The sequence below is a fragment of the Malaclemys terrapin genome, chromosome 6 (genome assembly GCF_027887155.1).
Source record: "Malaclemys terrapin pileata isolate rMalTer1 chromosome 6, rMalTer1.hap1, whole genome shotgun sequence".
NCBI classification, from domain to species: domain Eukaryota; kingdom Metazoa; phylum Chordata; order Testudines; family Emydidae; genus Malaclemys; species Malaclemys terrapin.
In genome coordinates this window covers 111,240,355-111,312,443 of record NC_071510.1, presented here as the reverse complement: position 1 = coordinate 111,312,443, position 72,089 = coordinate 111,240,355, and positions in this window count along the sequence as shown.

Below are 72,089 nucleotides of genomic sequence, written 5' to 3'. Positions count from 1 at the left end.
CTCAACACAAAACAGCTGGGGTGGGGGAAAGGAGGCCTTCCTCATAACTCTTAGCCCAGGGGTTAGCATACTTGTCTGGGATGTGTGAGAGACTCCCCCTGTCTGAGGGGAGAAAGGTAGCAGATCCCTTTTCAAATCCTCTCATGTGAGTGAGTATGCTATTCAGTTTGGGGGCACCTCTTAAACAGGGGGCATGGATCAGATTGCCCCTTCCCTCTCCCTGGACTGCCCTGCTCCCACCTTCTAGGTGAGTGCCCTAACCACCAGGCTACAGAGTCATTCTCACTCTCTCTAGCCCAATGACTCTCTAATTTATCTAAAGTGGAACAACTTCAACAGGCGAGACTGAGGGAGCCCCACATCAGCATATCCCATAGACTGGGATGGACCTAGTCGTTTATCTCAAACAGAAGAGGCTCATGCTTTTAGGCCTGGCCCCAGTTTCAGGCCTTACAGATGACCCACGTTAGATGTTGTTTCATTTAAATGTAGGGACTGATTTTGACTCTTACTGACTTGGTGTGTGACTTTGGACAAGTCAGTCTCTTTACCCCTCTGGTTCCTACCCCCAAAACCATAAAATGGGGATAATAATGCTTACCCACCTTTATAAAGAGCCTTGAATTCTTCAGATGAAAGAAGCTACTATGTAAGTGAAAAGTATTGTTATTCTTTCAGTCACAACATATTTGAGGCATAACTAAGTGCAAAAAAAGGCTCCAGATTCATAGATCTGTTAAATGTTAACAAGTTTTTACTACAGAAATGCAGGATGGAATAGGATGACAAGCCTATTTTCCATACAAGAAGAGTATATGAAGCCAGCAGCCTTTCCAGTGTAACAAGGTGTTTTGAAATGCTATTAAAAATATTGTTCCTTACAGTTCTAAAGAAATGTCAAGCATCTGAGTTTATGGACTTGTCTTACAGATATTAGATTAAGCAAATATTTCTTCTCTTGCTCTCTTACAAGTTCTCATATAAACTGTAAAGTGCAGTAAAAGCACGACATCTGTTTGCTAGTTTGAAATGGTCTACCCTGATAGCTCACTAGAGGACCTAATTACAAGTCCTCTGGCACTGTTATGGGTTGCTAGGCAGAAGGGAAATGTCACAGGTTAAACAAAGCGGACAGTCTTTTTCTGGCTTTACATATTCTCTCAATGGTGTGAAATCCATGTTAACAATCAGCTCACAGTGAAAAGGTCCCACTTAAATATTAGCACAAAGATTCACAGGATTGTTTGTGTACTGTACTTGAGCAAAAAAAAAAAAAAAAAAAAATCCATTTTCCCAAACTTCACCCTAGATGCTTGAAATGAGCTTCTTGCAAAGATGTAGTTAAAACCGTATAAGTCACATAACAAGATATTATCAATATAGTGGATAGGATAAAGAAATGCTGAAAGAAAGTTTTGAGGAACACGGATTTAAGCAAACCATGAAGAAGATTTCTTTACAAAACAAGTTTTGTTTTTCTTTTCTTTTTTTCTGGTGAGCAGGCAGCTAAGAATAGAAGCTCAGTTTGAGAACAGCGATGTCTTAAACAACTTTCATATTGTTCATTACTTCCCCTCTACTTGTATAATTTCTGAAAACTTTAGAATGTTCTCTTTTTAGCTTTCTGCACTGGGGTTCTTTAATTAGGGGGAAATCCTAGATGCTGTAAGGTAACTGTACTGTTGTTCAAGGCCTCTTAAATTTTGTTTTCCTGTGATTCCCCATATATTACGCTGACCACACCATAGGCACCAAGCATCTGATGTCTGATGCAGGTCACTCAAGACACTACCTGAGAGAGATTAATTTGATGTGGTGATTAAAATGACAGCCTTCACCAGAGCTTTATTGACCGGAGAGCTCCCTAATTATGGGAAAAAATTCTCCCAACTATTTTGTCCCTCAGAGTTCACTTCAGGATTGCTGCAGGCTCTCTCAGATAGAATTACTTCAGACACATGCTGCTTTTTCAAATATCACACACTCTTGAAATATGTGTTTGTTCCTCAGGTATGTAAACTCGTGAAGGCTCCAATTCTAATGGGTGTGTAGTTAATACGTACATATATGGCTTAATTTTATATCTGCTATCATTACAAACCATACCGGTAGAACTAATGGACCAAGCTTTTTAAGAAAAACAGAATCCTAATGATAACATCAAGGATTTAATTGCATAATGCCTTTGTAAAAGAGTACGTCTTCCTAGTATCTTCAACCCAGGTCTGACCTCTTTCTCCTAAAGCTTTTTATTCCCTTGCATAGCTCTGTGATTTTGGCTGTGCACCCCTCTCCCCGCCTGACTCTGCACACTTTCATATCTGTGGGGAGTAGTGATTCCACCGACCTTCCTCCTGCCCTATAGCTGGAGAGGTGATCTGGGGAAAATAAGAGTGCTTAAGCTGCACCCCATGCTTCTGTCTCTCTCCCACCCCTAGTCACCTAAGGGGTGAGCATCTTTTCCAAAATTCTCTATATCCCTACGGAAAATGACAACAGAATGTTAAAAATGTAAATGACAATACTTCACCCTTGGAAGAGTTAGTCCATGTCTCTTAATTTGCAAGAACAAACACTCTAAGTGAAATTTCTTTGCCAGTGCTGATTTGCCTTAAATATAAGGTTTATAGGCAGTAAACCAAACATATAAAATATAATACAATACAAATATGGCCAAATGCACTGGTAAAGTAACCTCTCAGCTCCTACTTGATATTCCCATGTTTATACCACCCAGGATTGCATTAGCTCATTTGGCCACAGCATCACCCTGGACCCTCACATGCAGCTGATTATCCACCATGACCCCCAAATCCTGTTCAGAGTCACTGCTTCCTAGGATAGAGTCCCCCATCCTGTAAGTATAGTCTGCATTCTTTGTTCCTCCCAACAATGGCAGCTGTTCCTGACTTGTTTATGAAGGCAGGGGATATTCCCCTGTAAATAATAGAGGGCTCGTGGCAAGTTTCAAGGGCTCCTGATCCAGGAGAAAGTGTTTTTTAAACTCCCTATAACTGGGAGCTGCTGTGTGGCAGACACAGATGTGTCTCAGGCTCTAGCAGCTTGACCAGGGGCCTCTCTCTGTTCTCTTCCTGAAGTTTATACTCTCAAGGGCTTCAACTTATCCGTATTGTGAGGTCTCAGTTTGCTTCCTCCATGTGCCATTTAAGTCCAATGTATACTTGGAGCTGGGTCACCTCTAGTGTACAGTGTCCTCTGGCCATTATGGATGACATTATGGATGAAGGTGTTAGCTTGTAATTGCAGGATACTGACTCTACGCTGCTACATGATCCTCCTATGCTGCATCCATTAAAACTGGCATAAATCAGCCCTCTGGTCTGTGGTAGAGAAAGTTCCCTCCCAGCTTTTGAGCAGTTTTAAAACCAGTTGGAATCTTAGTATAGATCAGCAGCCTGAAGCAGCTGGAAAATATCCCTATAGATCAGGCCTCTCAGGAGCTTCCACAAGCTAATCCACCCTGGTGGCCAAAGTCTGCTCCTCATAGTGAAAATGCTACCAAATGGACCTAGACTAGGGTTACCGTTCGTCCGGATTTACCCGGACATGTCCTCCTTTTTGTTCTAAAAATAGCGTCGGGGGGAATTTGTAAAACACTCAAAATGTCCGGGATTCCCCCCCTCCCCCGGCAAAGCAGAGCGAGCAGCTGGGAGGGCTGCAGGAAAGTCCCGGGCTGGACTCTGGAGCAGCTGTAGAGGAGCCGGATCCGCCCTGCATTCTGAGCCGGCAGCTCTCCCCTGCAGCCCGGTCCAGCAGCACTGTGCAGGGCCAGGGACCGGGTTTTGTTGTGCTGGGGAGCACAGCCACGTGTCCGGCTCGCACAGAGCCCAACCCCCTGTTCTGAGCAGCAGGGTAAGGGGGCCAGGGAGGTTCTGGAGGGGGCAGTCAAGAAACGGGGGGGGGGCTTTTTGGGGGGAGTGGAGAAAGTTTTGGGCAGTCAGGGTACAGGTAGGGGGTAGGGTCCTGGGGGGCAGTTGGGGGGGGTCTTAGGAGGGGGCAGTTAGGGGACAAGGAACAGGGAGTCTTAGGTAGGGGGTGGGGTTCTGGAGGGCAGTTAGGAGCAGGGGTCCCAGGAGGGGGCAGTCAGGGGACAAGGAGCGGGGGGGTGGGGAGCTGGGAGTTCTGGGGGGGGGGCTGTCAGGGGGCAGGAGTGGGGAGAGGGATCGGAGCAGTCAGGGGACAGGGAGCAGAGGGGTTTAGATGGGTTGGGAGTTCTGGGGGGGAGCTGTCAGGGGGTGGGGAGTGGTTGGATGGGGCATGGGAGTCCCAGGGGTCTGTCTGGGGGTGGGGGTGTGGATAAGGGTTGGGGCAGTCAGGGGACAAGAGGCAGGGAGGCTTAGATAGGGAGTGGAGTCCTGGGGGGCAGTTAGGGGCAGGGGTCCCAGGAGGGGACAGTCAGGGGACAAGGAACGGGGGGAGGGTTGGGGGTTCTGGGGGGACGGGAAGTGGGAGGGGCAGGGGCGGGGCTAGGGCGGGGCTCCTCCCGTCCTCTTTTTTGCTTGCTGAAATATGGTAACCCTACCTAGACTCCTAGGCTAGGCCTGAGGATTTGGTGGATGCACCCCCAGACCAACCAGACCTTGCTCCCCTCCTGCATCAGCCACTGACACACACAGGTTCATCTCTCTGGATGAAAGCTGTTGCCCTTGGACTCTAAAGAAAGCTCAGACACTGCTGCAGCCACTTCCTTTCTTTCTCTTCTCCAGGCTCTGGTAAGTGGCTCTTGCAGTACTTCAGACTGAAAGTAAAGGGAGCAAGAACATCCTTCTGCCCACTGATGGATCAGGTTAACCCCTGTTAATATGAAAAGAACCATGAGAGTTTGTATACAAGGCTGCTGACCACTGGGTACTGACCCCTGGGTCATTGCTGGCCAACCTGGTCACCAAGGTCAACCTTCCACTAGTGGAGAAAAATAAGCTAGACGAACTGAGGACTGGAAGACAGACCAGGTTTGAGTAGCCACTGCAGACTTCCTGGCACCATTCCATGGGTCACAGCAAGGTTGATCTGCACAGAGATGGGGATCCTCACTTCAATTTGTCTCTTGTAGTCATCACATAAAATGTCTAACTTCCTGCTTGTATCCAACATAAGAAAAACAGCCTATTTTGGAGTGTGCTTCCAGGAACTGTAAATAACCCATGCTGAAATGTTTCCTTGCAGACTGTAGTAGATGCAAAGTTAACAAGCAATGCAGTTTACCTGCTGCACCTATTCTTCATGAAAACTACGCTATTCAACTCTCTGAGCAAATCTTAAGACATGATTTATGGTGGTAGCATTTTAGTGTCTGCCACAGTGATCTGAAGGGATGCAGTGAAAATGCCAACACAGCTTTAACCATAGTGATGTGAACAGGCCTCTGTAATATAAGCAAATGAAACAAACATTAGGTTGATGGGAATATTTCAAAGGGCAGACACAGACGATCAGCCCTGTAGGAAAACACTTAATATGAAGCTCCACAAGATAGCTGACTGCGAATCCTCAACTTCAAAAACAAAGATTGGCCTTTGAAACCAGGGGACACAGGGCTGGAATGAAAACCCCAGCCACTGCAATGTTTTGGCCTCACTTTTGATCAAGGAGCTTTGAGCTGATGTGGAAGTTATTTGATCAGGCTAACCTTTTTGGAGAATAATTGCTGGCTTAGAATTTATGAGCTGTTAATAATTTATCATAATAGAAGGTGCCCTAGCAGCAAGGCAGTGCAGGAGTTGGGAGAGATTTTTATTTGAAATGAAAGAATAGGTTACAATGAGGAAGGTTTCTTTTGGTGCAATTTAAGGAAGGGTGAATTGGATTGAGGGAAAAATAATAATCCCCCCTACTAATCATCTAAACCTTCAATTATTTCTAGGAACTAACTCTCACTGAATTCATGTAGGATTCTGAAATGTTGTGGTCCATTTTTTTTTTTCATTTCAAGGTTCTAGCTGGGGCTGCAAATGAGAAGTTGCTTTCAAGTGTTTCTAGTTAGGCAAAGAAATGCTGAAAATTTTGTGAGAGATCCTGTTCTCATAAAATGCCCAGCCCAGCTTTGTAAATTTAGTAGGCTTGGCTAGTTCAGATAAGCTTCGGAGAAGCATCTGAATACTCACTCAAGCTGAACCCACACTCCAGACTGTGGTGTATGTAGCTTCCTGCACTTTGGAGGTTTTGATGCTTTGAAATGCTTTCCTGACCCTGGTATAATGGGAAAAACTATTGTGTCTCTGTAGTTATTCCTAGTGGGCAAAGAGAAGCACAGACGCTTGTCCAAGGGATGCTGAATGGGATGAATTCAGTATATATAGCGTTGACTCACTGGTTGCATGCAAATCAGTAAACATGAAAGCCTACAATGCCCAGAGACTTGCTGGCAAATAATAATTTACAAGGGATGCTTTGCTGATTATGAGGACTTAACGTAAACATCAAGCCTAGTGAAAGATACCACTTTGTGATACCACTCCTACACACACAAGCTATGTCTGCAATGAGAAGAAAAGCTGCACTCCTTCCTCAAGCTAGGTGCTTGCATAGCTTCCATCACAGTCCTATCTGAGCTGCTCCCAAGCATTTAAAAGCAGAAATAACTGTTTCACAAGAAAGTGCTCATTAAGTGGCTGCTGTGGAATGCTTTGTCTGAGCCTTGCCTGGCCACATGTCAGAACAGAAGGTCCAAAGCAGCATTATGTATGTTTGTATGTCCCTGAATCAGTAACATTCTCGCCATTTCTCCCTCTAACTCACCTCATTTGCTGATGTGTCTGGCAAAGACACAGCCTATCATCTACTTTCTGGTGTCAGGGATGGTAAGGGATCTAAGTGTTGCTCCTGCACAGGGTCCCAAATATTCAACCAAGTTCAAAATCTTCTAAGCGGATTCCACTCACTCCAGGTTAAGCACCTTTGCCCATCTGGGGCTATTAGCATATGCTAATCAGTCATTAAGATATGTGACTGATAGCTGCATGCTCAGATGTGCTGCAAATGTTGGAGATTTTCAAAGGATTCTTGAGACCAGAACCTACAGAATGGCTGCAGCAGCAGCCTCTGTGTCTGGGTTTGGCCAGAGGCCGGGGGCAGAGACTCCTCTCAAAATGAATTCCTCAAATGATGACTGATCTCCTAGACCTCATAGCTTGCTGCGTAGCGAAAATCTCTGTGGCCACAAGTCCAGGCAATGGAGCTCACTTGTGAGGGACTGGCTGTGGACCCAGGCTGTAAATCCGGTTAATGGTCTAGGTGGCAGGGACAAGAGCCTTGAAGAAAAAGTGGAGGTGCCTCTGCCAGTGATAGAAGATGGCTGAAAGTCGTCTTGCGATGTGGGAGGCTGAAGAACAGATTCAGAGTGCCTTTGAGCTGACTCCCCAGGATGACATTATCCTGACCACCATCCCAATGTCTGCCATCACTGGGATAAGGCACCTATCATTCTTCAGATGGAGGGTCAAGGGGCAGGGAAGCATCAATAATATGATTGTTAATTTTCACAACTAAGCCTCAGGCCACACACTCATTATTATACATGATGCTTTCTTTAGTATGCAACAGCAGCTGCACTATCACCCTTTCCATGTTAACAAAGACCTTATCCCACCCCTACTCCAGCCTCTCCAAGTTTGAGGAGTAAGCTCTCCGGCAGAGATGCTCCCACTTCTTCCGCATCTCCAAACCTCATAGAATTAGTGTGGGTGTCCTTTAGCAAAGCCAACCCAATGTACAGTTCAGCAAATACAGTGAAAAGAGATTTAGGTGAATGCATGTTTGTGACTTTAATGCTTCCTCGTGTCCAGATGAGTTGGCAGTCTTTAACATAGGTGGACCCAAGGCCTCGGTGTGGGAAGAAAACACTGTAAGGATGGTGGGTGTCTCCTTTAGATAACCATCACCCTTCTACACTAAATAGGACACGTTCTCCAGGATGTTCCCAATGGATCTCCTGGAGAATACAACCCAGACTTGCTTTCTCTAATGGACACCACTCTCCCACAACATTCACCTAATGCCAACCAGGCTCCTCAACAGACAAAGTCCCAACTTCTGTCTCAATCTTGGTCCGTTGCTGCTGCTTCTCTGCATCTCAAAGTGCCCCTGTCCACAGAGGTAGTGGCTGGCATAGGCAGCCAACTTCTAAGGTGGCAGCCACAAGTAAATACTAGTACAACACTCTGCCCCATCACCCACAGTGAGCACTGTGGATGTAAAGCAACAATGTTTCTTCAAGTCAAGACTGGATGCCTTTCTGGGAGGTCTGCTTTCATCAAACACAAGTTATTGGGCTCAGTACAAGGGTAACTGGGTGAAACTTAATGGCCTGTGATATGTGGGAGGTCAGGCTAGATGATTTAATGGTCCCTTCTGGCCTTACATTCATATTAATAGATTATATCTGACTTTCTTTACAAATCACTTCCAGCATGACTCACTGCCCTGATGAATGCTGCCTCTGTGCACCATAACCATCTGTGTGCACTCCTCCTCTTCATATGATTTTGGTTTATTGTTTACTGACAGAGATGGTGGCAACAGCTTGTCCCTTATGTCCTTACATTAAGAACCCTGGAGTCTGTCACTGCTCTCTGACCTGTCCATTTGCTTCCTGTTCCTACTGCAATAAGACCGCCACCATTAACTCCTCATGTTCTGGAGGGATGATTGCATTGGTATTGGCTCCCTCAGGCAAAGGTAGCACAAATCTGATGGTGATATGTAGCATGCAACATTCCAGGGGATATCCTATTAACCTTTTCAGAGACCTATGATAGTGTCTGAAGTCTCATCATCATCATGTTCCCATTATGCCCCTGGCGTTTAGGGCAGCGGTGAAGCTCCTCTCTGTTTCTGGAAAGTTTTCAATGGTTCCCCAGCTCTGCCCCAGGTTTTTCAGCTCGGCTTCCACTGCTCTTTGCCATGTTGTTTTCGGGCAGCCTCGTTTTTGCTTGCCTTCAGTTGTCCATTTTATTGCTACTCTGGTGATGGAATCAGTTTCCATCGGAAGCACATGGCCAATCCATCCCCAACACCTCCTGGCAATGATGGTGCTCAGATCCTCTTGGCTGCACTGTGTCAATAGATCTTGGTTTGAGATTGTTCTGGGCCAAAAGTTACAGAGAATTTTTCTGAGGCAGGTTGTATGGAATGATGACAGTTTGGACACGTCATACTTTCTCATTCCCCAGCATTCTGCACTGTAAAGTAGCGTTGAGAATATGCAGTTCTGATAAATATTGAGTTTGGTTTTGGTATTGTATTTTGATGATTTCCAGACTGTATTTAAGCTTCTGAAGGTGTTCCTGGCTTTATTGATTTTGTTCCAGATGTCTTGGCTTGTTCCACCATCCTGGCTGATGGTGCTGCCCAAGTATGTGAATGTTTCTACATTGGTGAGAACATAATCCTCTATCTGTACTCGTGCTGGTGAGGCAATATTAAAGGTCATGATATCTGTCTTATTGCGATTGATTTTTCAGTCCAATTTGCTGGCTTAATGCGTTGAGTCAAGTTGTTTTTTCTTATATATGGTGTTGGGTATGTGACAGGAGAGCGAGATCATCTGCGAAGTCCAGGTCTTCAAGGGATGAGAAGGGTATCCATTTAATGGCTCTTGGCATATCTTCTGTTGTACGCTGCATTACCCAGTCAATGGCAAAGTTGAAAAGGATTGCAGACGTGTCACACCCCTGACTTTCTTCTGTTTTGACTTCAAAACTGAGTTCATTGTAATCAACACTGCATGTAAAGTTGGAATAGAAGCTTTTGATGTTGATTATATAGAGAGGGATTCCATATGCTGGCAAAATGCTCCATAGGTTGGTCCTGTGAATGCTATCAAAAGCCTTCTCAAAGACTATGAAGTTTATGTAGAGCTGCTTTTGCCATTCTCAGCATTGTTCTATTATGTTTCGTAGAGTGAAGATCTGGTTTGTGCATCCACGCCCTTTCCGAAAAACAGCGTACTCTTTTCTGAGAACGCTATCAACTGCCTCTGATATACAGAGGACTATGATCTTGCACAATACTTTGCTTGGCACAGATAAAAGTGTGATGCCGTGCCAGTTATTACAATCACTGAGAGTTCCTTTCTTTGATATCTTCACTATAACCCCATTGGTCCACTCATCTGGCACTTGTTCCCTTTCCCAGACTTGCTGCTAACTCAGGATTTACCTTGAACAATTCTGCATTCAAGTTATCCTTGCCAGGAGCTTTCCCATTTTTAAAGGATTTGATGGCTTGAATGATCTCTTCCTTAGTTGGGGTGTCTGTATTGATATCAAGATCTTCTCCCTCCTGGATGTTTGCTTCCTCTTTAGGTGGCTCTCTGTTCAGCAATTCTTTGAAATGCTCTGTCCAGCGTATTTCTTGTTCTTTTTCTGTAGTTAATAGGTGGCCTTGTTTGTCCCTTATGAAAGTGTTTACTGGTGTCTGCCATTTACCACTGATAAACCGTGTCATTTTATAGATGGTTCTTTGTTCACCACGAGTAGCTGCATCCTTTGCTTGTGTTGACAAATTATCAATATAATTTCATTTGTCCACTCTTACAAGGCGTTTGACCTCCCGGTGTGCCTTGCTATACTGCTTGCGGTATTTGTCCTTTAGCTTCTGGGATTTTGTGTCTAAAACTTTTTTCTTCAGGGCTTGTCTGGTTTCTATGGTATTCCATGTGCTGGGTGTAATCCACTCCTTCCTTCTCTTCTGCCTGAGCCTAGATAGGCTTCACTACTCTGTTTATAAATTGCTATTACTTTATCCCACTTCTTGTTAATCTCCTTATCTTCATTCCCCTCCTCTTCATCAAGGTCTGCAAGTGCCTGAAGCCTGTTCTTTAACTGCAGAACGAAACCTTTCTGTATTTCAGGGGACTTTAGCTTGTCACTGTCATAATGTCTGTGTCCCTTGTTTGGTGGACCCACACTTCTCAGTTTTAGCTTGATGGAGGCTCTCACAAGGTGGTGGTTGCTGCTAACATCTGCACCTCTTCTCACTTTCACATCTGTCAGTGAGCGTCACCATTTGCCATTGATCATCATATGGTCAATCTGGTTCTTATCTCTGCCATTTGGAGCACACCATGTCAGCTTGTGGATTTTACGATGTTGAAATAGGGTTCCGCTGATGACTAGGTAATTCATATTACAGAAATCAACAAGCCTCTCTCTGTTTTCTGAAGTCTGAAGGCATCTAAATGCACTCTCTTGCCATTTTGGGGCATTTCATGCTCTATTATGTCTGTGGTGGGATGCTGCTTTATGGTGGACAGTTGGGATCATTAGCCATGTAATGCAGGTGTGCCCTCTGTCTCTTGGAAAAGAAAATGGATAATGTACTTCAAGCTGAGTTACAGGTGTGTGTAAGATGTACACTTGCTGTGTATGAAACTGAACAATAATCCCCTCCTCCCTTGAGTGCTAGCAGCCCATAATACTTCAAGTCACATGAGCCATGGCAGGGCCCAGGATACCTCTTCATCACAACCATGAGACTTATTTGGGCTCACATTCTGCCAACGTATTCAGAGAGGAGGTAGGCTTTTTGTTCCTCAATGCAGCATTGTCTACTCTAGAAAGATGTATGTGTTTTCCATGATGTCCAGTACTGAGGGCATCATGAGATAGCATAAAATGCCTACATAATACCTAGCTGTGCCTGCAGAGGTTCTGGTTGGCTTTAGACGTGAACCTGTGTCTTGGGGTGACTTGAGCTTCCAAGAGGTCCAATGTGGCTTATAGATCCTATTGGGAGGTGAACACTGTCAAAGTGAAACTCTGGTCAGAAGTTGCTGAAATGTTAGTGAAGAATATTCCTCACTTGTTCTTGTTATGAGGCTTGTTCCATTGTTTGCAAAATCCTTTGAGATGTTCCTTTAAAATAGAACTATTCAAGATTATTATTAATAATCAGTTATTTCTCTCCTGATCCTTGGGGCCATAGAGAGAGGCCATTTAAAAAAGGAAATAGAATTCCAGTCATGCTCCCCTCTCAGTAAAGTCAATAACAAAACTTCCATAAACTCCAGTGGGAGCAGAACTGGTCACTTATTCTCCAAGTGGCATCGGAAGCTGCCTTAAGGCAACACCACAGGTATCTTGTGAAACAAACAATTAAGTTTTTTACCAGGAGAGCCGGGGCGGGATGGGGGGAGCTATCTGAAGAAATGTGGGCATGCAACAAGTGAAAGTTTAGGAAGCAGTTTCAATAATAACTTAGCTCTTACATAGTGCTTTTCATCAGAGGAAAAAGCAGAACAAGAATGATCCTGATGTCTTCTGATTTTTAAAGCGGAGTAGTGAAAGGAGGAGGAAAATGTTGTTTGAATGGATTCAAAATATAACAGCATACGATCAGCAGGGAAGCTTTCTTTCTTTTCTCATTTGTTAAGTCAGAAACAAATATTTTTCAGCCTAAGGAATTATTTATGGAAGCTACTTTAGAAAAGGTCATGCAACATTAATGCACTGGCAGGAACAAATATTGCCTTTTTGATTGTCCGTCATCATAGAAAGTAATATAACCTCAGCCAGTGCGGCAGCTAGATGGCACCACTAGCTGTAATATTTTTATTTTAATATCTGTTTTAATCAACATTTGCTGCGAGGGTTTTCAGCTGTTCTTTTTCAGCTATTACTTTTGCTGAAGGCTACAGCTTTATAGCAAAATGAAGACAATTAGTTTTACTAAGGAATTTTAACTAACAAACTAATAAGGTGCCACAACTTAGAGATGTATACTGAATTGTTACTGAAAAGTTTAAATGTTTTGTCTTTAGTTTAAAATGTTTAAAGTGTTTTAAGTCACTGCTGTGATAATTTCAGCATTCCGTACCCCACTCTGGCTCAGCACAGTTTGTGAAAAGAGAACTTTGATACAATATAATAATAAGCACCTAAAAAAAGCAACCTTTTTCTTCTATAGTTTTATGAGGGCAATAGTTTGATTTTTGTCCATCTGTCTCAAGGAAATGAATCATGTCTGTCCTTTATTTTCCTTTCATCTTAAAATAATTTGCTATGGTCTCCAAAACTGACCAGGTGTCTAAATAAACATTTCCTATAGCCCAGCTTTGTCAATATTGAAACTGATCCATTGTTGGGTGGGTAAGTAAGTGCAGTGTAATCCTTTGCATCTTCATCAAATGGAAGGGTGTGGGTTTATTGTTGAATGTTGTAATATACTTTTCTGCCCAGGACAAGGAGTAGACAAAGTCCCTGCCTGACAGAGCTTTAAATCTAAGGCCAAGATTTTCAAAGTGGAAGTGACCGGTGTTTGAAAAAATCTTGGCTTATGACCTGGTCCTGCAAACAAATACTACCAGATATAGTGCTTACTATCACAGCTACATTGTGACCTTGTGTGCTCACACAGAGAAGTAAGAAGCTTATGGAGCCATCCCTGTAGCAACTATAATAATTGCTAAACTGGAAATTAATGAGAAGAAACATTTAGGTGTCTTTAACCTAAGTGCTTTTGTTCTTTTTGGAAAATTTAATCAGTTTGCTTCCTGTAAAGAGCCACTAGAGGAGGCCATTTGTAATACACAACAACACGTTCTACTGGTCCTACAAAATCCAAGAACTAAGTTACATGTTCTCAAAAGCCATCTGCTTGCATCTCATCTATTAATTATTTACCTACACACCTAGAGAAGGAGGACTCCTTCAATACTTCCCTTTTTCTGGGTGGCCTCTTCCCTGCATATGTTGCCTTCCTCCTGTGCTGCTTTGCACATTCTTCCTGGTTCCCATCTCTTGTGCACCAGTCGCAGAGACCAGCTTCTTGTCTCCTTCAAAGTAGCAGTGGCCTTTTTGTTGCAAAGAAGAACCTGGATTCCCGCAGAAGTAGCTGGAGAGGAGGAACCAGTGTCATGTGACCTGTGGCCACAGTTTGTAAACCACAGCTTTAGATGGGGAATAGTGTTCCAGGGGGACTTGATCCATTTACAACTGGAATGGCTAGAGCCCTATAAAATGTCCTGGCAGGAGGCTAGACTATATAAGCTCATAGGTCTTTTCAACCTCTGCCTTTTACTACTTTGATTTTTAACTTGCCCCAGACCTTCATTTAGTGCCGGCACTGGAGCTATCTTATCTAACACACAATATCTTAATGAGGTTCTGATAATTGTTTGGGTTGACACTTTATCATCAGGCTGGTGGCTCAACACTTCTGTGCGCTCTGGTGCCACAGTAAGATGCATAATAACCTCTAACATTGCTGTAAACAATTTACTATCCCTTGGCCAGCACAACAAGGGAAAGCACCATTATAAATACTATAGTTTAATGCAAGTGTACTATAGACTGAGCTTTGGGCCTTGTCTGGAGGACAGCTTGTAAACTGTTAACACAATTCACCCCTGTTCTTATTGGTTGGGGAAAGCCCATGAGGCCTTGTCTTGTCTTGTCTTCAGTGGGATGGGGGGAAAGAATGTGTTTTTAATCTATGTTAACCAACTTGTGTTAAAATCTTAGTGAAGACAAGGCAATCGAAGTTTTAACTGTTGTTAGATGATCAAGGTAAACCTTGTGTGGGGGGAAATTACTGCACTTGGATTTTAACATGGGATACGTAACATGAGTTAGCTTTAAATGAGTTAAAAATACAGCTCTTTTCCTAGTGAAGGTACAGTCTAAGTGTCCTAACCTGGTTTCAACATACAGTACATGTATACAAGGCATTGGTAAAGGAATGTACTGCTTTTTTTCTGATAGGGCTGACTAGTTAAGTGTCCTTAAAACAAAAAAATGTGGAGGGTATTCCTTAGAACCGCGTGTTAGTTTACTGTTAAACTTTAACCTGTATGTATGGCGTCGTCAGCTGAATTTTCCCCACAAGAGGTTTCCATCAACAACTCACTTCTACAGAATGAAGTGCACCGCTGTGATCATACCTACAGCATACTTCAGCTTTAATCAATGACACCCTTGTCTGCATTCTTAAGAGGCTATTCCTTGTGATTATGGTCTCTGTTAAACACACCATCTTCTTAAATATAGATTACATCCCTGGAGAGTCACTGAACTACTACATGGAATTTATCGCGTAATCCTGGAGTACATACTACTTGTCATTGTTAGTGGTGTAGTGGGGTGGCTGCCCCACTCCCTGAGAATTTAGGCTGCAGCAGGCCAGTGGGCCTGCGCAGACGGGCAGCCAATTAGAGAGAGACTTATTGGGAGCCAATCAGATTGGAGGCAGCCAATCAGGGCCAGGCTCAGCCCTATAAAAAGGCTGCTCTGGAAAGGAGCAGTCAGTCTGTTCTAGGCCTTCGAGAGGGGAAGGTCTATCTCGAGAGATGGGAGACTAGCATCTGGGACAGCGCAGTGCTGGGCAGGCCTGGGGGAGCAGAAGGTAACTCCAGCCCGGTGGCTGCCAGGCTGCAGGCCCTGAGGGGAAGGGCCTAGCCGGTGCGAGGAGCCGAAGGGGAAGCGGCCCAGGGACGTGGACAGACTGAGGGAGAGAAGGAGGGCAGGACGGCTGCCACTAAAGGGTCCCTGGGTTGGGACCCAGAGTAGTGGGCGAGCCTGGGTCCCCTCCTTCCCCCCTTGCAGTACACCCAGCCATTGGCTGTAGGGAGTGGCCATCATTGACTATGCCAGATCCCTGACTAGAGGGATTAGACTTTGGGGTATGTGGTTGGACATGGTGGCTGGGGCACAGAAAGACTGCTGATCGATCCCCGCTCCCTCCGGAAGGGGGCGAGGATAGATTAAGGGCACTGCCGGAGGGCAGTAGCTCGAAAAGGACGTCGCGAGCTGGAGAGCGGCGCGGGCTCAGACGCCAACCAAGGGTGAGACAACGGACGGGACACAACCGAGAGAGGGCACTCCACTGGACTGAGCTAATTCCCGGAGGTAACCAGCAGGAGGCGCCGGGTGGTGAGTCCCAACTCTGTTACAAGTGGTAAATAGTAGGCCATTCCAAATGGAGTCGGGAACCCAGTTACGTTGCTCCCTGCTAGATGACTCCATCACTGTATCTGTGACAACTGCTAACGGTGCAGAGCAAATGTCATGTATACATACATAGTAGTCTGTACTTGAAATCCAGATGACCCAGTTTCAGGACCAGACAGAATCCATAGAGAGTGAGCTTCAGTTTAAGGGCCTGATTCTCCTCTGTAGCACTGGCGTAAATCAATGTAACACTAAAGTCAATGCACCAGCTCCCCTGCTGCTGTAAGCTGCTGTAACGCTATTGTAGCCAGTGGAAAGGTGCTAATTTACACCAGTTGAGGATCTGGCTGAACACTTAAAGTGATGTAAAACCATTGTAAGTTAGGGGAGAACCAGGACCAAAACTTCCCAATAATGAAAAAGGTTATAACTTCTGGCAGTATTTCCGATCTTTCCTGTGACTGTGGGGTAACGGTTATGCCGGTGGTTGTATTCACAAGGCTTGTATCAAACACTGAAATCCCAAACAAATGGTAATATAAAAGCACATAGTGACACTACTACTCCAAACGTACTTCCTGTATTGACTTCCCAGAGGAGCCTAGTCACTCAGTGAGGAACAGAAATGACAAACGTGAAAAATGGCATAGATGAGTGTTATCAAACAATCTGAAAGAATATGAAATAATCTTACCCCTCAAAATAGGAGTACTCTTTGGATACTTTGTCCCATGGTCCTGTTTTTCTTTATACCTGCAGAAACATATAAAATCAGCTCTACATTATTAACCTTGTAATTTGAACAGCCCAATCAGCAACTACATCTGATGGGAAAGTTCTCTGATACTGGAGAGACTCCAGTGGTTTCTGTCTTACAAGACTGGCAGTAAAATCACCATAAAAACCACAGAAGCACATTTTTTTTCTATATCACTAGAAAATAAGGGCAGACCTGTTGATGAAATGCTTCTAGACCATAAGGGAGGAAAGAACATCAGACGAGCTGGCACTGGCAAAAACTCCTGAACAGAAATAGACAACGAAGACATTTCTGGTGGCAAGGTGGATTAGAACCTAGAAAAAAGTGAAGCATCCACAAAAGTCAAACTTAGAGTGATAAACAGATGTGTTGGACTCATGACAAATAAGAAGGGCATGGATGGTGGTGAAACAGTAGCAGGACAAAATGCTATTCTGGAATAGTCAAAGTGTAGGGTAGGTTATGGACTTTTCTTCTGATTCCTATAAGATGATATCTGCCACTTCAGAGTCATGACACCAGCTTCAATGATCAGTTCTAAGGTAGAGGATAGAGACAGTTACTTCTATTAACTCACCACCCTGGAATAAAAAGAGGCTGAGTCTCTCTCTCTCTCCCTGAAGCAGAGGGAAGGAAGGGCAGGTGCAGAAAGGACCTCCTGGGAGAAATTCTAGGAAAAAGCTTAGGCCATGGTTTTGTATTTTGTTGTGATTAAACTGAATAAAGAGAAACTCCAGCAAAAGGGCAAATCTGGACAGTACCCCAGAGTAAATCTGCTGTGCTGAGAGTGGAGGCATTCACACATGATCATTGAGGAAGTGGGGAAATAAAACATGGACTGATTAAATAATGAAGTAAGAAGACTGCTATTTGAGTCAGAATTTATACAGTATTACAAAAAAATTGAAGGAAGAAAGTCAGCTTGTGGTAGCAAATGTGAAGTTATCTACACTTTTCAGGGAGAACATGAGTGAGGCTCCCACTACCACTTAAAAAGATATTTAACATGCAATTATCTGAAAATAAATGCCACCCTTTGTGTATATAAAGAACAGGAATCAGACAAGTAAAAAAACAATGCGAGCGAGAATTCCAACAGAAGAGGAATCTGGATGTCCTCTCCTATAATACCAGCCAAAGACTTTCCCATTTCCTTAAAGATCTTCTCAGGCTATAATAAACTGAGTGAAACATCCCTGTCCCCCAAGACTAGAGGAACAAAACAAAATTCATCGGCTCGAGAAGACAGAAGAGAGCCTGTTATTCAGCTTTACATCACCCTAAAGGAAAATCAGAGTGCTCTATAAACGGTACAGCTATGCATGCCAGAGCTAGGAACTGAACCATGCCTTGCACAATCCCTTGCCAAGACTCTCCTGCTTTTCCCTGGAGTTTCCAGCAGGAGTTACTGTGAGTTCATGACCACTATTGAGCTAGCTTACAATGTTTCACAAAAAATTAAATCATTAACTTGCCTTGAAGAGATTTGATTAACTCTGCACTGGGAGGTACTTGCTTGTTTTTGCAGAAGTCTGATATTTTGATTATTACAGATCCTACCACTAGAGGAGCAGCATGGCTTCAATATTTTATATGAGAGAGTTCCATGAACTAGAGAACAGAATCTAAAATAACACCTCTCATTAACCCATTGCCTTTCTACTTTCCCTCACTCACAAAAATTCTCACCCACCAGTTCATCCCATCTGATTTCCCACCTGACTTAGAAACCTCCCTCAACAAGTCCCTTCAGTTTCTTCCAACACAACTTCCTTCCTCTTGACTTACCCTTCTCCTTCCTGCCCAACCTGACCCTATCTACCTAGGAATCTCCCCTGCTTTAGCTTAAAACTTCCACAACACCAAGTAAGAACCCCTCATGCTCCCAACTGAACCTCTGGCTAGAAATACTCCTTCCCTTCCCTTACCCTCTGGCTCAGGAAACCCCTCCCTTAGCTCTCCCTGGCATCTCAGGAGCACCCAAGCCATCTTCACTGGGCTCAGAATGCCCCCACACCCACAATTTTATCCTGCCCAATCCTCTTGGTTTACTGACCCCTGTAATGCGATAAGGCTATTGACCTTTGTAACTCAGAACTAGATCATGTGAATTGGGACAGAAAATAAAGTCCAGTTGCTTAACAAAACCATTTGTGCCTCAGACTCTTCTTACATGTTTAAATCATAGTAATGTTTCATCACTTACAGCTACTGGGGAAAGAAACATTTGTTTGTAAAATACCCTGGGGACATGCATTAGGTGGTGCAGCATTAACATATGAGTATTTCTGCACTTCCCTCCTGTTTGGTAAAATGCAAACCGAGCTCTTATAGTGCTAACCTCTTATATTTAGCTAATTAATGGCTGGGTACTTTGGTCTACTAAACTGCCCACACATACCCAGAAGAAAATTTGCTCTGCCCAGGGAGGGCTTTGCTGGCGGAAAGCTGGCTGAGGTGGCTCTGTCACTTGCTGTGCCAGCCAGGGGACGGGAAAGCAGGGGCCTGGCATAGGCAGGATGGAGCCCAGGAGGATAGCCAAGTACAGTCAAACCTCTCAATAACATGCCCCGCCATAATGCGAAATCGCATATAACGCGATCATAAGTTGGCTCCCCTTTAAGGCCTAATACCAGTGGTTCCCATCGCCATGGCGCCCACCGGGACATTGATGTGCCCCCACCTAGAGAACTCCGAGGCTGCGGGCGCTGGTGCTCACTGTCCCCGGCAGGTGCGGGGCCGCGGCTTCTCTCCCCTGCTGGGCACTAGGCGGCGCACATCAATGCACCATGTTGGGGACCACTGACTTAACCTGACCCGCTTGAAATCCCGCTATACCGCGATGGAATTTTTGGACCCCAAACATCGCGTTATAGCGGGGTTTCACTGTAGAATTCCATTGTGCTCAGTCCCCCACTGCTGTATGGTCCCTGAGGGGCCTCACACCAGTGGTGTTTAGTTAGGACTGCACTGCTGCACAGGGATGGCCCTAGCTTGCACCATTACTGGGTGGCCTTTAATCAGGGAGCTGCAACAGTCTTCCTTCTAGCCGTCCTTCTCCACTCTGAGCACCAAGTATGTTCCTCCAACAATTGTTAAAAAAGAAAATAAACTCATGTCAGTTTAAATGGGTAGGTTTTAGCGTATAGGTTTGTGTTTTGCATTTAAACTACTTTCATATGGAGATTTTGTGTTTTTTCTATTGTCCAGAATGGAAAATAAAACTATCCTTGAATGAACAAGGTCTTAACATCAAGGCATAATTAGTTCTAACACATTTAGGTCAGGGTTTATGTTGAGTAGTTCTTAGTCTTATTAGTTAATGACTATATTATGCAAGGAATTTCTGTTTACTAACCAACATGAGCCAAAGATTCTCTTTAGCAGGATCATAAAATTGGTATGACGTATCTGAGAATAGAAAAGAATAAACATGCACGCACTCTTTGTCCATTAACAATTCCGGCCTCTCATTCAAATTATGTCGCTGGCAAACTGAGCCAGAGCTTTGGAACAAAAGCAAAGGCTGCCTTTGTCATATCCATACTAACAGAGAATAAATTCCTCATTTTGAAAATGTGGTAACAAAACTTTATAAAGTGGTTCTTGAGCCTTGACTGAGGTTTTAGTTTGTCTTTCAATGAGTGAACAACCTCAGCAAGAAAGTGTAGACTTTAAACACCAGATTCTGCTCTGTTGTATTTTTCTTTGTCTCCAAGAGCTTGTCTATTTAGATACGTAATCTATTTATATCCTTTTTGTTTGTTCAGATCCCACAGTCCATTACCTGCCTCCACTGTCATTACTCACAATTTTTTTAAATCATCAGAGGCCCGCTATTTGAGCAGAGATATCCACTCCTACTACAGACCCTTTACACTGCATAAAGGGGCTAGAGCCAGGGCCGGCTCCAGGCACCAGCTAAAGAAACAGGTGCTTGGGGCGGCCAATACCAAGGGGTGGCACTTCGGCCGCTATTGGGGCGGCACGTCCGGGTCTCCAGCGGCAATTCGGCGGCGGGTCCCTCAGTCCCTCTCGGAGCGAAGGACCTGCCACTGAATTGCCGCCGAAGAGTGGAGCAGCGCGATCGCGCTGCCGCAACTTTTTTTTTTTTTTTTTCCCGCTTGGGGCAGCAGAAAACCTGGAGCCGTCCCTGGCTAGAGCACTATACAGGGATGTGTCAGGCAGTCCATTCACCACTGTGGCACCTTCTGCTGGCCGTCCTGAGGATTAGCTCTGCCAGTTGGTGTGCCTTATTCAGGTGGTGCCTCACCTATTGTCCTCTCACCCTGTGGACCTGCCTCACTCCAAGAACTGCAGTGTCCTCTTCATGACTCAGCCCTCTGGCTGGGTCGTCATCCATGTTTCCCCCTTCCAGGGTTACCCCAAAGTCTTTCTATGCAAACAGTCCCAGGCAGTCTTCTCCTGTGCTGCCCTAATGATGCCACTTCCCCAGTAGCCAGTATGGCAACCTGGGCCCGCTCTCTACTCTGGGTTCTACTCTACTCTCTACTCTGGGTTCCAGTCCAGGGACCCTCAGCTCAGCAGTTTTGAACTCTACTCTGAGTCCTCACTGCTCTGTTATCAGACGAGACTAGTGGATTTAATTTAAGGACCTCACCTCCCAAAGGATCAATTCCTCTGTAGGGTCTATCACCTAATAGCCACAGATCAAATGAAATGTAGTTGTTTTAATGGTGAAAACAGGCAGGAGGGTTTATTAAAGGATAAGTAAGACAAGATAGGGAAAAGGGCAATAAAGCATTAAACAGAGTAATACAGCTCAGTGGTTTTACAAGTACAGTGGGCTTGAAGCTCAGACCCAACCCCTAACCAATATGGGCACAACACAAATACAATGTCAACGTTACTCAGTCTCTAGGAGTGACAGGAGCTCAGAGTAGATGGCTCACGATGCTCTTGTCTGTGTTGATTCTCAGGTAACTCAGGTCGGGACCTTGAGGACAGCTACCGGAATCAGGAACTCGAGATGGAACAGGAGATCCTCCTCAACGATGGACAACCAGGTAAACACAGGTGTTTTGATGATGTTCATCTTCCTCCGTTGCACGACCAAGCACAGACACGGGTTGAACTGAACATGGGCTGCCTCCTGAGTGGACAGCACCTGACAGAGTGTGCAACCCCTTTATATAACCTTTAACCAAGACTCAGATGATGCTTTCCCGCCTTTACTGTTGCTAGGTAGATTAGGCTTAAACTTTAACCAATCAGAAAAATAGGCACCTAAAAAGGGCACCAACCTTGACAAGAAGGTGGACTAAGATAGAGGGTGAAAGATAAAACAACAACCAAAAAACCCCCCAAATGGCTAAAAGCCCCAACAGCTCCTTCCTTGGACTTCTCCCTACTCTTCCTAGTTCTCCCACCTTCTCTGGGAGTACCAGTTCCAAATCAACTTCCTCTTCCCTCTTTCCAGGGAGTGACTGCAGACTACTTCCCTGCAGTCCTGTCTGTTCTCAGTTCCTGGGTTTTATAGACTGCCATCTATTCATGCCCAGCTGAACCTTCTTTTAGCCAACTGCCTTCTCCCTGGCTACTCGTCCAGGCATAGACAACTTGTGGCTCCCCATACTGGGGCAAGGCACAATCTAGAGGGGAGGACATATGACCGCCCTATGTGTCTTCCCTGCCCAGTGATTCCGCGGCGCCCTACCCAGGGCCACCGGGCTTTCCCTGCTCCACGTTACCTGTGGGGTGGGGGGAGGGCTCTGTCCTTCTGTCCCTGCACCTCCCCCCAACACATTTGGCCACTCTCCCTGGCAGCCAGGTGGGGAGCGGGACACAGACACTTCAGTCTGAGAGAGCCTGGCTTGGAGGCCGTGGCAGCTTGTCTACAATATGTCCGGGGTGGGGCCCTGCAGTCCTTGAAACAGCCTCGGAGCAGGACTGTGCAAAGGTGGCTTAAAGGTGCCTTAGTCCCCACCTATCTCTGTACTGCAAATTTTGTTCTGTGCCTATGTGTAGCATCCTGCTCTGACCAATAGTACATTTAAACAGAATAGGAAGCATTTGCTAAATGTTTCTCCTGAGAAGAGGCATTTGCCTAGACATAGGGCCTTGTAGAAAGTGCACAACCACTGAAAGTGCTACGTAGTGGTCAGACAGTCAGTTGTCAGCTTATCTCTTCATTGAAACACAGTCCTGTCCTTCAACACTGCACTGCAAGGATTTCCTGTCCTCCCCTTTAGCATAGGAATTTGCACATGGGCCCTTGAAGAGTCAAGTTTTTTTTCAGCTCTCACCCAGGGTGAAGGCTTTTGTTGTTGCAATGTCCTCTCAGAGTGGGTAGGGGACCCCGGGTCCACCCCTTCCACTGGGCTCCAGTCCAGGGCCCAATGGTGGGCAACTCCACTTAGCACCTTGGGGACCACTTCCTACCCCCATCTCCTTTCGCTTCACGGAAGTAATCCTTCAGTCTAGTCTCTGAGCTGCACATTCAGTCACCAGCCTCTCATTTGTAGGTTTGCACAGATCTGTGTTGTCAGATCTCAGGCAGTGAGCTCCTGGGCAGTATATTCCTCTTAGATCAGCCCTCTGTTCCCTTCCACTGCCTGCCTCTGAGCTGCTCTGTGCCCCTTTTTAAAGCCCCACCTCCAGCTTTTGCAGGCCCTACAGGTGTGTCTGGGTGGGTCTGCCTGGGCCCAGAGCTGCTCCTTAACTCCCTGCTCTCCAGTGTGGTGTTTGTATACCTCATCACAGGCCTCTTCAAAAGGAACATTGGAAACAAAACTGAAGCAAGTACAAATACTGCCCAGTCTTGGAGTCAGGTTTTTGGGACAGCTGAAAGAGAGACAGAGTGAAGTGACCATTCAAAAGGAGAAAAAATCAGTATTTCACCATTCTGGAAGATGTGAGTGTGCATAGGCCATGTGTCCAGACAATGGGTTCAAATTAAATTCGTTATTCCTTTAAGGGAATAATATACACCAATTTATTACCTTAAATAGAGTAACCTCAACACTTTAACTTAAACATACTTAGTAACACTGTAATTGTCATACAGATACTAGGGGCAGGGAGAGGATGTTCAAAAATCAAAAGACAGACCAAATCTTTGGCCCCAAAATCATGAGAAATTTTTTAATCATATGATTTTGTGTGGAAGGTCTGACTCATGATTTTTGAACGTTTGGTGTGGCAATACTGTGATTTCTATCCTCTGACTACAAAGTATCAAGTCATGAAATAATGGGCATTCTGAGAAAGCAGTACTGCATGGGTTAAATTACTACATTAAAGGAGAGAGTGAGAAATAGAAAAAAAGGTTGCCCCTGGTTTAGTGATTTATGTACATATCTGAAAAAAGAATTGTGCTTTGAAATTGGCTGTAGACTTTTGATGCCTCATGGGAAATTAGGGTGACCAGACGTCCCGATATTGAGCAGTTTGTCCCGTGTCCTGACCAAAGTACGGTCGGGATGCCATTTGTCCCGATATTTTGTTTCGGGCATAGCGGCCCGTTTTTATTTTTATTTAGTTAGTTTTTGCTTAGGCGGTGGTGAGAGGCAGGGGGAGCGCCTTTTCTTCGGCGGCATTTCGTCGGCGGGTCCTGCCGTCGCTGACGGTCTTTGGTGGCATTTCAGCGGCGGGTACTTCTTTCTTTGGCGGCAAGATTTATTATCCGCTGCTGAAATGCTGCTGAAGACTGTCAGTGACTGAAGGACCCGCCGCCAGAGTGCCGCCGAAGACCCGGATGCGGTGAGTGTAACAATTGAAAAGGCGCTCCCCCTGCGGCGGTCCCGATATTTTGAAGTTATCATCTGGTCACCCTATGAGAGATACTAGCCTTAGCAGCAAGGAGCAACTCTATTTTTCACTCTATTGCTGAGCATTTTCTGCATAGTTTGTACAGTGAGTGGTAGGAGTTATTGTGCACCAACCATATATACCCCCTGCTTCTGAACTGAAAACTGTTACTATTTGATAAGTGGTTTGTTACCAGACCATGGACTGAATGAACCTCCCCCGAAGTAGTGATTTTAATCTCTCTGATGCTTGGGGAAAAGTTGAATGGGCTCGATTAATGCTGTACACATGACTATGTAAGAAACACAGGCCTTGATCTTTGATTTCCTACGGCAGGGACTGTGTAGACTGTCTTTCTTCAACTACTAGTCTAGCAGATTTAGTGTCATGACTCATGGGTCTGGAACACAGGGTTCATGGGAGCAGCCATGCTCCAACCCTCCACCTGGCAGTCTGCTGACAATGACTTACCTGGGACCCATGAAGCATAGCCCCAGTGTGAGGCTCTGGTGGAGCCCCAGAGCAGCTGATTGGCCCACTGGCCTTATTTACACCAGCAGCAGGAACAGGAAGCTGTCTGAACAACTGGGTTCTACCCTGGTCTGGACTGTGTGCCTTGTGCTTCCTGCATCTGCTGCTTGATTTCCTGGCATCCTGATCTGGCTTGGCTCCTGGCATCTGACTTGTGGTTCCTGGCCTCCAGTTTGTTTCCTGTCTCTGACCCCCTGGTATCCTGACCCAACTGACTCTTGACTCCTGTCTCATGACTGCAGACTCTAGCTCTGACTGTTGCATCTTGCTGCCCACAATCCAGCCATGACATTTAGAAGCAATCTTAAAGGCAAATTGTAAAAGAAAATCTGTGCATCCTTTTTTTTTTTTTAACATGGGCAAACGGGATAGAAAGTTTTATTTTCTTCTGGTTGTTTTCAACGTTAGAAATTTGTGGTCTTGTCTACCCTGTTTTTGCATGAGGACTTCCAGGAAGACTGGAGAAGTAGTCTTATGACATCAGAAGGGAGACTGAAACTTGAGCCACTGAGAGGAGACAAGGGATTTTTAGTCTGTTTCAAACTTCGTTGGGGTCTGAGTTAAATAGGAGCTAACAAACAAACGGTTAGGAGAAAAACTCTTTGTTAAAGATTCAAACTTCCCTATCCTTTCACTTGAAGACTGAGAAAACTCCCTAATAAAGTAAAAGCTTCACAAGTTGCAACAGCTTGTACATATTTTCCTCAACAACATGGAAGCCTGCCACTTCTATTAAGAGACTATTTATCTGTCTCCATGTTGGACATTATATTACCGGAGTCCCAGACTCATCAAGACACCTGGCTCCTCCAAGAGTCTGTGGTGGAACTGGAAATTATTATTCACTAGTAAGTTACTGGCATGACATGATATACCAAGTGTTCCCAAAGTGTAAAGAAGAGACAGAATCCTCAACATCTGCAGACCTAGGTACAACTTGCTCAAGATAGAACTTGAGTGTGTCTGGGATTCCATGTTTAATTATTACATGGACATTAACACACACACACACACACTGCTGCAGAAGTTCATCACCACTCTACATATGAAAAAGCAGCTCCTCTTTCACATGAACAGGGTAAGAATGTCTGCCAGGTTTCTATAGAAACTCTTACATCGGTATAGAGTGCTCTGCTTCTGTTCATTGTGCTTAGAAATCTCTTCCAAGATTACCGGAGACTTTAATTTGCTTAACCCAGACTTCCTTACGCTTGTTAAAAGAAACACATAAAACTTTTTGACAGCTTTGGTGCGGTTAGAGAAGCCACCATAAATGCACTGTGCTTCTGTGCTTTTATGAGATTCTCCCACTGAAGATTTCATATCCTTTAATCTTGGCAGAGGCTTAATTATCTGTCCTTTCTATTTTTCTCTGAGTAACAGTGTCAGAAAAGCATAACTGACTTTTTTGTCAACCTTTGCAGTCATTACATTCTGGTTCTTAAAACTTGGTCACGGGCTGCAGAACTGCCACACTGTATTTCACAGATTTCTTTGTTGTTAGTGGTGGTGTTGTGCTTATGTTTGTAAAAATAAAGATTTTAATGGACAAGGAAATGCTCAGGGTCAAATTGTGGCCTTGGGTATGTATTTGCAATTCCCATTGACTTCAGCGGGAGGAGGTGTGCATGCAACACTGTGTAATTTGGGCCACTTTAGGGGAAATTACGGAGCTAAAACAGTTGGAACTGAATTCATTTCTCGGCCACTTGAATATTTTGGAGAAAAAAGAGGAGGAAGAGAATGCTAGCATCATATTTCACAGCCTTTGTATTTTTGAAGGAATTTAAAGAATATCACCATGTAGAGAAAATCTCTCTCCAGTAAATGCCCATATAAACTTCAACTGTCGAAGTCCCATCAATAGTATCCTGGGTATATCTTGTTTAGATTACTGACAAAAGAAGAGAATCCTTTCTAAGGCTAGGGCTTCACTACAGCGTAAGCCAACATAAGTTATGTTGCTCAGGGGTGTGAATTAGGGTACGTCCAGACTACCAGCCGTATCGGTGGGTATGCTATTCATGTAGCTGAAGTTGCGTATCTTAGATTGATTCCCCCCGCCCAATGTAGACCAGCCCTTAGCCATCCCCCTAAGCGACATAACTTACGCTGACATAATCGCCAGTGTTGACAGCACTATGTCAATGGGAGAGCTTCTCCTGCCGACATAGCTATCGCCGCTTGCGAGGCTGGAGTAATTAAGCCAATGGACGAGCTCTCTCCCGTTGGCTTAAAGCAGCTACACAGAGAGCTTACAACAGTGCAGCTGCATCGGTGCAGCTGCATTGGTACATTGGCGCCGCTGTAAGTTTTCTAGTTTCGCCAGAGCCTAAGTTTTAGAATGACATGCTGATCTTTGGGAGTGTAACCAATGCTGTGTAGATACACATAGCCTGCGGACATGATCAATAACATGTACAGTTATCTACCTCTCTTACTGAGCCTCACATTTCATAGTAAAAATGTGAAACTGGCACTTTCTGACTCAACAGGTCTGCGCCATGTACATATTTAGGGTTGTATCTGCCTACTTTAGTGGTAAAAACCATTTTTTACTGGCATTTACTTCTGTTGGTCCTGCAGAGCTATCATAACTGAGAAAGAAATGGGCTCTTCTCTCTGTACATCATCAACAGGATTGTTTATTAAATTGCTGCTAGTTACAGCTAACGGTGCAAGTGTCACAAAGGACAGAATTTGGACTGTAGACTTTTATTATTGGTGGCATTGGGCAAGAACTCTTGAACTCAGGCTAATGTTGACATTTAAAAATCTTTTTATTGTAAACTAAGCATATTCAGTCTGGAATGATGGAGAAACATATCTTTGCAATGCCATTTTTACAGGGTAACTTTTCAGAGTAGAATTGCATTTTAAAGAGCTCACAGCTATGTGGAACAAATGACTGTGAGAAATGAAAACTTATCTGGAAAATTTTGCATGGTTCACTGCAGAGATTTACCAATTTATGTTCCCCTTGGGCATGGGTTTGTGTGATTAGTCTTTGCTCGTCGGGAGCATTGCCTAGTGGTCAGGACTTAGGCCTTTTGACATACAGAGGAGGGGTTTTGGTAGGGGAGCCTGAGCCCTCCCACTCCAGATGGAGCTTTAGGAGCCAGGGCCATTGGATTGTACTCCTCTCCACTCCCCTGGAGAAAAAGTCAGCATTTTGGTGGGCTTTTCCTGCTGTGGCTTATGCTGGGGAATGAGGAGTTGTGACCAAACTTCCCCATCAGCCAGTCTTTCTCCTGCCAGTACAGTTGCTCCCCCTGGAGCTCACATCAGGGATACTGCACCACTCGTTGAGGATCTATCACTTCCCCATTAACTACTGGCAGTTGGTCGTACACCCGATTAAGGTTTCATCGTCCCTGTGATCTTTATGAAGTGTGTATCTCTAATGTGGTGATATGCCAGGCCTTACCCAGCTAGTCTAATAGCTCATCTACTTGGGCCATGGGATAGGCATCAAATTTGGAGATTGCATTGATCTTTCTGAAGTCTATGCAAAACTGGACAGTGCTTTGGGACCAATATGACCGGGCTACTTCCTCTGGGGTCACTGGAGTTGGGTTAAACCTCCTGAATACCTTGGAGAAATTTTCCCAAGCCCAACCCAGAATGCAGAGTAAGCCAGTGTTGAGGCCAGCCCCACTACAAGGGACTTTGTGTTCTCCCTTATAGTAAGCTGCACATGTGCACTGGGATAGGGTTTAATATTTCTATAAATACATGCAGGAAGATAGTCTCCCTGGGGGCTTCAAGGTTTGGGACTAAGTTGTCCTGGACTAGTGTCTATTCACATGCAGAATCCAGTAGACCTGTTACCTTAGTCCTGTTTATCTGCACAGGGACCATTACTTTTGCTGGAGTGTGCTTTCGGGCATGGATTTCTGCTGTTCACTTTGTCCATGGCCTCACTCCATATAGGGGCATTTGTGATACCAGTGACCTGGGCAACTGCATGAAAAGCACACCTGTGGTAGGCCAAAGGGTCACTAGCCAGGGTCTGGTATTTCAGCTCCACTCTGTGTCTCTGGCTTCAACCACCACGAGCACAGGTCTTTAGTTTCTGGGCAACCGCATGAGGCTGGGCTCCCCAGGGCATTCTCTCTCTGACCTTGGAACCTCTATTGGAAGGCCTTCTCCATGATGTTGAGATAGTTCAGTATGGCGGCTTTCACCTAGGCATAGTCTTGGGCTGATGCTGCATCCAGTCCCTGATATGTGGCCTGGTCTGGTCCTGTCAGGTAAGATGCCAGCAGGATGGCCCTCTGGTTAGGTGACCGTTGGTCTGCCATTGCCACCATTCAGATGTTACCAAGAAAGCCTCTGGGTGGTTCTCTGGGTTCATCTTTGGGAGTTTCACAGGTACAGGTGGGGCCCCCAGGCTCGGACTTATATCCCCTGGGAGGGATGTCCTGTGGGAACTCAAGGTCCACAACCTGTTGGACCACATGTTGCTGCTGTTCCTGCTGTTGTGCCCCTAAGTCCCAGACCAGTTGCTGCTGCTGCTGGGCTGCCTGTTGCTGCTGCTGGTTCTCCGTCATCCCCTTAAGTAGATGCTCTAGGTTCATCTCACCTGACTTAAGAGCCAATGTCTTCTAGTCCAAGGTTGTTTGACATCTGGGTCCATCAGTCTTCCCTCTCTGCAGGGGTGGAAAAGATGCCCACATTCTCCACCAAGTGGTGATAGTCTTTGCTTGTGGGGAGCACTGCCTAGTGGTCAGGTTTGAGGCCCTTTGACATGTGGGGGGTGGGGTTTGTTAGGGGAGCCTGGGCCCTCTCACTCCTCTGGACTCTGGCCCAGGGCCTTTAGAGGGCAACACAAGGGTCTGACACCCAAGAACACTTTAAAGCTGCCCTACCTGGGCCACATGCTATCACCCCACTATTGTCCAAAGTTTGCAGTCTATCACAGGAGGCTGTGAAGGGGGTCACTCACCAACTTAGCATCTCTTCAGGGCTAAGCGTGGCATGTAGCTCTCCTCTTCTTGGGGTGGTGGCTGCTTCCTCTTATGCCTTGGCCCTCCAGCTGGGTCAGTTTCAAATCTCTCCCCTTCAGGGGTAGTCCATAAACAAAATATGGGGAATCAACACACATAAACCGGGTTAGCAGGTGAGAGGGAGAAATGCCTCCCTCTTCGGGTGTAATAGAAGCAGGTTCTCCCTTTCAGGGAATGACCTTCAGGAACTTGTTGAGGAAGAGATCCTGCCTTCCCTCAGCATTTTTCTCAGGAGCTTCAAAGTAGAGGTCCTTTCTCTTCCCTAGTCTTCCCCCAAGTGAGCTGTTCTGCTCCCTTTTAGCTCCTCCTCCAGTCTGTGCATCTCTTGCAGGTGTGGTGGGACGGGGCTGGGCTTGGCTGGCTGAGCCCAGAGCAGCTCTGTAACCCATTCTTGTCCAGTGTGGGGTTTGTATACCCCATCAGTTTGCACCCACATGCAGGTATAGAATCATAGAATATCAGGGTTGGAAGGGACCTCAGGAGGTCATCGAGTCCAATCCCCTGCTGAAAGCAGGACCAATCCCCAGACAGATTTTTTCCCCAGTTCCCTAAATGGCCCCCTCAAGGATTGAACTCACAACCTTGGATTTAGGAGGCCAATGCTCAAACCACTGAGCTATCCCTCCCCCCAACCAGGCTGGAAATTGAGTTGTGAGGATCATGGAAACCTGGGGATTCAACATATTGCTGGACTCATCAGCTGAACATTCTTCAATAAACGGGAAGATTTGAGGTAGGGAGTTTGTCAGCAGCCAGAAAGATTTTTGAGCAGAGGTCTAACAACCACTTGTTCCAAAGAAGCCATCATCCTGCACTACCTAGGGATAACAATGAACACAGTAAGGATCACGATAATGATTTTGCATAATAAAGGGCCTTCCTTCCTGAAGGGATCCTAAATTGCTTTACTGGTATTGGAATATCATAAAGACTGCTATTTCCAGAAATCCAAGTTATTGGAGGTTTACATTTAAAAAAAAAAAAATCTTTGGGGCTATTTCTATGACTTTCACAGGGTTTATCTCCCTCTGGTGGTTGTCTTAACACCTGAAAAGTCTCATTATTTCTTGACAAAAGAATATGTGCAGGCTAGTGGATAAGTCACTCTAGCTACCTTCTTTCACATGAGATACTGAGAATAAGCCATTCTGAGTTGGTGTTATTTTTTAAATTAAGAATTAACATCTGATTTCCTCTTGGGGGATGACTAATTTTTCTGGCCAAAACTTTCACATTCTGTAGCCGACTAGTTTGACTGAGGTAGTGCTTCTGGGAAATGGGTGAAAAAGCTGGCAAATTGCTGGCATACTGACTAAGACATAAGACCTCTCTATGTAGAATCATGGCCCTTCATGATAAATATGGCAAATTATGTACATCACCTAAAGATATGAATAAATTCTTTAAATTTATAAAGATTTGTACAAATTGGACACAAACCTCTGCACAAATGCTTTGGATTAATTCTTCAAAAATATTACATAACTTTTGACTATTTATTGATATTATATCAGTGAAATATGATGACTCCAAACACAAATTGTATTAGCCTTAGATGCAGAAAAGGCTTTTGATAGAGTGGGCTAGAGGTTTTATACCCAACAGTAATCCAGATTTGAACCCATATTTAGTTCTTGGATCCAACTATTATATTCTTACCCAACCTCTTGCATCACAACCAACAATGTGACCTTGAATACCTTCAGTCTTTTCCAAGGACTAGGTAAAGGTGCCCCCTGTCTCCATTATTTTTTTATTTGACTCTTGAGCCCCTGGCAATAGCTATACAGGCTCACCCAGATACCTAAGGCATCCAATTTGGTTCCATGGAGTATAAATTGATATTATATGCGGACAACATCCTTTTGTATATATCCAAACTGGAAACAACTATTCCAGCCTTCCTATAACTAATTCAAAAATACAATGCAATATTGGGTTACAACATAAATAGGGAACAATCCGAACTATTGTAAATATCCCGGTTGTCATTTAATGGGGCTTTTTCTCAATGGAATTTCCATAGGCAAACTGATACAATTAAGTATCTACATATAAAAGTACCAAGAAACATTGATGAATTGATGAAGATAAGCTTAGATCCTTGTGACGTTGTGCAGTCTATATGGTTTTATAAAAACATGATAATAAGTGAATATAATGTAACTGAGATAGTTTTAGAAAAATATGGTAAAAAGTGAATATAATGTAACTGGGATATGCTTCATGCAAAAGGTCTCTTGTAAGGTATCATTACAAAGCTTATAATCTACTGAGTGTGAACCTCCAATTTGTATGAATGTACCACTCTTGTATCTAAAACTAGAAATATAAAATATAACTCTGAGGGCCTATTGTAATTATGTAAAGTGTGAGCCATTAATGATGGTTTGGAATCTTGATGACTCCCATTGTCTGCAGATGGCTGTGTTTACCTGTGAGTCTTCCTGTATATGTGTGTGCTGGCAAGTGAGTAATGAAGTCTTGCAGTGACATGTGATCATGTCACCTGAACTGGAATCCATCTTTAACCTGGTGCTTTTCCAGTGAGGGGGGTGGGACAAAGGGTTCCCGCCTTATGCAAAAGATATATAAAGGAGTGGAAGAGAACAAAGGGGAGAGAGGCGCCATCATGAAGAATCCCCTAGCTATCACCTGAGCTGCAACAAGAGCTGTACCAGGGGAAAGAATTGTGCCCAGGCCTGGAAGGTGTCCAGTCTGAGAAAAACTTACTGAAACATCTCTGAGGGTGAGATTATCTGTATTTAGTTTGATTAGACATAGATTTGCGCATTTTATTTTATTTTGCTTGGTGACTTACTTTGTTCTGTCTGTTACTACTTGGAACCACTTAAATCCTACTGTCTGTATTTAATAAAATCACTTTTTATTTAGTAATTTACTCAGAGTGTGTATTAATACCTGGGGGAGCAAACAGCTGTGCATATCTCTCTATCAGTGTTATAGAGGGCGAACAATTTATGAGTTTACCTTGCATAAGCTTTATGCAGGGTAAAACGGATTTATTTGGGTTTAGACCCCATTGGGAGTTGGACATCTGAGTGCTAAAGACAAGCACACTTCTGGGAGCTGTTTTCAGGTAAACTTGCAGCTTTGGGGCAAGTGATTCAGACCCTGGGTCTGTGTTGGAGCAGACTGGAGTGTTTGGCTCAGCAAGACAGGGTGCTGGAGTCCTGAGCTGGCAGGGAAAACAGAAGCAGGGGTAGTCTTTGCACATCGGGTGGCAGCTCCCAAGGGGGTTTCTGTGATCCAACCCGTCACAATCCTGTATTCTCTCAAATAACTAGTGACACAAATAGATGGTATCCTCTCTCCCTGAACCTGTGTGGAAGGGTTAATACAATAAAAATGAATATTCAGCCTAGGCTTCTGTATATTCTAAGAACATTTAATAACATTACTAGAGCCTTTCTGTGGGGTCCTGGTTAATGCCCATAACTATTACTTAAAAAACTCTAGCTCTCTATTGCCAAGGGAGTATTTGGGCTCCCAGGCCTACAAAATTGCTATTATACTTTTATCATGTCACAGATGTCAAATTTGTTTCAGCATGAGAACAACACCCTTATCCCACAAGGGTGGAAACTGAACAGGTATTAATGCATTCAATTCCCCCATGGGTCTCCTCAATTCCTTTTTTTATTCAATGGAGCACAATAAGGTGCCTACAGTGGTGCCTGTGCAAAAGGCCTGGGCTATCCTAGCTAAGAGGTACCAATTTCATCCTCACTGTCATGCAAAAGCCCCTATCCCGGGCAACCCAGACTTGGAAATTGGGGGAAAAAACCCTATAATTTTGGAAGAACTGGCTGAGCAAGGGCATCATATAGATTTCCCAATTAGTCAAGGATGAGGGCTTTGTCTGTTTTCTAACACTAAAGGTATGTCTACACTATGGGATTAATCTGAATTTACAGAATTCGAATTTTGGAAACAGATTGTATAAAGTAGAATGTATGCGGCCACACTAAGCACATTAATTCGGCTGTGTGCATCCATGTACTGGGGCTAGCGTCGATTTCCGGAGCATTGCAGTGTGGGTAGCTATCCCATAGCTATCCCATAGTTCCCGCAGTCTCCTCCGCCCATTGGAATTCTGGGTTGAGATCCCAATGCCTGATGGGGCCAAAAACATTGTTGCGGGTGGTTCTGGGTACATCCTCCCCCTCTCTCCAGGAAAGCAACAGCAGACAATGGTTTCTCGCCTTTTTCCTGGGTGAACAGTGCAGACGCCATACCACGGCAAGCATGGATCCCGCTCAGCTCAAGACAGCAGTCATGAACATTGTAAACACCTCACGTGTTATCGTGCAGTTTATGCTGAACCAGAACCTGCAAAACCAGGTGGTGAGGAGTAGGCTATGGCAGCGCGGCGGCGAGAGTGATGAGGACATGGACATGGAATTCTATCAAACCATGGGCCCTGGTGCTTTGGAGATCATGCTGTTAATGGGGCAGGTTATAGCCGTGGAACGCCGATTCTGGGCCCGGAAAACAAGCACAGACTGGTGGGACCGCATAGTGTTGCAGGTGTGGGACGATTCCCAGTGGCTGCGAAACTTTCACATGCATAAGGGCACTTTCATGGAACTTTGTGATTTGCTTTCACCTGCCCTGAAGCGCCAGAATACCAAGATGAAAGCAGCCCTCACAGTTGAGAAGCGAGTGGCGATAGCTCTGTGGAAGCTTGCAATGCCAGACAGCTACCCGTCAGTCGGGAATCAATTTGGAGTGGCCAAATCTACTGTGGGGGCTGCTGTGATGCAAGTAGCCAAAGCAATCGCTGAGCTGCTGCTATGAAAGGTAGTGACTCTGGGAAATGTGCAGGTCATAGTGGATGGCTTTGCTGCAATGGGATTCCCTAACTGTGGTGGGGCAATAGATGGAATCCATATCCCTATCTTGGCACCGGAGCACCAGGGTACCCAGTACATAAACCGCAAGGGGTACTTTTCAATGGTGCTGCAAGCACTTGTGGATCACAAGGGACATTTCACCAACATCAACGTGGGCTGGCCGGGAAGGGTTCATGATGCTCGCGTCTTCAGAAACACTACTCTGTTTAAACGGCTGCAGCAAGGGACTTACTTCCTGGACCAGAAAATAACCGTTGGGGATGTTGAAATGCCTATAGTTATCCTTGGGGACCCAGCCTACCCCTTAATGCCATGGCTCATGAAGCCATACACAGACAGCCTGGACAGGAGTCAGGAGCTGTTCAACTACAGGCTGAGCAAGTGCAGAATGGTGGTAGAATGTGCATTTGGACGTTTAAAAGGTTGCTGGCACTCGTTACTGACTCGGTCAGACCTCAGCCAAACCAGTATCCCCATTGTTATTGCTGCTTGCTGTGTGCTCCACAATCTCTGTCAGAGTAAGGGGGAGACCTTTATGGCGGGGTGGGAGGCTGAGGCAAATCGCCTGACTGCTGATTATGCGCAGCCAGACACCAGGGCGATTAGAAGATCACACCAGGAAGCGCTGTGCATCAGAGAAGCTTTGAAAACCAGTTTCATGACTGGCCAGGCTACGGTGTGAAAGTTCCCTCCCCACTTAACCACCCTCCCCACTTAAATCACAGCTTGCTTTTAAAGGAAATAAAGTCACTATCGTTTAAAAATCATGTATTCTTTATTAATTGATTATAAACATAGGGAGAGAACCGACAAAGTAGCCTGGGTGGGGTTTGGGAGGAGGATAGAAGGGAAGTAAAAGGCCACTGAAAAAATTCAATATAATGACACCCTTCTGGTTGGGCTGTCCACTGGTGTGGACTGGGAGGGTGCACGGAGCCTTCCCCCCCGTGTTCTTACACGTCTGGGTGAGGAGGCTATGGAACATGGTGAGGGGGAGGGAGGTTATACCGCGGCTGCAGCGGCACTCTGTTATCCTGCTGCCGTTCCTGAAGTTCCACCAGATGCCGGAGCATGTCCGTTAGATCATGCAGCAGCCCCAGCGTTGCAGCCTGCCACCTCTCATCTCGAGCGTCCCTCATGACCTCACGTTCACTGGCATCTTTCCTGTACTTAGATACCGTGTCCTTCCACTCATTCAAATGAGCTCTTTCACTGCGGGTGCATTCCATTATTTCCGAGAACATCTCGTCTCTTGTCCTCTTTCTCCGCCGCCTTATCTGAGATAGCCTTTGGAACGGAGGAGGGAGGCTTGAAAAATTTGCAGCTGCTGGAGGGATGGAAAAAAGGAGAGAAGTTTTTAAAAAGATACATTTTACAGAACAATGCTTATACTCTCTCACGGTGAACAACACTATTCACATTACATAGCACATGTGATTTCAGTACAAGGTCGCATTTTGCATCTTAATATTGAGTGCCTGTGGCTTTGGTGTTAGATATCACTGACGCAGGTCCGGGCAACAGAATTCGGCTTGCATGCGGCCATGGTAAGCCATTTTCTTTCGGCTTCTGCGCCCTCCTTTCCCACATACCAAGCAAAGCCCGTTGAGTGCTGTGGTTTTCCTGTTAACCTTCAGCAGCAGAAAACAAACTAACCCCCCCCCCCATCCAATTCTCTAGGATGATCGCTTTATCTCTCCCCCCACCACGTGGCTGGTATCAGGGAAGATCCCTGCAGAAACCAAACTAACCTCCCCGCCGCCATGAATTATCTGGGATGATTGCTGTACCCCTCCCCCCGCCACGTGCTGGTATCAGGGAAGATCCCTGCTAGCCAAACGCGAAAAGCTCAGCGCCAATTCCGCCCCTCCCCCCGCGCTTGGCTAAGTGCAGGGAAGGATTTCTTTTCAGCCACAGGCAAACAGCCCACTAGGAACGGCCATCTCTGTCCCCTTAAATAAATTCCCATATTTCAACCAGGTTACCATGAGCGATATCACTCTCCTGAGGATTACACAGCGAGATAAAGAACAGATGTTGCTTGAACGCCAGCAAACACCGGGACCATACGCTGCCAGGCTTTGTCATGCAATGATACCAGATTACTTGCTACTAGCATGGCGTGGTCAAGTGTCCTACCATGGAGGACGGAATAAGGCTGCACTGCCCAGAAACCTTCTGCAAAGGCTTTTGGAGTACCTCCAGGAGAGCTTCATGGAGATGTCCCTGGAGGATTTCCGCTCCATCCCCAGACACGTTAACAGACTTTTCCAGTAGCTGTACTGGCAGTAAATGCAACCCAAGTCCTCAGGGAAAATTAATCATTAAAAAACGCTTGCTTTTAAACCATGTTTTATATTTTAAAAGGTAAATTCACCTGAGGTCCCTTCCATGGGGTCATGGTCTTGGGTACTGGCTTGGGAGGATACTTCAGTCAGGCTGAGAAAAAGATCCTGGCTGTTGGGGAGAACGGAGTGCTATGTGCTCTCCGCAAGCTCGTCGTCCTCCTCCTCCTCCTCTTCACCATCCGCAGAATCCTCAGATGTGGCTGAGATTACCCCCGCCTCGGAATTCACGGTCAGAGATGGGGTAGTGGGGGCGGCCCCCCCTAGAATTGCATGCAGCTCTGCGTAGAAGCGGCATGTCTGCGGCTCTGACCCGGAGCGACCGTTTGCCTCCTTTGTTTTTTGATAGGCTTGTCTGAGGTCCTTAACTTTCACACGGCACTGATCTGAGTCCCTATTGTGGCCTCTCTCCATCATGCTCTTGGAGATTTTTTCAAAAGTTTTGGCATTTTGTCTTTTCGAACGTAGTTCTGCTAGCACTGAATCCTCTCCCCATATAGCGATCAGATCCAGTACCTCCCGTATGGTCCATGCTGGTGCTCTTTTTTGATTATCGGCCTGCATGGTTACCTGTGCTGATGAACTCTCTGTGGTCACCTGTGCTTTCCTGTGCTGGGCAAACAGGAAATAAAATTCAAATGTTCGCGGGGCTTTTCCTGTCTACCTAGCCAGTGCATCCAAGTTCAGATTGCTGTCCAGAGCGGTCACAATGGTGCACTGTGGGATAGCTCCCGGAGGTCAATACCGTTGAATTGCGGCCACACTAACCCTAATTCGAAATGGCAATATTGATTTCAATGCTACTCCGCTCATTGGGGAGGAGTACAGAAATAGATTTTAAGAGCCCTTTATTTCGAAATAAATGGCTTCGTTGTGTGGATGGGTGCAGGGTTAATTCGATTTAACGCTGCTAAATTCGAATTAATCTCATAGTGTAGACCAGGCCTAATGTAATATTGTCACCTGCCACCCTCAGTGGAGGAGCTAGCTAAAACCTGTCTGAGTTAGCAGTGAAAGAAAGAATAGCGTATCAATGTCAAGAGGAAATATATGAATTTGAAGCAATTTGGACCCTGTTTCTTGATATATTTGGATAAAGAATTCTGAGATAGCTCAAATAATGCTAGACTTCCATTCCACCCAACCGCTCCACTTTTATTCTCCCTCTTCCCATCCTTTCCATAGTTTTTGCCTATTTGTGTCTTTTATTATATTTATTATTATTATTATTGTTATCCCCACTCTAACATATTATGTCTGTGTAATATTGTCTGATTTTTGAATTGTCTTGTCTTGCAGCTTGGCAAGTTGTAAAGTTGCATAACTGCATAACTTTATTGGATATCCTGTGAAATGTGCAGTATTTAGTGACATATAGAAACTGTAAGTCATTTTTACCTTTTGGGATTTTCATTATTTCTTTATGAAAATTAATAAAAATTAATCACACAAAACTGTTGTTTAAAGTTAGGCACCTAAAATCATGTTCAGGCACCTAGTTAAGAAGCGTGATTTTCAGAGAGACTGAGCACCAGTGAAGCCATTGACTTCAAATCTAGTCAAGTACAGCAGAGATTAAAAGTTGCTATGTGATTGCTGCTTGGTGCCCTGTATGAAATGAGTTTGGTAGTTTCATTCCATTTTCCTGATATGCTCACATGTCAGGAGCGGTGCAAGTGGAGTTGGTAGGGGAGATGCTAGGCAAAGATTAGTTTTTGTACCAGGCTTTCGATAGGCAGGAAGAAAGAGCCATTGAAGAGCACATATAGTGTATAGCCCGTTGGCAGTGCCAGCAAAGGAACTACCAGCTTTTTGACTGTGGTGCATAGGTACCTACATGACCACATAGGTAGCCTAGGCTTAAGCCCAACAATATATCCTGTACTGATATGATAGAGGAAAGTAGTGGCCAACAGGAATTACTAAAATCCCAATTTGCTAAAACTGAACTTTGAAAAAAAGAAGTGTCTTTGAAAATGTCAATTAGAAAACTAAAAACTGAATATCAGATGTGTGGAAAGCTGGCATTCCTCTATCCTAAAGATGTAACAAACCACAATGTGTATTTATGTGTCTGTGGGCTTTGTGGAGATCCAGTCTGGCAACTACTGGTCCTCAAAAGGCAAATTTATACGCTAATTGCAAATCAGGATAATAAATAACCAGTCATCTGATTCGTTGAACTAGTCAAGATTTAGCCAAGACATAATAATCTTTATATAGGCATTTATAAGGCAGTAATCACCTGGTAAGATACATTTGAATCAGTTTTATAATATTTAATGTTTGTTTAGTGTCTTTTATTGCATAGCACTTTACAAACTTGAAATACTGTACAACCTTTACCTAGGGCTAACTTCACCTGTCTTCACCTTTGAGGTGACAGCATACAGCAACAGTGTACAACAATTAGTGAATTGAACTTTGGCATGGAGAAACTACAGTGATTGGCATTATATAAATACCTAGAAAGAACAAAGGAATTTAAAGGGCTACACGTAGTCAAGACCTTAGTTTTACATCTGATCCGCTAGCAGTGAAATGCCCCCTATGGTCCTCTGGTATTGTCAGTATTGACTCCAAGATAAGTGTGCCTAACTAGGGCTCAGATACTGTTGTGATGGGTGCAGTTTAAAAACTTGAACATAATATTACATCACCAACACCCGTTCTTCAGCACCTAGGTGCTGACTAAAGGTGTCTCATCAAGTATTGACCCTGGCAGACCCTGCTGAGTTTGTGAGAGCTGATAGGTCAGAGTCTGATATTGCATGACTACTGACTAGTTTCCACCTCACCTTGCATTGTAGTGGGGCCAAGTCAGAGAATTGCTCGTATTTAAATATAGTTCAATGAAGTGTAAGTAAATAGTTTTATTATTTATTTATTTTTATTTTTGTCATGGTGGAATAAAACTTTAATTCTTCCTATACATTTCAATCTTGACTGGCTGGACCTCCCTTCTTTATAGGATGCCATTGCCTCATTTGAAAACTTCCAACAATTGAATTCTTTCCACATACGGTGCTCCCATATGTAAATACATTTTAAAAAAATTCTGTAAATGTCCTTTAAATTTATTAGCGCTCAGGCCTTTCCTCTAGTATGCTAGATGCCTCCCATACATGTATACGCAACATATCTAGTTCAGAATCACTCTACTCCCTAGTTTGTTCTCTCATTCCTTAAGCTAGAAGCAGTCTGATCGTGTGGGTGAAGGTCACCAGTCTTGTAGCCCTCTGAGCATATGGAACAAAGGGCATTGTTCTTTCATTTTGGATCTGAACTGACATTTCTCTGCTAAAACCAATGTGGGATGTGAGAAGAGATGTAGGGTAACATTTTCAAAAGCACCCAAGTCCCATTTTATTACTTTCAGTGAGACTTAGGCTCCAAAGTGCCTAACTCCCTTTTGAAAATTGTCTCCTCACTTAAGTGCTTTTGAAAATTTTATCCATAAACTTATAAAAATTATCAGATTCATATAGCAGCTGAGATTAGTGTTTGGGTGACAAGTTCACAAGTAAAACCTTAAATGTAGCCACAGTAATTCAAGACTGAGTACTTCATTGTAATACTATTGCAAATTCTGTAATAGATTTAATTCTGAACTGACAGTTTCCAGTGTGCCTTAACACAAACCCTAGTTTTAAAGTGCAGTTTCATTGACTGTACCTGATTTGCTTGTAATACTCACTCCTAGGAAATCCCTAGTGTATCAAGTAGCTGTGTGATCTTTTTGATGTTATCATTGTTCTTTCTCCCCTCATACCACCGTTTGTTTGTTATTCCCAGTTGTTGTATCATGCCTAATGTGAGATTGTAAGTTTCTTGGGGGAGAATGTCTTTCCATCAGACTTGTCATGCTCTGGGGCACTGTATTTATTTACAGACCTAGTTATTTTTTTTGCTGATAAGCATAATAGTGGATATTACACTCCTGTTATGGAATTTTTTTTTCATACTTTCAGGTTCTGTCTCTCAGGTTCAGATACAATCATTTCCCTGCCATGGATTTTCTTCCCTCTCCTATAATATTCCCAGATGGCATAGTTAAATCCCCCCATTTTGTATTTCTGCTACATCTCCAGGATTCCAAACAAAAGGTCAGATAGCTTGAAGAGGTGTATACATTGTTTTTTCAGACCTTCAGGATGCATCTATATCTCTAGAATCCTCTGAAGTATCTTTCTTGCAGCATATTTTGCTATTTCAAGGTCACCTTCTTCAAATAAGCAGCCTACATTAGCTTTATTTTGACCTATCGTATCAGTGCTATCACATACCAACTTCTTTTAAAAAGTCACTTAAAAGAACTATATGGATGATGTGTCTGAGAGCAGAATTTTACATCTTGAGAATTTTTAACAGCGATGAAGAAGCAATAATTGTTTTTATAAATACAGTATTTACTTCCAAAGTTGTTTGACTTTGTCTTCTAAGCAACCCTTTACTGGAAGCTGTAATCAAAACATGAATTGCTGGGGCTGGAATACTTTGACATGGTTAGAATGCAAAGTGAACAGAGTTAATTTTGTTTGGCTACAAACATTGTTCTACATTTCTTTCACTTAGTTTCTCATGTTCAAATAGTGAGCTGAATGAAACAGCAAACTGTGCCCTGAACTATAAGGAATGTTTACAGTATGCCAATAAGTGGTGGAATTCTGCCCAGCAATATCTAGCCTTCTGGGAAATAAGACATTGTTTGCTTCCAGATACACATTGTAATCATGAAATGAAATAATTAGTGAAATGCTTAATACTCCTATTATTTTGTTATTGTTGCCTGTGGAGCCTAATTCCTTCTCAAATCCTTCTTTCTATTTCTTTTCACATGTATAATCCTCTCTTCATATAGCCTAATACTGTAGATCAGTTTTTGGCTACCAATTCCTTTAACTTTCTAAGAGTTTGTTTCAAAGAGTTAATGAAATGCAAGGGCTTTGCTTATAAGAAGCAGCCTAACTAGTTACAACATGAGAGAAGTTATGAAAATTCCAAACCTCATTGTAAGATTAAAAATAAAATGATTTTAGCACATTTAGGTTTAGAGTTAGTGCAGCTGGTATGTTCCAACAGGTGTAAATTGTTCCAATATTCCCACGACCAATTCATATAACATTTTATGGGCCTGATTTTGCGAAGTACTGAGTGCCTTCTTGAAACCAAAGTGAGTTAAGGGCATATTGCATGGTTGGACTTTCTCAGCTGGATTTTTCAACTTAATTCATATATCCACAAGGCCCTGTCTGTTAGATCAGTTTCCAGGATCCAAGGCTCATCTTTTCATTTATTTGGCAACATATGGATGTGTGTAAGCAGGGTCTGAATGAATTTTTCCCTGACAGCTAGCTGGGAGGGAGAGAGATTTCAGAAGCAAACTGTATTTACATGAACACATCTACTCTGCTTAGATATCCAGCAGAAAGAATGAATGGTGTGTTGCTCAAAGTAATCAACTTTGGCTGGTATTGTGGTACAAATCACTTTAGTACTGAATGCAGGGGTAGTGAAAAGTTGTTACCAATGTTGTCATTATTGTATGAATAAAGGGGAGCAGAACTGTGCTTAACCTGTCCCAAATGAGGCGGTCACCCTCAGCTGAAAGGACCTCGTTAAGCCAGGGGTTCAAATGCCAGAGCCCTGTGAAAGAAAGAAGGGTGGGGACAGATCTCTCAGCTAGAAGGTGTAGACCATCCCCAGGGGTCCTTTGATTGTTTTAATCTGTTCCTTCCTACAGTTCAAAGAAAGAGCTCATTAGGTGCCATTAGGAGCCTCTTTGTTATTTTAAATGCTCAATCAGAGCTGAAAATAGTTGTGGTGGAACTGTGTTCTGCAAAGAGCTGAAAATTACTAAGAGACTGATGTGCAGAGGTCACAACAAAGAGGCAGTTGGCTGGTGAGACGGTGAGCAGAACAAGCGGCTATGGTTAGCGAAGCAGTGAGGAACTGCAGCTGGCGGGACAGCCAGCAGCAAGGAGCAACAGCTGGTGGGGCAGCCAGGTGAGGAGCAGCAGCTGGTGGGGTGGCCAGCCAAAGCAAGTGCTCAGATGGCAGAGCAAGCAGGTGCTTTCTTTCCCAGGTGGGAGACGAACTCACACAGATGCACGTTTGAACCCTGCGTGTCCTCTGACCAAGGACAATCACTGTGAGTTGGGCATGGTAAGAGAGCAGAGAGGGACACAGAAAAGGAACTTTTGGTTATAGAACATGAGGCGGAAGGCACTGCCCTACGCACTCTGGGGTGGGTGTCCTACTCACAGTTTTATGATTATGAACTCTGCTTATGGCATTTTCTCTAATTAATGTTGGGTGACTTCCCTCCTTTCATTAAAAGTTTCTTTTCTACACTCAGACTCTGTGCTTGCGAGTGGGGAAGCGTTGCCTTTCAGAGGCGCCCAGGGGTGATGTGTAATTTTCCCAGGTTACTGGGTGGAGGCTTGAGCCGGTTCTGTGTTGTATTGATTGAGAGGAACCCCTAGATATTGAACCCGGCCCTGGTTGCTGCTGGCTTCACCTGACAGAAGGGTTACATATGTATTTTGTCAAGAAATGTACCAATAATGATAGACTGCTTCTCTTTTAGGAGAATAAAACAATGCATGGTTATTATGATTCCTTATTACTTACATTCGCCTTTTAAATAATGGGGCAAGGGGGACATATTTGTGATCTGACTTTAAAATAAAGCTTACACTGAATTTTTAGAACAGAATATTGTGTATTGCATCCTACAAACCTTATAGCCATGCCTTACAATAAACATTACTTTTTTATGGAGCATCATCTGTGGGCATGGAGCTGCGCAATATCTGGAGGAAAAGCATCCATCCCCCAAGGGACTTACAGTCGTATCTAACACAAAACTCACTTGAAATGTCCTCTGTGGGAATTTTGCCTCAGTGAGGAATGCAGGACCTGATGCTGCAAGGTGCCTCCTGTTAGTGTTCAGCACACTTCCGTTGCATTGCTGCATTTCTAGCTCAAGTGTCAGTTCTCTGTATATTTGTTCTAGTCCTATTAAAAAGGAGCTCATGGGGATTTGAGGCACACATCACCTTGCAGTGTCAGACCCTTAATACGACAGACAATACTGAATATCACCTTTTTCCAAGTGAAGCAAAATCCCTAAACCAGAACTCTATTTTTATTGTTTTAGGACCACCTCCTTCCATGGTGCCGTGTGTGGAACTGCCACTGCAGTCAATGGGTGGTTTAAAAAAAAATAAATTCATGGTTGAACTCAGGTCTGCTAATGTGCTTATGCAAGGCCAGCTTCTCTGGGCTTCTAAGGATCACTGCCACCACGCCCCTCCCCACCACTTTTCAGGCAGCCTGAGAGGCAGCTATCTGCCCCTATCCATCAGCTGGGAACTAAGGCTCCTTGGGGCCAGGAGAATAGGCAGCATCTGCCCAGTTTTGTTAGTGCTTTTTGCAGTATTTATGCAGGGCTTTGTGGTCTTCATGTTCCGGCTTTCACAGCTTGAAGCATAGGCAACAGAGAGGCAGCTTTTCTGTATATTTGATCTTGCATGTCCATAGGTGGCAGAGCAAGATTAAACTAACTTCCAGTACAAATGGCAAGGAGCCAGATTGACAGCCCTGAATTCTCTATGTATCTACAGAACAAATTAGTCAGGGCCCGCTCTTGCAAAGACTTACAAATGTGCTTAACACAGTTAATGTTCTTAACGCATTAGGAACCTGATCCAAAGCCCATTAAAATTATTGGGAGTCTCTCCATTGACTTCAGTGGTATTTGGACCAGGGCCTCTGTGGAGGCCCGTAAAGAAGACATTAATGAGATTACCCACAAAAACAGCTGAGCTCCTGAAAAGTTGTACAGCATTTTAAATATGTAAGATACAAAAGTGCTAATGTTATTAGGTACAGCAGAAGCAGTGCAAGCTTCCCTACATTGTGCTGCTATGGTGCCTTTCAGGTGACCAGGACAAAGGCAGTCTAGGCTAGTGGTCAGAGCAGGCATCAATAGTTGGAAACTGGAGTCAAGGGTCAAGCCAATGGGCAGGAACTGGATACCAGAGCTAAGGGTCAAGCTGGAGTCAGAAGCCAGAGCCACAGGTCAACCTAGCAGTCAGGAACTGGAGTAAGCTGGGTAGAGGCAAGGAGGGATGCAGGGCAGGAGCTGCAGCAAAACCAAGGTAATACAGAAGAAGTGATACTGGTGGACATGAGCATTATGCAGTCAGCAAGCTCCTGCTGCTGGCTTAAGAGCTGGCCTGCTGGCTACTCCATCTGATTGGCTGGAGGGGTCAATCAGGCCACTGCTGCAGGCCAGCTGTACTGAGGCTGCCTGGAGACTAGGGTGTGATTCCTGAGTGCTTTAATTTTGGCATGAAAGGAGTGAGATGATAGTTCAATTTTCATGCTCTTGCCATCCTGGCCTGTCTACTGAGACCGCCAGGGCCCAATATTTATTTATTTCTTCAATTTTTTTAAAACACATCTATAGACACCCATCTATTCTGCTCTATGTGCCTAGCTTATAAACTAAAAATCACAGCAGAAAGTAAAGGACTTTTTCTAAATGTCTCTCAACCTACGGCCACCTCAACAGCTTTACTAGTGAGGGTAAAAAGATGTTCCACGCGTGCAGCAAGGCCCATCAACAAATTGGGGCTGTGGGAAACCGTTAGGGAGTGCGTTCTAAAATCAAGGATTCCTTGATAAGAACATCCTTCCAGTAACTCATTCTCACTTACATTGAGGGAGCTCCAATAGTTTTGGGATGTGGATACTACTTTACTAGTGAAAGTAATGGCATAAAAGCCATTGAATACCTATCAAATAGTAACACTTTTCAATTGCTAGTGACGTCTCTCAAATTTGACGTTAAAAGATTCTCTGACCTTTGGGCAATCCAGTTTTCCTGGACTACTATTTCAATGATATCGTGAGTAACAGTAACTTCTTTTCCTGCTTAGTCTCTTGTCTTTTGCAGATTTTATTATATTGGATTGTTGTCTTCAAAAACACCTGAAAATGTCAACTGAAAATCTGAACCCAATTAAGAACTAGTTCAACAGCTGATGTTTCATCTTTTTATTACATGATTGTTTGTTTGAGCTGACAGCATATATGCAATTTTTGCTCTCAAACACTTTACTGCTTTATGCATCTGTTAAAAGATTTAGAGCTGAAAAATTCAAGGTGTTTTCTTGTGTGAAAAAAACCCAATAATAAATTCCTGCTGTCTCAGCACATTATTTTAACAGCTATAGTGGGTGGAAAGACTGGCCGAAGATTTAACATGGTACTTAAATGCTTACCACCATTATTTTCTGGACTTTCAAATAAAAGCAATGTAGTATATATGGATGGATTTTAAAATATGCATTGTTGGTTCAGGTGTTCAAATTAAGCACCCTCCCCACAAAGTTTGGCATGTAATCCAAACTTCCCCCAAACTTAAACTAAAATAGGTTTGTTTTTTTTCCCTCTTTCTTCACAACACACTTTACATAATATGTAAGTAACTTTTTACTTTGCTGTAGGGCAATTTCCATTCCATTGTAAATAATACTTTATATCATAAAGCAATGTAAACTATGGTGAAAATTGCTACTCTGCTATTCAAGTCTTCTGAAATATTTATGTGGTTGGTGGGTCCTCAATATATAAGATTTGGGAATTTCAAAAATTAAATAGCCCTGGGGCCTGACACTATATGTCGAAGAATATAAAATGAAACCTTTCAAAACCTGGTCCTATTCACAATTACAGTGAAGGTAAATAACCTGCCTGTTTGGGTATTTTGGGGAGGGCTAAGGTGACAGATGAAAGGCTTTCCCCCACCCCCTGGGTAGCCATGTGATGGCTAGGAGCTTTTCGTGTGTAATGTGTTTGGATTGGTGATTGTGTTGCTATGTGGTAGTGATGGGGGTGGAGGAATGTACTGCTATTTTGCCTCATATTTATGTACTGTGGTTTTAATTAATGGAAAGTGCACCAAGAACATTGCATAGACCAGCAGTTTGCAAACTTTTTGAGCGGAGTCCCCCCCCCCCTTTGATTTACAATTTTTGGTTGAGCCCCCTTTTCCCCAACCCAGAAAAAAAGACAAATGCAAAAGTATGCTTGATGGTTTATGAGTAGGCTAACAGAGACCTTAACACAACCTTAATTAAATTACCTACACCTATCAGTTTCAAATCCCAGATCCTTACCAATGGCACAGCCAAGGTTTTCTCAGCAGCAGGCTGTTTCTGCCTTACAGCCAGGCTGCACTGCTAAGACAGGGCCTTTACTGGCCCCTGTCCCTCCCCCTGGGGTTTTCAGGGTGGGAGAAGGCATGTGTAGTAGTCTCTGGGGGGGAGCCAGAGCTGGGCATGGAGGCTGCTGGGAGCAGAAATTGGCTTGTCCTCAGCAGATGTTGACAATGACCCACAGCCTGGGTGGCCCACTGAGGTAAATCAGAGGGAGGAGATTGTGCTCCCTCAACCCCACCCCTGCGGGGGCTGGCCCAGGCCCTGCTATGTGGAGATGGCACAAGCCATCTGGTGTCACTGCTTGCCCCTCAAGGGGGAGGGATGCATCCTACAGTTTGAAAGTCTGTTCCAGAGGTTATCTTTTAAGCTGAAACAAAATTCTCTAGCTTGTTTCCTTGCAAGCACAGAGCTCAAAATATAAGTGAATAATGAAGGAAGCTGGTTACCACCCAAAACTAAAATTAATCAGACAGGCTGGGGTCGGGAGCGGGGCTGGGATTGGGGTTGGGGCTGGGGCCAGAGCTGTGGCTGTGAGCTGGGGGACAAGACCTGGGGATATGGCTGGGGGCTGGGAGCTGAGGCTGCGGCTGGGTCTGGCTGTGGCTGGGGTGGGGCCAGAGTGAGGCTGGGTGGCACTCACACCCCATGGGGGCGTCCTGGGCCCCGTGATGCCTCCCTGAATATTCCTCTGTGCCCCCATATGGGGGCATACTCCACACTTTGGGGACCACTGATTGAGTCTGACCTCCGTATATCACAGGCCACCAACACCACCCTGCATCTGCACACAGAACCCAACAACCAAAATGAGACCACAGTATTACGGCCACCAGCAAAGAATAGGTGAGACAGAGGTGCACCGGTCCTTGAGGCCCGCCCCCCCCCCCCCCACAATGGCAGGGAAATTATTAAAAGAAAATGGCATTCACCAGAGTCAGAAAATTGTTCTGATCCCCACCTCCCTCCCAGATTCTGGCTTGAAAATGGAAAATGAAACAATTACAGTTAAATGAACTGGATTTTTCCTGTGTGTGTTTCTTCCCCGCTCTGCTGCCCCTGCCAGCCCTGAAGGCCTCATAAGAGTGCTCATTTCTTGTGTAAGCAGGGTCTGAATGAATGCTTTCCTGACAGCTAGCAGGGAGGGGGAGAGACTTGGATGTGTTTATGTAAATACAGTTTGCTCTTGCTCTGGTTACATATTCAGCAGATACACCAGTGTCAAAGTGATCAACTTTAGCTGGTGTTGGGTACAAATCACCTTAGTACTGAATGCAGGGTTAGTGAAATATGGTTACCAGTGTTGTAATTATTGTAGGAATACAGGAAAGCAGGACTGTGCTTAACCTGTCCCAAATGAGGGGGCCGCCCTCAGTTGAAAGAACCTCGTTAAGTCAGGGGCTCGAATGTCAGAGCCCTGTGAAAGTAAGAGAAGGTGGGGACTGGTATTGACAGGCAGGGGGCTGTACACCCACAAGGGTTCTCCCTAGACTGGTTTAATCTATTTTTCTCTGCTATTCAAAGGATAGAGCTAAATAGGCTTTATTATGTGCCTCTTTGTTATGTTAAATACCCAATCAGAGTTGAAATCAATTGCTGTGGGAGTGTGTTTCTGCCCTGCCTGCTAAGAGCTAAAAATCATGAAGAGACTGATGTGCAAAGATCACAGCAGAGAGGCACGTGGCATCAGAAGGCAACTGACAGTCAGCTGGTGAACAAGTGGCTGGTACGGCAGAGAGGTGTGAAGGGCAGCTGGCTGAGTGGTGCGGCGAGCGAGTGCCTGAGCAGCAGCGTGAGTAAGGTACTTCTTTACCCCACACGGAGGGGAGAGGGGGAGAGATGAACTCTACAGATGCACCTCTGCATTCTGGGTCTTCACTGACCAAGGACAGCAATTGTGAGTGGGGTACAGAGAAGGTTTGTGCACATGAAAGGGACTTTTGGGTTGTTGGACTTAAAAACCTGAGGGGAAAAAGGATACTGCCCAACCTACTGGAGGATGGCGTGGACTGCACCCTCAGCAAGTTTACAGATGACACTAAACTGGGAGGAGTGGTAGATACGCTGAAGGGTAGGGATAGGATACAGAGGGACCTAGACAAATTAGAGGATTGGGCCAAAAGAAATCTGATGAGGTTCAACAAGTGCAGAGTCCTGAATGTAGGATGGAAGAATCCCATGCACTGCTACAGACTAGGAACCGAATGGCTAGGCAGCAGTTCTGCAGAAAAAGACCTAGGGGTTACAGTGGACGAGAAGCTGGATATGATTCGACAGTGTGCCCTTGTTGCCAAGAAGGCTAACAGCATTTTGGGCTGTATAAGTAGGGGCATTGCCAGCAGATCGAGGGACGTGATCATTCCCTTCTATTCGACATTGGTGAGGCCTCATCTGGAGTACTGTGTCTAGTTTTGGGCCCCACACTACAAGAGGGATGTGGAAAAATTGGAAAGAGTCCAGCGGAGGGCAACAGAAATGATTAGGGGGCTGGAGCACATGATTTATGAGGAGAGGCTGAGGAACTGGGATTGTTTAGTGTGCAGAAGAGAAGAATGAGGAGGGATTTGATAGCTGCTTTCAATTACCTGAAAGGGGGTCCCAAAGAGGATGGATCTAGACTGTTCTCAGTGGTACCAGATGACAGAACAAGAAGTAACAGTCTCAAGTTGTAGTGGGGGATGTTTAGGTTGGATATTAGGAAAAACTTTTTCACTAGGAGGGTGGTGGAATCTGCTTCCTTAGAGGTTTTTAAGGTCAGGCTTGATGAAGCCATGGCTGGGATGATTTAGTTGGGGATTGGTCCTGCTTTGAGCAGGGGGTTGGACTAAATGACCTCCTGAGGTCCCTTCCAACCCTGATTCTGTGATACTTGGGGGTAGGTCTTTTACTCATGATTTAAGTTTATGAACCCTTTTTGTGGTGTTTTCCCAAATTAACGCCAAGTTACTTCCCTCCTTTAAAAATTTATTTTCTAACTCAGACTCTGTACTTGTGAGAGGGGAAGTATTGCCTCTCAGAGGCACCCAGGGGTGCTGTGTAAATTTCCCAGGTTACTGGGTGGGGGCTCTTGCCAGTTCTGTGTTGTATCAATGGAAAGGAACCCATAGATATTGAACCCGGCCCAGGTTGCTGCTGGCTTCACCTGGCAGAAGGGTTACACTTGTACTCCAAATGAGATGGTGCCTGGGGGCAGAGACGGGAGCCTGGGGTGCGTGAGTCAGTAGAGAAGAGGTGTGTGGGGATGGAGCAGAGCAGGAATTGGAGCAGAAGGGAAGCGTGGGACCAGCACAGCAGGAGCAGTGCAAAAGGGGCACAAAAATCAGCTCACCAGATCCAGATGAGTATGAATAGCAGCAGTGCTCAAACTGGGGGGACCCTGGGGATTCAGCCTCCTTACTACTTTTAGGGGCTACTTCACTTCAGTCTTATGGCCCTCTTCCTTCTCATTACTGTTCAAATTAAAGCAAGCCACTTGACATTCAGGGCTCCCCTACTCTCCCCCCTGTACTTCAAGCACTGAATAGCAGGGTTTGGTTGCTGACTCTCCTGTAGATGCTCAATGAGTGGCTGATGATCCTCAGTTTTGGTTTCTGGAGATAAGTGGGGCAGAGTATATGGCATTTGGGATAGAATGAGGGAGTCTGCCACAGGCTCCTCACCAACAATCACACCCCCCAAGGCTGCCCTGACTCCTTCTGGCACCCGCATCCCTCACTGGCTTCTCCAGGTACTACTAATGTCCAAGCTGCCCTTAAGCTCTGCAGGAGGATGGAGGAATGGAGGGATAGGCTTCTTCACACCAGCCCCACTGCTAAGGGGCACTTGAAGGGGAAATGACTTTGGGGTTTGTTTTTTGTTTTTTGCTGTTGAGAAAAGTCACATGGGGTTGCACAACATGGCAACTCAGAGTGAGCATCTGTATAGAGGTGGAATTGGGGATTCCTGGCAAGCATCCTAGGGCTCATGAGGCAGGAGGGAGTCACTCAAGCCTAAGTGGGTTTGGGGGATACTAGTGACCCATGAGTCACAAGAGGAGTTTGGGGGAGTCTTGTTGAGCATCTGAAGGCTTCTGTGGTGGCGGAGGTTGGAGTGGACCTTGATGAGCTGTTTGTGGGTAGGGGGTCAGTAGGCTCCCAGAAAATCTCTTAAAGCTAGTGAGTTGGTGATGGTAGCAGGCCATAAACCTGAAGTCCTTCAGATTGGATGGGGTGCTCCCCAAACCGCCTCTTTAGCCTTGAAGGTGGAGGAGCTTAGTGGCCTCTGATTAGGGTCCTACAGTTTGCCAAGTTGCATGGCTTCTTTAGTTATGAAAGAGCATTTATTATTTAAAGGAGGAGGGAGAGAAATGTATAAACTGCCCCACACCTATACCTGTATGGTACAGGCACTCATGCTTATCTCAAGGATTGCCACAGTCTAAGGGGGAATATTTCTGTGGGAACTCTGTTAAAATATTGGCAGTAATCACTGAGTATATTCACTCAGTATTCACACACTGAATGCCAAATACTCCTACTTCCTAAGAATTTATTATACAGTGTGCAGTGTCATCTGAACCTCTGTTCCTTTTGCTTCCCACCATTATTATAATCTACATATGCAGGAGGGAAATTAACTTTAGAGTTTTTTTCTGCTATTTTTCCTGGTGAAGATCAGTTTCTCACCATTGCACATTTCTTTATGCTTGCCGGATATGAAACAGTGAAGGGAACGTTAAGCTTTCTCAAGTTGGTCTCCAAATATTTTACATGGTTGCACTAATTCATAATTAAAGCCACAGAAGAACAAAAATATGCCTCCTTCATCAATAATTTCTTTTTGTCTCTAGGCAAACCAACTCATTCCTTGTGCAGGAAATGTAAAAAATGTGGTTAGTATTGGTCTATCATTACGTAATGAGCATCTTCAATTCCCATAGACTACAGTCAGGATCTGTACTTCTAATAGGACACTATTAATAAAATTGTCTATTCTAAAGATTGCTAGTTGTAGTTATATCTCTGAAAACAATCTATTCCCAAAGCCCTATGATCCTAAGATTTGACCTTCAGCGTCTTTTACTTTTTCGTTTTTTTAAACACGTGAAATATTTTGTATCAGATTTTCCTTTCCTTGTTGTTTGAATTAAAAGTGCCAAGAATAATTCCTCTTGCATTTGGACATGCTGCAACACTGTGGAGTTCCAATTAATTGACCGTAATTCATTATTAGCACTTTTCTTATAGAGCCTACATTTTTTTCAGATGGAGTTTGTTTGCTTATATTGCACTGAATGGAACTTCTGAGGGCCCAACGGTCATTTCCTTGGCAAAAGCCTAATAGATTAAGTGTTTGGCCCTTAAGTGTATTCAAGGTATTAAAATAAAATCTAATGGATCAAAATGCTGGATTGGACCCTAAATTTGTAAATGCATTGGTGGGGAAAAGTTAATAGAAATGTTAAAATTTCAGCTAGATTTGATTGAGAGATAATCCCAAACCCTATGCATTATTTTAAAACGTTTCTGGCTGGCTTTTTGGTAGCAGCCATGGGCGTTTAGAGATATTATTTTGGCCACTAGATGGCTTCTATATTGTCCCAGTAATGGAATATAAGGAAACAAACGATTAAATATTAAACAAATACCAAGATCTACATTTATTAAAAACAAGAAAATGAGGAATACTTGATATTATATTTTGCTTCTTCAACAACATTAATATATTTTTTTGCTGAGTGCTGTATTTTTACTGTAAACATTTCTGTAAAAATTATTAAATATATAACCTCATTTGACAGTGAAAGAAAAAGATGAGAAATCTTTAATAAAGCTAAACTTCCCCACAATAATTGCTTATGTAACATTAGTAAATGATGTGCATGTTGAAATGCCTTTGTGGAACTTCACAAAATTCATATAAGTTTTAGTTCTGAGCCATTTTGCAGCCCAGAAATGCCACTTTTTGCAAACAGCTGTTTTTGTATTGAAATACATGCATTTGGAAGTTTTGCATGTTTCATTGTAAAAACTGATCTTTATTTGAATTAGATTTGAGAGTCAAAATTTCAAAAATGTTGAAGTCTTGCTCAACTATTTTCAACACCCAAATGGTCTTAACTTTTTTGCTGAAATTATTTTATTTATATATGTGTGTGTGTGTGTATATATATATATATATATATATATATCTGTACAGGATATTAATTAAAATTGGACCATTTTTGTGAATTTTAAAAAGAAACACAAAACTTTCGAAGTGTAAGTTTCTTGAATTTTATTTTAAGATTTCTGAACACTAGAATTAAATAATGCAAACCCGTAATTACTCTTTGTTATTAGTAGTCTGCTAACACCCAAACAGAATCATGACCTCATTGTTCTATGCCCTATAAAAAAACCCAAGAAAGACGCACAAAATGAAGGAAATGGGAGGAATGTCAAGGGCCATGATACCCCCCCACACACTTGATTACATAGATAGCTATTGCCCAATTTCATGGGTCAAAGTAGTTTGTACATTTTTAAACAAACTAAAAAAATCAGCTCTCCCTGACTGCTGGTCCATTGGTTATTTCATTGGTTGGCTAATTTCTTTTAGACATCACATCAGAAGTGAGTCTTGAGGAGGGATTGAAATTACCAGGACTACTTGTGTGAAAGGATTTTTCATGTGAGTAAGAGTGTGTAGAATATGACCAGTAATTAACATCCTTGAAACATACAGTAAGACACTTTGTCCAGTAGACTAAGAGAGCTAATTTCACATTTATGGAATTTACTGGTATTATTATGGCCACTGGAGGGCTCTCATATAGTTTCACTAAATACAGTGAAAATGCACAGAATGAAGAAATAAAACACATCACTAAAAAGTGATACCTATAGTGTATTTTGTAGGTCTCACTGTAGTGAACTGTAGCATATTCTCTTGTTCTGCTGACACAGACATATAAAGGCTTTATTTACTGTATATTTTATTGCTGCAACAAAAATGTAACAACATTTCCTACTAGAGAAGTACCTGAGTTGCAAATCTTGGATCTAGGACATAAGGGTTTGACAGATGCAGAGCACTGTTTTTTCCCATTAGAGGGTGAGAGAAGGGCTAATTTTGAATTTTTATCTGAACTTCATCAAGTCTGTTTAGATCTAGGGGTTTGGGTCATGCTCCTCACTATTTCCTACATTTTGGTTATATATTTCTGCATAAACATTATTTTTCTATGTATGAAGGCTGAAAAATATAACTTATGAAAGGCCGGCAGAGCACTTACTGACTGCTTTGAGCAATGGGGGTGGTGCTGAGAGCATGAAAGATAAGCAAATTTAGCAAGTGCACTGAGAGGAAGCAGTACTTCCTCAAAGTAATTCTCAGCACTGTTTCTAAGCTGTTTACTTCCTATTTTGATACCTAGAGAAACAAGAAACAAGGTTTCCAAGCTAGTCTTTGATTGGCCTTGGACTCTGTTTGTTTATCCATGCTTCCTATCAGGAAGCAATTGTGATAAGGTCTGGGACTCTGTTCTGGAAGATTTTTCCATTTTGTGTATTGCCTGTGACTGATAATGTTGGGAACATAGTACTCTATTCTTGTGCTGATTTATTAACAAAGTTTGAGGCACCTTTGCAGTTTCACAAAGTTTGTGTTTTGTTTGTTTGTTTCTGCTAAAGACTGAGGTCTGGTCTATACTACCCGCCTGAATCGGCGGATAGAAATCGACCTCTCGGGGATCGATTTATCGCGTCCCGTTGGGACGCGACAATCGATCCCCGAATCGGCGCTCTAACTCCACCAGCAGAGGTGGTAGTAAGCGCCGCCGACAAAAAGCGGCAGAAGTCGATTTTGCCGCCGTCCTCACAACGGGGTAAGTCGGCTGCAATACGTCGAATTCAGCTACGCTATTCACGTAGCTGAATTTGCGTATCTTAAATCGACTGCCCGCTGTAGTGTAGATGTACCCTGAGATTTCAAGAAACGTGCTAAATTTTATCATTGGAAGCTGTTGCATAGTCCCCACATCTTCCCAATCCAAGAGTGCCACTGTGCCTCCATTTCCCCCTTCTGCAAATTACACATGCACAAGGCTTAGCATTCAAACAAAAATCTCCTTTCCTGAAGTCATAGTTAATAACATGAAATTTAGAGTCCAGCTCCAACAAAAGTCTTCTAGCCTTCCCTAGTTTTCAACTAGGCAGTTGAACAGTGACAGTCCCGTAGGCCCTTCTCAATAGCTGCTTTTCCCTTTCAATGCACAGGGCATTTATTTTCTTCTTGTATTAGGGGGCTAACCTCATTCCCTGCTTCAGATTTCTTTTGTGATTGTAAAATTTTTGCCTCCATCTCAGCTCCTAACCTCTTTCTCCCCCTGTATCAGTGGCTTTACTTCTTTGTTGTCCTCTCCTAAAGCTAAGTTCCTCATTAGCTCCATTCCCAGGATGCTACCTATTTACCACCACAACCCTGATCTTTCCCAAACTTAACAGACTGCCGCTTATATATCCCCTAGCAGGCCTTCTGGAACTTACGTTATTAAATCCCATTCACTGCTCTGTCCATATGACTGAGTTGCTTCCAGCCTAACTCTCCATGTTCCCTGTTGTCCCATCAATAACATTCTCTCCAGAGAACTTGGGCCCTCAGACTCTGGTTCCACTGATCACGATACATCATCCCTATTTTGCAAACATTTTAATATAAATATTAAAAACAAATAATTGATGCCCAGACCCCACCCCAGGTTCCTGGGCCAGAGGTTGCTAGCACATAAATGAGTTAGTCTCGTCTCTACCACAGACTCAGCTGGGTACATAGCCTTTGAGATAGGTTGGGCTCCTCAACAGATGACCAGATCAGGAGTGACCTCTCTGTCACTGAGTCTAGCAAACTATCTCTCTGTGGGGTCTCCTTCCTCCTTTTGGGGTTGGCCTCTGGATGGTTCTCTGTCCATTCTCTGATGATTGCTGTATCTCTGTATGCAGTCTCTGGGTGTTGTGTCTGCTGGCTCATAAGTGTCTCCTATTCCTTCAGATCACTTGCCCGCTTGTGTAGTCTCCTCATATGAAGTTGGTACCATGTCACCCCTCCTGACTCCTTTAGTCCACTCCTCCTGGTGTTGCTCTAATGGCTAGATCCTCACAGGAGTGCCTGTCTGCAGGGCCAGTAGGTCCTCAGCTGACCTGTCATACTTTAGTGCCTGGCTTCTCTGATGGTTGGCCATCTCCTCTCACAGTATGTCCATCCTTCAGGCTGCAACACATCTCCCCTCACTGGTAGCAGGGATTTGGTCCTTCACCCCATCAGTGCCTGCATTGGACTGTTTTGGCATCCCTGTGATTGGGTATTTTTACATGCCAAAAATGCTAACAAGGAGTCTGAACCAGAAGAAACAGCCTTGTGTAACAGTCTCTTAGCAGATTTCACCTTACCATTAATCTGTGGGTGTGCTGGGGAAGAAGGTGTGCCAATTCCTTTATTTCTTCCCAGGCAAACGGGTCTGTTGTTGGTGAATACAGTGTCTGGAATGCCCTAGGTCTCAAAGTGGGCCTCCAGTTTGCCAATCATTGTCTTGCTTCTTGTATCAGGCAGGGCATCGACCTCCCAAAAATTTGAATAGCAGGCCATGTAATCAAGAATTGTTTTTTATTGATGGTAAACAGTTGGCTCCCATCTTCTCGCATGGTTGGGTAGGCAGCTCATGAGGTAAGTCTTTCTGTTGAGACAAGGTGAGTGAGGTAATATCTTTTACTGAACCAGCAGCTGTCCAATACAGCTTTCGAGTTCAGAGCTTTCAACAAGCTTTCAATCTACACAGAGCTCTTCTTTGGGTCTGGGAAAGGTACTCAGAGTGTTACAGCTAAATACAAGGTGGAACAGTTGTATAGCATAAGTAGCTAATGCATATTCCAAGGGACCATTCAAAGTGAAGTGGTCCATTAGAAACTCTGAAGTCATATGATTAAAAAAGGGGGTTAGTGGGTTACAGATTGGATTTATGGCTTATTAGAACAGTGTCCTTATTAAGATCATGATTTTTAGTGTCTAGCAAAGTTATGAATTTAAGCACTCAGGGTTGTCTTTTGAAGGTGTCATGCAGGTTTCCTTGAAGGACGAGGACTGAGAAGTCAGATATGGAGTGATCGTTTTGTGAAAAGTGTTTTGTGAAAAATATATTTCTTTCTGCTCATGGTTATTATATGACTGGCAGATGTCATATCAGTCTATCAAGGACTGGAGTTATTCCCAGCCAGTGAACACACTCTTGAGCCTGTGTAAGACTGTCAGTGCTCAGGTGTGAGGTATGTATTTTTTGCCTTACCTCCTTAAATAATGAAGTGGGGACAACAGCCCTCTGTCCTCAAAATATGATCCATCCTGCACATAGTTAATCTTTAATTTGAAAATATGATTCTGCTCCTCCCAATACATGGCGTTTGTCTTCTGGCCACCCTACTAGTATCGCTCTCTTGACTACCTGTAGAGGATGTCCATTTCCACAGCCTCTCTGATTTCTATCAGCTTTGTTTTGAAACTGGAGATAGAGCAGCATGTTAATGGATTCAATGTCCTGGTCCTCTTCCCCCAGTTTGCTGAGTCTGGGTGTATATGCTCTGCTCGGGGCATCAGCTAACACAAGTCATCATCATAGACAACATCTAATCTCTTCCTGGTAGTACTGGAGTCAAATCAACATGTGCTACAGTCTATATGGAGCACTAAAAAGGGGATATGCCATGATTGTCTCTAGGGGTTGCAGTATGATTGCACTGTTAGTGGATGGCCATAGGCATACTGATGGAATTGCTCCACTCCAAATACCATAGCCAGAAGTGAAGTCCGTTCTGTCTCTGGCAGGGCTCTGCTTGCATAAGAGACTGGCTGCTCCTGCAAGAGCTACACCCAATCCTTTTTTCAATGCATCACAAGGGAGTGTCAGTGGCTCTCCTGGCTGGTAGTACTTCAGGACAGGGACATCTGTGTTTTGTTCAGTGTGTGGAAACCTGCCCAGTCTCACTCAACATCCTGCCTTGTGAGTTGAATTATGGGTTCTGCTAGTGCAGCCAGGTGTGGCGAGAACTTGGATAGAAAATATATCATTCCAAAGAAGTACTATGGGACCTCCTGTGGGAGTTGCTGTTCTAGGAAGGCATCTTGCATTAGACAGATCCTTAAACATGGGCCATGTAGTGGAAGCAATGAGAGACGATGAAATGCCTAGGAGGCACAATAGCTGCAGAAGTATGTGCAGTGAGACAACAGCAAAGGAGAGCAGTTGGCCAGGGTTCCATACCCATAGTGAGATACATTTAATGTGGAAGACAGCATGAGTGGGTAAAGAAGTGCTCCGCACTAGGGCAGCATTGCCAGGCATGTGGCAAGTTGAACCACTCTAGCAGTGTGTGCAAGACCAAAAGTAGCTCTCCGATTCAGTCAGGCGTGTACAGAGGGGGATGGCACATCAGACAGCGGTGATGACATCTTAAGTATGTCCCTGAGTCTGAGAACATATCCTGCTGGGACAGGAAAGCAAGAAGGGAGAATACCAACCATGTATGTAACAGTGTTAATAGGGATACACTACGTGCGATTTCAGGTGTATAGCAATGTGATTCCTCGGGGTGAATTGGACTCGAACGCACCCATTACAAAGAGCTGTCACAATCTAATAATGTACATTGGGAACATAATGCAGTAGGAAAATGTGACCCCACAGTATCTAACCCAAAAAATAGCAGATAGGTAACATCCTGGTGGTGGATGATGAGCGCCACAAACCTCTCTTGGGGAATTCAACTATACAAGCCATGGATCTGATCATGCAGCAACAGAATTTTACAGCTGCAGTGCAAACAGCAAAAGGAGTCCCATGGACAATGGAAATGTTTTCAAAGGCTATTGGGTGCCTCAAAGGAAAGCTAAGACTAGAAGTAGAAGTTCCACAGTGGAACCTGTGTGCTTATCACAAAGGAAAATGCAAGTAGTACTATGTAATCCAATATGCAGAGTTTGAAAGTCTGCAGAGCACCCGGTAGAGGCTAGTGCAGCCTGGGTAAGCAACATGATGGTGCCGATGATAAAGAAGCCATCAGGAAAATTATGCATCTGCATAGACCCAAAGCCACTGACCCAGCACTGAAAAGATGCCACTATCCACTCTCCAGAACTGATTACAACTTGCCAGAACTCTCCAAAGCTAGAATCTTTATGGTCTGTGATGTGAGGAATGGGTTTTGGCACACAAGCCTGGATAAAGAATCCTGGACAACCTTTGCAACACCATTTGGTTTCTACAGATGGCCGTGCATGCCAATGAGCAGAAGCCTAGCATCAGAGGTGTTCCAGAGAAGACTCAGCTAAGTGCTGGAAGGCTTCCTGGGGAGAAAATAATTGCAGATAATATCCTTCTTGTAGATGCAGGGAGTAATGATACAGAAGCTGAATGCAGGTTAAGCTGAACAAGTGGAATTTTAAACACGTGCCTGTAGGGTGATCAGATGTCCCAATTTTATAGGGATAGTCCCGATATTTGGGTGGTTTTTTTTTTTATATAGGCTCCTATTATCCCCCACCCCCGTCCCAATTTTTCACACTTGCTGTCTGGTCACCCTACGTGCCCTGCTTTGTCCATGTGGTTGCATGCTTCTAGCCCTACTCCTCACATTCCCTGTTTTTCTGGTATCTCATCAAAAACAGTCCCTCCAGGGAACATGGGACCAGTTCTACTGAACATGGTACAGAATTGGCTCTTGGTTACATGCTCAGTCACATGATCTTCTTCAATCAAATCCCTGTTAATGAGGAAAGAAACCTGGGGCATAGGCAGGAACTTTGATCTACGCTCCTTTTAAAGGTCCACCCAAACATCACCGTCTGACAGAAACCTAGAATGGCATGATTCCCCAGATTAGCAGCCAAATGAAAGTGTAGGAAGAAATATATAATTCATAATGAAAATGAAGTTTTTATTGGCCTGTTTATAATGATCATATTACTCATGAGTTATAAAACCACAACTGAGTTATATAGGTCATCGCAAACAAAGACTTGTTTGACAGAACTGGAGACTGAAATCCTTTGTTTATCCACCAAATGGGTACAACATGGGCCCTAGCAGTACAGATTCCCCACAACATCCTGCTAATGTGCCTCGGCCTTGACCTCGAGTGACCATGTTTATGGATGAGATGCTAGCTGTGTTTTTATGCCCATGTAATTTTTGGCCTCTTTGCAAAGACTGACAGCCACGTTGCCAAATAGTGCTCACTATCCTGGTGTACTTTTTTCAGACTTGTCCACCATTGGAACTGGACAGGGATTGCCAAATTTATAACACATAGGCCACCTAACTGCATAAACTGGTCATGGAGTCTATAATCTAGAACTGAAAGGTACAACATATCTGTTCTCTAGTCCCCACGTCTAATGTAGATTGGGCCCCCAAATTCTTTGTTGGCATAACTCCACTGAATTCAATGCAGACCTCAGTGCAGTTATGCCTGAGGAGAATTTGGCACCCAAAGTTTTTGTAATTTCCCTCCCTCTTTGCTTCTCATATAAGTACCAATATTGCTGGAAGGTAAACACAGATAAAATAAAAATATTTAATGGCATGGGTATTATCAATGTGTAAATGAATATGGAGTCATTGAAAATCTGTACATGAAGCATAGGGTACAGTACAGGAGTCTCAAACATGGCCCACAGAGTTATTTGCGGCCCACCAAGCTCCCCGCGCCCCTCCGGTCCCCCTGAGTTATTTCCTGCAGCCTCCAAGCTCCCCTCACCTGCCGCCTCCCCTCTCCCCCAGCGCTCTGCGTCCCGCTCCTCTGCCTACCTCCAGATGCTTCCTGCTGCCAAACAGTTGTTTGGTGGTGCTTAGTGCTTTCCAGGAGGAGGGGGGAGGAGTGGGGAGCCGCGCGCTCAGGGAAGGAGGCAGAGTTGGGATGGGGACTTTGGGAAAGGGGTTGGAATGGGGGTGGGAAGAGGCGGGGCCTCATGGAAGGGGTGGAGTGGGGGCGGGGCCGGGCTGGGGCAGAGGTGGGGCGTGTGTGTCAGCGATGCGGCCCTCGCCAACGTACTAGTCCTCATGTGGCCCTTGCGGTCATTTGAGTTTGAGATCCCTGGTATAGTATATAAAGGGTATACTACATAAAGCATGAGCCTAGGACAGAATTGAGGTTTGATACTCTGCTCTGTCTGTATTTATTGTCTATTTCTGATTCAGTTCCAAGTTACTATGTCGTGTGATAGTATTTCTTCCATTTCTTTCTTTTGTCTTCCACATTTTTGACAAAGATTTTTTTAACCTATTCAGATACTCGGAGAAAGTCTTTTTTTTCCCCTCACACTCCTTGATATTTTGGACCATGGGGTTAAAAATGTCTTTTAGTTTTTATTTCTTGTCTGCCGCATTGGATGCACAGCTATTACTCTCCGGGTTTTCACTGGGGTTTGTAATTCTCATTTTCAAATTGCTAGTGAATTGTAAACTTTTAAAATTTTACATTATGCCGATTTTATATCTGCTGTGTGTCGACCTGTGTTTTCTATATTTTACTGAGATAAAATAGTTTGGTTATTGAGACAGTTTTGAGGGTTCCATGGTGAACTCTAGAATTCCTGAGTACAAAGCTCGTTCTCCGTCCTCTCACTCTGCAGCGATCCACTCTCTAAAAAGTTTTAGAGTTCAGGGTAAGGATTAGGCTACTCCTTAAAACTGTAAAATTCCAATGATACTTAGGGCAACAGATGCTATGTTATTGCCCTGTTTCTTTTAGTTAGATACTTGGTGTACTGCATGTACTCCCCTCAAGCTCTGATTGTTCTCTCTCTCTCTCTCTCTCTCTCTCTGAGTTCATTTATGACCAGATCAGAATGTTGAAATATGACAGAATTGCTTTAATTTTACAGAATGTTTCTTTTCCCTGCAAGAATGAGAAATCTTCATAACATCTTACAGTAAGGAAAACACATTTTGGAAGAAATATGCTAATAGCCTTGTACTTTAGTTGATGAGTTGCCAGGATCCTTTGGCCTCGCATTGGAATGTATGACAAATTGTGTGTTAATCTAGTCTTTTTTGTTTGAATGGCTAGAAACTGGAATAGTCTCCAGGGGTTCAATTGATGAATCAGAAAACGACTGTGTAATTTTCATGAATACTAAAAATTACATGAGAGAGGTCAAATATTCTGTGATATTTTGAACATAAGTTAAGAGAGCTTTGTGATGTTGCACTCCATATGCTTTATGCAAAAGGTCTCCTGTAAAGTATCATTACAAAGCTTATAATCTGAGTGTGTTCATCCTATTTGCATGTATTCTTTCTATGTCTGAAGTTAGGAGAATAAGATATAAACTTGTATTACTGATGTAAACATATTAAGTGGAAGCCATTAAGGGTGCTTCAGAATCAATGAACTGTAAATGGCTCTGTTTACTTGCAAATCTTCCTATGTATTTGTGGGCCAGCCCAGGAAGAATGGAGGCTGAGGTCTCACAGGACAAGTGATCATGTCACCTGATACTGGAATCCATCTTAAATCTGGTACTTTTCCATTTAGAAGGAGGGGTGGGGACCCAGAGAGACAAAAGATTCCCGCCTTGTGCCAAAGCTATAAAAGGTTGGAGCAGGACAAAGGGAATGCCAGTCATGAGAACCCCTAGTTAATGCCTAAGATGTCTGCTGGAACTAACAAGGACTGTACCAGGGGAATGGATTGGGCCCAGACTAGGAAGAAATCTAGTCTGTGAAAGAAGCTTATTGGAACATCTCTGAGGGTGAGATATTACCTGTAACCAGTTTCTTAATGGATTAGGCTTAGCCTTGCATGTTTTTGCTTTATTTTGCTTAGTAACTTACTTTGTTCTGTCTGTTATTACTTGGAACCACTTAAATCCTACTTTTTATACTTAAAATCACTTTTGTTTATTAGTAAACCCAGAGTAAGTGATTAATACCTGGGGGAGCAAACAGCTGTGCATATCTCTCTATCAGTGTTATAGAGGGTGGACAATTTGAGTTTACCCTGTATAAGCTTTATACAGAGTAAAACGGATGTATTTGGGATTTGAATCCTATTGGGAGCTGGGTGACTAGGTGCTGAAGTCAGGTAACCTGCCGAGCTGTTTTCACTTAAAGCCTGCAGCTTTGGGGGCGTGGCCTGGACCCTGGGTTTGTGTTGCAGCAGGCTACTGTGTCTGGCTCAACAAGGCAGCGTTCTGGAAGTCCCAACCTGGCAGGGAAAACTGGCTCAGAGGTAATTTCAGCACGTCAGGTGACAATCCCAAGGGGGTCTCTGTGACCGAACCCGTCACAAGCCTCTTGTGGCAATCTATGTACAACAACGAATACTGGTTGATGATGTGAAATTGTTGCATCATAGAATGACTTTGTGGCTGTGGACTCTTTTGTCATCTGCTGACAGGGACTGTATCATGACTGTCAGATAAGGGACAGTAGTTGGTAGTTAAACCTGTTTCCTATTCAGGTGCAAATACCTTGGGCTAGTGGGTTTGGCTGAAACAGGAAAAAGCTAATTCCTCCAACTTCTCTTCAAGAGGGGGAGTAAAAAATCCCCAGCACTGCAGTAGAACAAAGAAAGCAGATGTTGGTAAAGGAAGACATATAAACTCAAGGTAAGACTCACAAAGAGACACAGGAAGTTTTGGGCAGGAGAAAGGGGCATGCTTTTGTGGCGGGGTGTCATGTTTAACTGTGGGACCAGGCAAGGTGAGCGAAAGCTACCTGACCTAGAAGGGGGAAAGAGGCTCAATGATTCTGAAGTGAAACCATGAGCTGCAGGAGGAGGATCCAGAACACTCCAGAGGACTATGTCCAAGCCCAAAAACTTCTCCAGAGTGGTGAGGAAACTGAGGCAGAGAAGCTGCATACTGTTGTGTTTATTATTTAGTCTAGATCTGTGTGTCTCTCGTGCTGCTAAGTAAACAGTAATACTATTCAGAATCCTGTGTAAAGTCTGTCTGTGTGTCTGTTTGCTTTTGTTATCACGTGCCTCCCTGAAGAGTTAAATTGTAATCCCAGGGAGTCCACATGGCTGGAGTTCTGGGAGAGAGTGTGCTTAAGCTACTGGCAGCCTGAGGGATCAGAACTGGTCCCAGGGGCCAGGTAGTTGGATGTGAAGTCTCAGCTGTCTGAAGGGGGTGCTAGATAAAGGAACTGCATCCTCAGGCTATCATTTATGACACCAGTGAGGGATAATGCGTAGGCTGTTCGATTTGGGAGGCTTAACGAGAACATTGGCTCTAATGAGTGAGCTCCAAATGCAACAGCCTGGAGAGTGTCCAGTCAGATGGGGAGCAGTGTTGTGTGAGACAGTCAATCCAAAAACTAACATGTATCTTAACCTTAACTGTGGCAGACCTGTGGGTCCAGTGTAATACCTGCTTGATGCTGTAACAGGGTTACTGTGCTGTCTGGGTCAATGAGTCCACAGACAACCCCAAAGAGGGTGTGGCTCCTTCCAGATGGGAAAGACCCCTGTCTCAGGAAGTAACTCTGTGAGGAAGTTAGTGTGCCTGAGTGCGCAAGTGCACGCACACATGCACTGGGAAAGTGAAACTGCTTTTGGTCAGCAGCACCAATGGTTGGACAGTTTCTGGTGGAATATTTGTTGTTAAAAGATGCTGATTTGTCTAAAGCAGAACATTTTGTATGAACCTGTCAATTTTGGTGAAAGTTTGTTTCAAAAGGAAAACTGAAAAAAATTGTTTAGAGAAGAATGAATGTTTCCCCTTTTTTGAAACAGAACGTTTAGATTTTCTGTTTTGAAATAACTTTGTTTAAAATTTTGTATTATATTGTAATATATAATACACAATAAAAGTCAAAAGTGTAACAACATATTTCTATTGACCTGATTTTTTTCAGAATTTTGTTTCACAGAAATGTTGTTGTTTGTTGCTTTTGTTCTGTTTCAGAACAGATTTCCTTCCCCAAACTCATGGTATTCCCCTTGAAATTAAAAATCTGATGTCAGCCTAACAGTCTGTACCATCTTTCAATAATAAATAGATGTTGTTCTGTTAAACTGAGCTTATACCAGCATCTCTATTCTGGGAACTCTTCATAGAATCATAGAACTGGAAGGGACCTTGAGAGGTCATCTAGTCCAGTCCCCTGCACTCAAGACAGGACTAAGTATATTATCTAGACCATCCCTGACAGGTGTTTGTCCAACCTGCTCTTAAAAATCCTCAATGATGGAGATTCCACAATCTCCCTAGGCAATTTATTCCAGTGCTTAACCACTCTGACAGTTAGGAAGTTTTTCCTAATGTCCAGCCTAAACTGCCCTTGCTGCAATTTAAGCCCATTGCTTCTTGTCCTATCCTCAGAGATTAATGAGGACAATTTACCTCCCTCCTCCTTGTAACAACCTTTTATGTATTTGAAAACTGTTATCATGTCCCCTCTCCGTCTTCTCTTCTCCAGACTAAACAAACCCATTTTTTCAATCTTCCCTTATAAATAATGTTTTCTAGACCTTTAATCATTTTTGTTGCTCTTCTCTGGATTTTCTCCAATTTGTCCACATCTTTCCTGAAATGTGGCACCCAGAACTGGACACAATTCTCCAGTTGAGGCCTAATCCACGCGTAGTAGAGCGGAAGAATTACTTCTTGTGTCTTGCTTACAATATTCCTGCTAATATATCCCAGAATGATATTTTCTTTTTTTACAACTGCGTTATACTCTTGACTCATATTTAGCCTGTGATCCACTATGACCCCCAGATCCCTTTTTGCAGTACTTCTTCCTAGGCAGTCATTTCCCATTTTGTACGTGTGCAACAGATTGTTCCTTCCTAAGTAGAGTACTTTGCATTTGTCCTTATTGAATTTCATCCTATTTACTTCAGATGATTTCTCCAGTTTGTCCAGATCATTTTGAATTTTAATCCCATCCTCCAAAGCACTTGCAACCCCTCCCAGCTTGGTATCGTCCGCAAACTTTGTAAGTGTACTCTCTATGCCATTATCTAAATCATTGATGGAGATATTGAACAGAACAGGACCCAGAACCGATCCCTTTAGGACCCCACTTGTTATGCCCTTCCAGCATGACTGTGAACCACTGATAACTACTTTCTGGGAATGATTTTCCAACCAGTTATGCACCCATCTTATACTAGCTCCATCTAGGTTGTATTTCCCTGATTTGTTTGAGAAGGTCATGCGAGACTGTATCAAAAGCCTTACTAAAGTCAAGATATAACACATCTACTGCTTCCCCCTCTCTCCACCAGGCTTGTTATCCTGTCAAAGAAAGCTATAAAGTTGGTTTGACATGATTTGTTCTTGACAAATCCATGCTGACTGTTATTTATCATCTTATTATCTTATGTTTGCAAATTGATTGCTTAATAATTTGCTCCATTATCTTTCCAGGTACAGAAGCTAAGCTGACTGATTTGTAATTCCCTGGGTTGTCCTTATTTCCCTTTTTATAGATGGGCACTATATTTGCCCTTTTCCAGTCTTCTGGAATGCATCCCGCATTCCATAACTTTTCAAAGATAATTGCTAATGGCTCAGATATCTCCTCAGTCAGCTCCTTGAGTATTCTAGGATGCATTTCATCAGGCCCTGGTGATTTGAAGACCTCTAATTTGTCTAAGTAATTTTTGACTTGTTCTTTCCTTATTTTAGATTCTGATCCTACCTCATTTTCCCTGGCATTCGCTATGTTAGATGTCCAATTGCCACCAACCTTCTAGGTGAAAACCGAAACACAGAAGTCATTGAGCACCTCTGCCATTTCCACATTTTCTGTTATTGTGTTTCCCCCCCTTATTGAGTAACAGGCCTATTCTGTCCTTGGTCTTCCTCTTGTTTCTAATGTATTTGTAGAATGTTTTCTTATTTCCTTTTATGTCCCTAGCTAGTTTGATCTTGTTTTGTGCCTTGGCTTTTCTAATTTTGTCCGTACATACTTGTGTTATTTGTTTATATTCATCCTTTGTAATTTGACTGAGTTTCCACTTTTTGTAGGACTTTTTTGCGTTTTAGATCATTGAAGATCTCCTGGTTAAGTGAAGGTGGTCTCTTGCCATACTTCCTATCTTTCCTGTGCAGTGGGATAGTTTGCTCACATGCCCTTAATAATGTCTCTTTGAAAAACTGCCAACTATCTTCAGTTGTTTTTCCCCTTAGACTTGCTTCCCATGGGATTTTATCTACCAACTCCCTGAGTTTGCTAAAGTCTGCCTTCTTGAAATCCATTGTCTTTATTGTGCTGTTCTCCCTCCTACCATTCCTTAGAATCATGAACTCTACCATTTCATGATCACTTTCACCCAAGTTGTCTTCCACTTTCAGATTCTCAACCAGTTCCTCCCTATTTGTCAAAATCAAATCTAGAACAGCCTCCTCCCTAGTAGCCTTCTCCACCTTCTGAAATAAAAAAAATGTCTCCAATACATTCCAAGAACTTCTTGGATAATCTGTGCCCTGCTGTTATTTTTCCCAACAGATGTCTGGGTAGTTGAAGTCCCCCATCACCACCAAGTCCTGTGCTTTGGATGATTTTGGTAGCTGTTTTTAAAAAAAGCCTCATCCAGTGCTTTTTTCCTGGCTTGGTGGTCTGTAGTAGACCCCTACCATGACATCACCCTTGTTTTTTACCCCTTTTATCCTTACCTGGAGACATTCAACAAGTCTGTCTCTTATTTCTATCAGCCTCAGTCCAAGTGTGTACATTTTTAATATATTAGGCAACACCTCCTCCCTTTTTCCCCTGCCTGTCCTTCCTGAGCAAGCTGTATCCTTCTATACCAATATATCAGTCATGTGTATTATCCCACCAAGTCTCCGTGATGCCAACTATGTCATAGTTGTGTTTATTTACTAGCATTTTGAGTTCTTCCTGCTTATTCCCCATACTTCTTGCACTAGTATACTGACATCTGAGATACTGATTTGATTCCCCCGCCCCTAGTTCTGACTTGTCTCTTCCTTATTTTTCCTATAACAGCCCATGCTCCTCCCAGATTCTGACCCTTCTCCCAGGTCTCCATGTTTTTGACTTACTTGGACTGGCTGTCTGCTGAGATTGAACAGCCAGACATAAGGGCCATTTGAAGAGCTCAGTGTGGAGCTATATAGCTCAGGAAGGCTTTGAAAGAGCACTTTAACAGTGAGCCACAGTAATGCGTTGTGCTGTACTGTGCTCCGTCTGGTCCTGCAGTTTGGGGCCTGTTAAGAATTGTGTGGTGCTTGGCGCACATGTATGAATATAACACTGTCAATGTATGCATTAATATCATGGTGCTTGATGTACATTAATGATGATTACCCTGTGTTTGTCACTGATCCTATGAGTTGTCACACTGTACAGTCACACATACGTGGGTGCTTTCTAAACTGCTAGGCACTGCAGCATATGTTGTGAACTAATAAAGATGAATTATTTTCCAAATTATAGAATTTTATTCAATAACAGATGCAATCCCCCACCCCAACCTGGGAAATTTAAAAGCAAATGCATTAAAACCTTAATATAGTAACAGAACAAGGAGAAAGACCATTCATGTCCATTTTACCTACACGTACAGCAATTGTGGTTTTCACACTGCAATGAATGTGAAGCTGTGGTTGTCCTTAACGTCCCCTGGGGGCGGGGGGAAGAGATAGGGGTAGAGATGCAGCCCCTGATGCCATGTCAAATGTTGCTGGGGGGTGTAGGGAGATGCAGGGCCGGCGCAACCCATTAGGCGACCTAGGCGGTCGCCTAGGGCACTACAATTTGGGGGGACGGTGACTGCGACGGTATTTTGGCGACGGGACCTTCTGCTGCCTTTGGGGGGGGGGTGGCATTTCGGGGCGGGACCTTCCGCTGCCTAGGGCGGCAGAAAAGCTGGCGGTGCTCCTGGGGAGATGTGGTAGTGGAGCTCTCTATGGACTGCAAAGGGAGGTAAGCCAGTGATTATAGAACCTGTAGGTCTATAATATTCTGCAGTATCTATCTGTGTTTGCTGATTATGTCCAGATGCATCTCCCTCTCCTTTTCCTGCTGGGACTCCTGGATCTTCTCCTGGCTGCAATGTTCACCATCCGGGCCTTTGCTTACAGTCTGATGTAGCACTGGCTGGCAGGAACTCATTGAATATGTCATCCTGAGTCCTCTTCTTTTTCCTCCTTATCTGGCTCAGATGTTCTGTGGGTATGGAGGGGGAATCCCTCAAGGCCACAATGGCAGAAGCTGCAGATAAAACATGCAGAAGTACCCTTGTCAGTTTAGTCTCAATGGCGAATGAAAGTTAACATTCAGAACTCTCTTCCCTTGCTCCCCTAAAGCTTTAAACAAGACAAGCTTATTGACACTTCTGCTTCAGAGTACTTGTGCCCGGCGCATATTCACAGCACCAGCCATGGTGACTATGGCCTACCTGGGGCAAGGGAAAAGAGAAGGGAATTGCTCAGTTGCAGGAACTATGAGTATAGGGCAATGGCATTGAATACTGGCGCCATTTTCCACAGGCGGTGGTGATTTTAGCTGATATCTCACTCCTGAGGGAACAAAGGCACAGAGAGCACAGCTGCTGCTGGTGTCCTGAAGCCACCTGGTCTGTATGCTGCTAGCCTGTGTACTGCAATGGTGACTTTCAAAGTTATTGTGACTGGTGTGGGAAAGTGTCCTATTGCAGAGGAAGAAATAAGGCTGCCATCCCTAGAAACCTTCGGGAGAGGATTCCATAGGTACCTCTGTGAATGTTTCATCAAGATCTCTCAGGAGGATTCAAGGGACATCCCTGCTGTAAATAAACAAACTGCTCCACACACTCCGCTTATCTAACTCTACAGGGGACTGAAAAGCAGATAACAATGTTACCTCTCTTTGTTGTACTGCTACCTCTTCTAGTATAAATAAATTAATGAAAAGTCGATAGGTGTGCCCTGTTAAGTTGGAGGTGCCATCAGTACATCCAATGTAATGGGAAATACAATTACATCCATTCCTGAGGTTCCTTCCCCTGCATCGGGCTCACCCATGCTTGACTGACTGGACTGCAATGGAGTCTCAAACAGGTCCTGGCTCACTGTATAGCAGGACCCCCTAGTCACATGTCCCCGATCCTCCTCGCCCTCACTGTTCACACGTAGGGGGGCTATGACTTAGGCTTTTCTGAGGTACCCATGATGATCTGTGGGATGGTAATGGAGTCTCCACCAAGTATGGCATGCAGACCTTTGTAAAAGCAGCAGGTCTGCGGCTCTACACTGGATTGTCTGTTGGACTCTAGCTTCATGGCATCCCTGACGCAGTTCTTTCGCTTTCCCATGGCACTGCTACTGATCCCTGTTGTTACCCCATCTTCTGCATCCCCCATGCACTCTGCTTGTAGATGTCCACGTTACTACAGCTGGTCTGTAGCTATGCTTGCACAGCCTCTTCTCCCCACAGACCCAGGAAATCCAGTAACTCCTTTCCACTACAAGCTGGAGTGCTTCTGGAGCATGTAGCTAGCATGCTCAGCAAGCCAACTGCATGCAATAATGGAGAACTGCTAGGTGTGCTCGACACGCTGGACAATCAGGAAAAGGCATTTCAAAAATGGTAAGGGCTTTAAGATGGTGGTGGTGGTTTTCTGGTCTCTCTAATCCCTGGGCAGTGACCAGAATGGTTAATGTCAGGCATTTTGGGACAGCTGCTGGAGGACTGTTAGGGTTGATACAAGTAATGCAGTGTGTACACTCACTTTGAGTCGACCTCAGTACATTGACCATGGCTAAGGCTATGATTTAGTCACGGAGTTCACATCAGTCACAGATTCCGTGACTTTACCAGATCTCAGTGACTTCTTCCACTTTAGCTGTCAGCAGCTGACGCGGGGGCTGGAGGCGGGACTGTGTGCCCCTGTCCCACAGTTGCGGTCAGCTCTGGAGTGGGGACTGTGCGCCCCCTTGGCTGTGCCGCTTCAGCGGGGGGCTGCAATTGGGCCCATGTGCCTCAGCCCCCTGGCAGGGGCTGCAGTGGGGGCTGTGCTCCCCTGCTGTGTGGTGTCCCAGTGCCGTGCGCCCCCCGTGGCTGTGGACAGGCTTTGGGGGGCTGCAGCTGGGGCCGTGCACCCTGTCCCACTGCTGCAGTCCGCTCTGGAGCAGGAGCTGTGCGCCCCCCGTGTCTGCACCCCCCCCACTGCAGTGGCTGGTGCTGGGGCTGTGTCCTTTTGGCCTGTCAGTCCCTCCCCACTCACGGGACTCCATTCCTCCCCCCCCACATAGCCCTGCCCCTGGTTATGTTTAGTAAAATCATGGATAGGTCACGGGCTCTGTGAATTTTTGTTTATTGCCCCTGACCTGTCTGTGACTTTTACTAAAAATAACCGTGATAAAATCTTAGCCTTTACCATGGCTCAATGCTGCGCGGAGCGGTGGTATTACCGCATCATTGTAACGGTGTGCTTACTTCAGTGGGAGACAAATTGAAATGTAGAGACACACACAACAAGGTTAACGCAAGGCGGCTTACATTGACCTAACGTCATAGCATAGGGTAAACTTTTGTTTTTTTCATTCCCCTGGTCAACATAGCCATGCCAACGTAACGTGTCAGTGTAGACTCAGGCTAGCTTTCTACCTGGAGTTCCACCAGTGGTAGCAACGGTGGTAAACTTTAAGAAAAGTTGTCTAGTATAGACAGAGCCTATGTGAGTACAAATG